We start from the raw sequence: 72089 nt of genomic DNA, 5'->3' as shown, positions 1-72089 counted from the left end.
AGGGGCAGGGAAGGAAAAAGTGGAAACAAAATCTTCTTTTGTAATGTAGTCACATGATTTCCCTACCCGCCGCTAATTTACATATGCAAATTAGGATCCAGATTCGGTTCGGCCAGGCACAAGGATTCCGAATCCTGCTGAAAAAGGCCGAATCCTGCCCGAATCCCGAACCGAATCGTGGATTCGGTGCATCCCTAATATAAAGTACTGCTTTGTAATTATCTTAAATGCCTATGAAAGGGCTTTGTAATTAACAGCTGTTAACAGTTATGTATTTTGTACACTGCACTATCACTATTAGTATATGTTATTTATATAGTGCCTTAACATTTATGTAGTGTTTTACGAAGACTGTACATTATTTAGATCAATACCTGGCCAGTCAAGCTTACAATCTATGGTCTCTATAACATACAGGAGTATAAGGTGTCAATTAACCTGCCTGTATGTTTTTGGAGTGTAAAAGGAAACCAGAGTGCACAGACACAGGGAGAACATACAAGCTCCTTGAATATTATGTCCAAGATGGAATCGAATGCAGAACCCAAAAGTTGCAGAAGTACTACTCACTGAGTCACCATCTTGCACTGTTTTCTGAATGGCTGAAATAAAGGGGAAATATACCCCCTTTTTGACATAAGCTTATTCAGTAAGACTTATGTAGAAATTGTGCATAAAACATAATCTGAATTTCCAAAATTAATATAAATGTTTACACATTTACTTGTAAGAACCATTACCCAACTCCCCTTAGGCTCACAGTGGGTGGTGCACAGATTCTCTGGAAAGGAACAAGGTAAGAGAGGGGTTGTATGACACCGTGAGCCTAAGTGGGAGGGGAATTGGTCCCTACAGGACAGGCAGACTATAATGGGTTCCTTTCAGTTTGTGGATTCTTGAATGTCTGTGTCAAAAACACATGTATATTTATTTCTGGAAGTTCACATTTTTATGCAGCTTTTCTACATAATCTAATTCAAAAGGAGGGTATACACATTATGATATCCATGGGAATTTTAAATCATCCGGAGGCAAGGTGTAATAAATTTCTATAATATATTAACACTGTTACATGGTGATGTCAACCAGAACCAGTGCTTAAAATGCATGAATGCATGAATTCAGAAATGAATCGAAAGCCATAGCGTAATTAGATAAAAGACACTGTTTTTTTTATTTTTTTAGAAAATTTACAATTGGTGAAATTCTTAACACATCTTAGCAACACAACATTCAATACTGAAAGATCAAGGAAAAAAAATAAGCAACAAATATGCAACTAACAGAATTAATGTTTTTTGAAAGGCTGAAGATAACAGAGAAAATATGTTGCTTAACATCTAGAGGAGAAATTATGTCTGTGTATACTAATAAAATGTGTGCACAGAACCTAATAGCTAACATAAATTATGTGCATAAAACATCCAATTACTTAATATTTTATGAGGGGGGATGTGAATTATTGTCATGGAGCATTGCCACATGACATTAAACCTCCAGACATAATGATAATCATTAACACTGGAGCTGAAGGTATCACTGACACATTTACAGAGTAAATTCTACAATAAATGGCACTTCATAAATAAATCAATAAGTGAATAGTAATAGTTGGGTGACATAAACATAAGGCATTTTATAAGCACAATTTTATGTCAAAGAATGCAAGCTGTTCTAATGGATCTGAGAAGTTTACACAAGGTTAAAATGTTGCTCACAGGCCCTCTATATTTCTCATCGTAGTTCCTACTGCAACATAAACATAGAACCAGCTTATTGTATGATTGTAAAATCTAATACTACAGGTATGCATACCTCCCAACTGTCCTGTTTTTAGAGGGACATTCCCTATTTGACAGCTCAACCCGCAGTCCCTTGTTAGTACTGGAAAATCCCAATTTTCTCTGCACTGAACAGGCAGAAAAAGAAACAATGTTTCTAACTTAATTGGCTTTTGGCAGAGAGCCCAGAACAGCCACAGCTGCAGATAAGATACTTTTGTAACAATTTTTGGATAAGCTAATAAGTAATAGTAACAATATAAGATAACAGGTCTCTTGGGAGAAGTTAGACTCAGCTTAAAGGGCAATTCACCTTCATTAGCAAAACTGTAATAACTGGAAAAACGGCCATGGTCAAAACTTTTTTGCTGTACTGTGCACAACAACTTTTTTGTCCCTCTTTTTATTTCCAAAATGTTGGGAGGTATGGTATGGACCCATTATCCAGAATGCTCAGGGATATCCAGATAAGGCGTCTTTCCATAATTTGGATCTCCACATCTGCACTGACCCGAGCTGCTATAATATATCAGACAGAAAAGAGGAGACAAAAAGAAGCACAGAAAGGGACCCTTTTGTAAATAGTGAATGCTAAGCATGTGTACATGTGAACTTGCTCCTCACAGCAGTCATCAACACTTAAGTTTAGCTGAAGGAGAGCTGTGTAATTTTATGAGGCCAGTAAGTGGTGAGAATTATTTTGGTCTTACATTCTCACATTTACATCAGAATTAATTTGTGAGTAAATTGAGTGTTTTGTGGTGAACAAACTCCCACAAGGCAACTTTTTATAGAGTAGAAGGGTTAACGGTTATGCTGCATTGTGTGCACTTTAAACCTTCTTAGTTGTTGTGAGATATGTTGCAGTTAATATTTGTTCATTCTAGGTTTTGACGGAGGTCTGTTTCCTGGCATCTCATTTTCTCTGTAGTGTTCCACTGATACTATAGTTTCCACTCTGACCTAGCCTGCTAGGCACAATTATTCTCTTCCTCCTGTGGTTTGTTTTCTACTTTTTATCCAGTCTGCACATGACCTGCATTCTTTCTTATCTCCCTGTGTGTTTTTCTGTGATTCAGACTTAGTTTGTAATCAGTGTACTTTCTGGTCTTCTCTGCCATGCTTCTTAACTTGCTTATTTTTGTATATACTTTATGTATATGTGAGACTCAAATATGGCTGAAGCGTGATATTGACAACATGATATATTGCCCCCCCAAATAAATCTGGGAAATAAATGGCCATATGACCCCAAAAAATTACATTATTATGAACATTTTTATAATGTAAATACAAAACAGCTGTGCAAACATTTAAAAAGTGCTAATGTGGCTGACCCCCCCACTAATATCCCAGTACTAAATTAAACTAATCATCAAGTATCTTATGATATTATCACATGTATCAATATCTAGGTAATGTGCCCAGATATGCCTGGGTACATTACAGCACAATCTACAGCTGGAACTTCATCTGTCATTAAAACAGATTGTGGTAGATATGAGCTGACAATAAGTGGGTCTCAGGTTGGTATATATATTAATGCAGCAACAGATTTGTAGCTACACGGTTATTCATAAGAAGTAATACAGTAACCAGCAACTGAAGAATAGACCAAATAAACAATATTCAGTAATGTGGTCCTGAGTTTAATTTTTACCTGGGCACTATCTGCCAGGTGTTTTATGCTACCCCTGTGTCAGTGCGGCTTTCTCCCAGATACTCCTATTTCCTTCCACCCTTTAAAAACATACCACCAACTTACAAACACAAGAGGTCCTCTATTTTCACCCACTATCAATATATAAAGGACATGATTTTTTATGCATTAAGCTACTAAAAATGTCCTCCCCTTTAAACAAAACATGGATTGTTTGTCCATCTCTTGCAACATATTTAAGCTGGCCAACTAAATCAAAGTCATCCCTGGTATGGCCAGTCCTACACTCAACTTCCATCTGATTCATTAATAATTCTATTGCTTCTTTATAAATTACACAGGGACCACGTTTTACATGCATCTTGCTTACTTTCATGGTTAAAACTCCCAAATGGTTGGCCTGTTATTGGCCAGCACTAGGATCACTTGATTGTAGAAACTTAACTGATTCACTGCATATGGGACAGATGTTGATTAACAACCTCGGTAAACATATGGGACAGATGGGTTTGATTAACAACCTCTGTAAAGCACTTCATAAGTGACTGTATATCTATTATAAAGGTATGGGACCTGTTATCCAAAATGCTTGGGACCTGTGGTTTTCCAGATAATGGCTCTTTCTGCAATTTGGATTTTCATGCTTTAAGCCTACTAGAAAATCATGTAAACATTAAATAACCCCAATAATTAAATCTTAGTTTGGATCAAGTACAAGGTACTGTTTTATTATTACAGAGAAAAAGGAAATAATTTCTAAAAATTTGGATTATTTGGATAATGGAGTCTATGGGAGATAGCGTTTCTGTAATTTTTTTTTGTATCAGATTTTATAAAACAATTAATAATAAATAAAATGTACACTAAACCACCAACATAAATTAGAGTCAACAAAGGATCTTGGTTCTCATCCTAGCAGGTTTCACAGAGTATAACCACAGATAGAAGTAGGGATCACCTTTCCAGAGACCGAATGCTCAGTTTCTTATTCAAGCATTGATGTTCACTGTTGCCAGTATCTCCCTGTAGGTCCAAAGAGGAACATTTCTTAAGAACTATTATGAAATCCATTATTCTTCTGCCACGGACAGAAAGATATACATGTCCTTTCTTCCTAAAGAGAACAACTGTTTAGGGAATAACTGGTAATACAGTGGCAATGGTAGTCCATTGTATGCCCAACTGAAGACATAGATTAATTCAGCAGAACTATGAATATAATTCAGCAGATATTAGTCATACCCAAAGGGCAACATGTAACTAGTAATATATGTTTTGCTAAAACTGAGGGGAGAAACAAATTACTGTAATTAAGATAATGCATAGATAAAGATGAGAAACATCATTCTCTAATACCTGTAGATGCAGTAAAAGTAAAACTTATCATTATGTTTAATTTAATTTGAACACTTTCTATCTATCTATCTATCTATCTATCTATCTATCTATCTATCTATCTATCTATCTATCTATCTACACAGAGAGAAAAAGTGAGATTTTGTCGTAAATTTGTTAGAAAATGCAACTGTGACATTTTTATACTTTTCGTGAATAGCTTACCTTGGTTTATATTACCGAATATATGTGCCACCTATTCATATTTTTCATGCAAATGCAGATCATCTCATAACAGCGTTATACAAATATGGTCTAAGCGGTAACTATGGACTTGTCAGTAACTAAACAATAATTCCCTGAATCTTAACCAGCCTTTTGCCTGTCTTCCTAGGACTACCTCCATTGTAAATGCTTGATTTGCAAATTATATAACAATATGATTTACCCAATTCAGATGAAGCTTGTTACCTCAAAGAATCACTCTATCTACTTTAACAGGGAAACAAAAAAATTTTTGCCTATTCAATATCCCCATAAATCAGTTTCTTTACCTCTGAACTGAAATCAACAAAGCGTCAATTTAAAAAGCAATTTAAAGGGAAATAAGCATACTGCTTGCACACACTTCTGTGTAGGATATTACAGCTGGTTTAGAAAATGTCCCTCTGGGATTGAAAAAGCAGAAAACCACTTCAAATGTAAGGGGCAGATTTATCAAAGGTCGAGGTGAATTTTCAATTTAAAAAAATCTAATTTTGAGCTATTTTTTGTTTACTTCGACTAGCGAATAGTCCAAATTCGATTTGAATTTGAAAAAAATGTGTGTAATATCAAAATGTATCATGTACTGTCTCTTTAAAAATTCTACTTCAACCATTCACCATCTAAAACCTGCTGAATTGCTGTTTTAGCCTCTGGGGGACCTCCTAGTACTATTTGGAGTCAATTGGTTGACTTTTAAAAATTAAAGTTTTTTTTGGTAAAAACTTCTAATTGAATTTGATTGAATGCGCTATTCCAGCGATTCGAACGATTCAAATTCGACCTATTCAAAAAAAAACCTTCAACTTAATTTCGGTTGGTCTTTTTGAATTTCAAAGTTTTTTTCAATTCAAAATTCGTCCCTTGATTAATATTCCCCGTAATGTTTTAACAATGCAATTCACCATTCGTCATTTATGAACGTATTTTTACTATACCTGAATGACAAACTCAAGACAAGCTACTGTTTTATTATTTCAGAGAAAAATAAATACTTAAATACTTTTTTAAAATTTGGATTATATGGTAATTTGGACATTAGCAATCAGAGTGCTGAAATTGCAAACTGGAGAGCTGCTGATTAAAAAGCGAAATAACTCAAAAAAACACAAATAAGAAATGAAAACCAAATGCAAATTCTTTCAGAATGTCGCTCTCTACATCCTACTAGAAGTAAACTCAAAGGTAGACAAGTGGACAACCCCTTTAAAAGTAGCAAAATGTTCTGCGCAAATGACTCGAGTGTAATTTTCCTTCAGGAAGTCACTTTGGAAGCTGGCGTGACAAAAGCAATTCTAATATTCCAATATCAATGATGGTATTCCAAGTATCATTTACCTGGCACCATTTTAATAAGTCACAAACACCTATAAAAGATTAGAACTGTTACACAGATACACAGACCAGTACTAGGCAAATCATATAAAGTATTAAGGCATTAAACATTCAAATCCATAGCAAATCTATTTTCCACTGTTATTCACTGATTTGCTTCTCTTTGTAGATGGGAAGTTAGCTAAAAAGACACACAACAAGAAAGCCGACAATTCTGATAAAATAAACACTGGGATTATGATCCAACATAGGAGTGCACCCCTATCTATGAAAATTATTTTCGAAAGTATTTTCAGTGCAAGCAAATTGCATGCTGATGCCATCAACCTCACACATTGGCACATCAGAAGTGACTCCTTCCCTCTTTTTAAATGTTAGCTATGAATTATGCTCAATTCATGTAAGCATGCAAGGCAATTAGCTCTTTTTGGCACGTTGTGTTGAATTCCAATAATGGAATTCAGCTCATAGCCACAGTGGGGCTCATTTATAAACACTGGATAAATTTGCACCTGGGCAGTAACCATAGCAACCAATCTTTTTTTTTAGCCACCTGCAGGGTGAACAATGAAAGCAAACCTTTGGCTGCTATCGGTTAGTGTCCAGGTGCAAACTTGCCCAGTGTCTCTGGAATTCTGGGAGGGAAATTCTGCATTTGGGGGAGCAGGGTGATGATTTGCATCCAAAAAGTGTACTTTGCACAATGTGCTGCATAATTATTATTGTTGGTGTATTGGAATTTCTGTTTGGGGTGTATGTATTATTCCAGGAAGTGTCATATGCATTAAGCAAATCTTATTATTAATAATAATTATTAATGATAATAATAATAATATATAATAATAATAATATATATTATATTATAATAATATAATAATATATAATTTTCCCGTAAACTTTAATCTAGGCTATGGCGGAGAGCTCAAGACCCTGGGGCTCAGAATCCATCTTCATAAAAAGTACAAAACAATGTAAATATAAATGACTTTCTACATGGCTAGTACAGGCACAATAAGTACGTTGGGTTGTATGGTAAATGATGCAGAAGAAGCTTAGTCACCATGGAAAATAAGATCAAATTAGAAATCTAATATCCTAATATTTTATGGAGATGCTGAAAGTAGATGATCAACAGTAGCTTGATGTTCTTAAGATGGAAATCCCTGAATAAAATACTGCTTGGCTTCACAAGCCGCCATCCTTATCACAGTAGCTCCACGGTTGATCCTACAGCATTTGGATTAACCTTTATCCAGTCTTTCAGCTAAACCCGTGAGACCCCCGCTAAGGGATTAAACACCTCCAGTGTGATACCTGTTAGTGGTGATGGACAAAAAAGTTACCCTTGGGAGGGTATAGCTAGAAAGCATTACAAAACATATTTGTGCCCTCATTCCTAGATATAAAAGTAAAATGTTTGCATGTAAGTGTAGAATGAATGGTAGTTTACAACTTTTATTGTATTCTCTATGGTGATCAATAATCACCATTTGTTTGATGGGAATACAATGTTTAATGGCTGTGATTTGTAATGACTTACTATTATGTTATATTTATGTACTGCAAACAAGCTTGACAGCCTTTCAATCCTCTCGTGCATCATAAGCAAAGTTTAAAATACCCCTGGTTTTTATTGATGTAATAAGAACTTTGAGTATTAGCAGCTATGTTTTAAATGTAATAATTAGTCAACAACAAAGTATGGTTGAACATGACTAAATCAATAGAATATGCTGAAGAATACCATTTAACTGATTGCTATATAATGCAATTCTTTTTTTCTGCACAATTGCCTATACTAATAGCAGTCGAAGATGCAGCAGTAGGTGCCATTGGCAAACACCTCTTAAACACACATATGAAAAGGCTCAAAAGAAATCAATACCTGACTGTACTGCATTTTGTTAAATGACTCATTAAGGTCAAAAATCAAACATTGTTATTGTCAATAGAATTGTTTTATTATCTAGTAAAGAACTGTATCTCATTGGATTTTACAGTTCTAATTGAATGAATTCCAGCAAACAGTGTTGTTTTGCTTTCTTGATTTAACAATAGTGATGGGCGAATTTATTCGCCAGGTGCGAATTCGCGAAACGGCGTGAAAATTTGCGGCAAAAAAATCGCCGGCTTCAACGTTTTTTTCCGAAAAAACGGACGCCAGCGCCTTTTCGTGAATTTTTCGCCGTTTCGCGAATTTCGGACGAAATTCTCTAATTTTTCGGCAAAACGGCGCAAATTCCCCCATCGCTATTTAACAACAAATTGAGATAATATATACAATAAAGCTGAAAGTGTACAGATTCTGGAAATACAAACCCTTATTGGCCACAGTGTTTAGAGACAGGAAATTATAAGGAAAACTATAAGAAATACGTTTTACCGTAGTCTTCAAATAAAGTGGAAATAGACATTAAAACCATTTTGACTTACAAGGACATATACAGTGACGTCAAATAATTTTTTCATAGAAAAATTTTTTCTGCCCAGCCATGCAAAGATTCTAATATGCAAGAGCGTAATTAAGTTTAGAATATTGCAAGTATTTATTTATTCCCTGCATTCACCCTTTTTATTATTTCAATATCATGAATATTAAATATATTTTACATTGTGTACTATGAACTATTTAAAATTATTCTCACCAGTGAATATAAAGCAAATAAACATTTTGTATTAATGGTTTAAAAACAAACTATATACTCATCAGTTTACCTTACTTACTAATTGTATAAAAACTAACATATAATATAATATATACATATTGATAACACATCTGATTTCAATACATAACACATATTCTCCTCCTCTTTATTATTATTAGTTTGTCTGCTATAGTCAGCAGGAGTCTTGAATCAAAGGTAGTTGTAGGTTGGGTTGAAAAAAGACCATAGTTGCTGTTAGTGGCACAGGACTTTCCTATAGATGTGGTTAGGCTAGTCTTTTTGTAACATGGCTAGGAGTATTACTATTGAGTTCTTTTTACAGTTGAATATAACTGGAGTTGATTTACCTGAATTGGAGATTTTTGATTGGTGTTTTTAGGGAAACAAAGTTATTAATATTATTATATTATGACTCTATGGTTAATAATGTAATTCCAATTTTGTTCCGCTGTTTCACTTTAGTTACTTGCTAAATATAAAGCTATTTTATATATTTCAGTTTAAATGGCACTTTTCTCAAACAAATTCCCGTCTCAGGATTTTCACAGGATTTTTTGATGGCACCATCAGGATAATTTTAAAATTATTTGTGGCAGGCCTGCCGTATGTTACTCAACATTATTTCTTTCTTCTAAATATAATTGCATTGTAATCGTAACTGGTATGAAAAGATTATGATCATGTGAGGAGAAATATTTGTTACAAGGTCATTTATCTTGACATAACTGTTTGCTAAATTATGATTTTGTTCATATCACTTGATACATTGTACTATTGTTAGGTTTCCTGCTGATTTCTGTTCACTATTCACAAAAGCAAGGCGCATTAATTCAGAAGATTCATATCTAGACAGGAAATTAATTCCCTTTTGATTACAAGTTAGTTCACTCTTGCTCCCCTTATCGATTAAAAGTATAAAAATGTAAGACACCTATTGTTCAGACAACATAATTGCTTAACTATTGTGCTGATGGGCCTCTTTATCTTATACAGGATCCCACAGACTAGGGGTGTATTCCAATAATAATTTACTTAACAAAATAGATCTTCTCTTATAAAAAATTACTTTTCAAGTTACAGAGCACTTTTCCAGTGCAGAGCTACTTACAGCAAATAACTTAACGATAAATCATAAATACAAGGGGAAGAGTTCGCTTCCTAAAGGAGATTTTCTCATTTTTCAAATGTTTGAGTAATTAGCATTATATCTAAATAAGTACTACATATGGACCAGATGACAAGTACCCCCAAGGTAAGTACCATGATAAATAGTAATAATACAACTTTTTTTTACTGTTTTAAAGCAGGGTTATTAGAAACATACGGCAGATATAAAATCAGCGTATAATAAGGTGACCTTGGAAATCACAGACCAACAATTCTGATATACATTTTGAAAATATATGTGAAGGGATTCTAAGAGATGCAATTTGATTATTGGTATTGAAAATAAACACTTACACAGTGGCAATATATTTAAACAAAACAATAGTGTTCCAAATGTGTCAAGGATGGTTCAGGGGTTAAATCCCTACGTAGGAGGTTTCCCAGTCAGAAGCCTTTTGTATTGTGTAGTATTTGTCCTTCAGCGGTAATATCGCTGTGCTGGGATTTGGAGGGGCGAAGTAGTGCCTTGCCTATAAATTGTCGTGCCACATCAAATGCATGCATTCGTTAAATTACTTCCTCCTTTTCATTTAGGCAAGTGAGTTGTAACCGTGTTCTGTCTTCTGTACATAGGATAGAGCCACATATACTTACATATTTCGAGGCTAAAAAATAAGGAAAAGTCCATAAAGCTCAATTTATTCTACTCGCTGTATAAATTTATCTACTTAGAAATTGATACTGTATAACATTTATTCATAAGAAAGACATCAAATCCATTTCAAATTAAATTAATGTAGTGGCCATGACCACTTGCCTTGGCAAAGAATCCCAGTTCCAATAGTTCTATAGAAACATATATTCTGAAAGTATTACCGTGAGGTGAAATATTCATATCTGGGTAGACAACTGGCGTAACAAGAAGCAAAATGTTTGATATATGAAATATATTTTACCTGGAGTAAAAGTTTACATGGCGTATACGAGGAGCAAGTATTGGGCTTTGATCCCTTTTTCCTATGAAAACATGAATCTAGAACTAAAATACTGGACAGTGCAGAATATAATCTGAATATTTGATTGTAATTGACAGTGATGGTGAAAGCTTTTTTAAGATGTATTAAAAGTGTTTTGGACTGCATTTCTTCCAAACAGCATCAACAGACAAACAAAGAATTTTCACAAGATAAAGTAAGCAGGTAGTAAAGTTAGCTGAGGTACACGTTAACATCATGACTATTTTTAACTAAACAGACTGAAGTCTACTCCACTACACCAAAACATGAATTTGGGGTTCTGAGCAATATTTAGGATTATAATCTAATTTCAGTCATTATATGTATAATCCCACTAAATGACCTGGATATTCAATTTTTTTTTTCAAATGCAAACATTATGCTAATTAGTGCATATGTCCTTTGGTTTCCTAATGTTACACAGCTATTTTATTAAATGATGCCTTAGAACTATAGGCTCTCCTCTCCTATGAATGTAACAATGAAGAACAATTTCAGATTGTCAAATGAAATAGCAAATATCAAATTATAAGGGGATTATTTGTAAAAGTCTAAATGCTAAAAACTCAAAAATGAAAAACAAAATTTTGAGTTGAAAATAAATTTTTTTTTAATTTTTTTAGAATAATTATACCCAAAACAATTTAGAAAATCTGCCATCTCAGATCTGCCAGGGTTGCATATAAATCAATGGGAAAGGTCCATATGCTATTTGAAAGTTTCTGTGGTCTGCGCTGGAATTAGCCCAAAAAATTTAAATTTTCAGGAAAAAGACAGAGAAAATTGAAATTCTAGTTTGGTCAGACTTTTTTAATTGAAGAAAATCAGATGAATTCGGATTTTGATAAATAACCCCCTAAATCTTGAAACGACTAAGTAATGATAAGAAAGATATAATACTCAAGATCCATTAATAATCGGTAAAATATACCCTTATAACAGTGCTTAGTGTTGCTAAAAGTAATAATAATTGTAATTTGTGCTATATGACTTACCGTATAATAAAAAAAAGAATTCAACCTTGTGCCGTTACATAGTCCTGGAGCACCTAGGTGAATACTAATGCTTCTTCTTCTTCTACTTATCACTGTTTTTGCTAGTTATTAATGACTTTTGTAAATAGCAGTAATGCAGGCACCTATATAAATACAGTAGTGATACTGTGCCTGGAGTATTACTGTGATAGGCATGGAAAGACTTTGGTGAAATGTTGCGAACCACTGTACTAAATTAGCTTACAGACACAAGTGCACTACTTAAATTCAAATATACAGTGTGTTTTCCTATATACTGTTCTTTAAGGGGAAGATTTATCAAGGGTCGAATTTTTTAAGTAAATTTGAAAAAAAAGACTAAACTAAATTTATTTAAAAAGTTGATGTTTTTTTCTTCGGGTAAATAGACCGTATTCAATCGAATTCAAATCGTATCGAAGTAGAATTTGAATCAAAGTTTTTTCAAAAAAACCCTTGACCTTTCAAAGTCCACCAATTGACTCCAAATAGGTCCTAGGCTGTCCATCATAGTCTAAAACAGCAATTTGACAGGTTTTAGATGGTGAATGGTCGAAGTGGAATTTTTAAAGAGACAGTACATGATGAATTTACATATTAGAATTTTCAAATTCTTTTGAAAAGTCGAATCTAATTTGGACTATTCCATAGTCGAAGTACACAAATATTAACTTGAAATCTGCCCCTAAATGTGAGTTTATTTCCTTATATAATTAGATATCTGAACAATGTAAAATTTTGTACAGGCAGAACGCTATTAATTTACTTTCAGAATTCAAAAATAGACACTGCCACCACTCAATATTAAGGGTCAAATCATGCCAAAATTTAAAGCCAATACTCTTAACATAAATGTGGATTTTCTAAGGTTAAGGCTGTGTGTGTATGTGACTATTTTCTAATAAAGGTTGGCATGATTGTTTAAGTAAAAATTGCCAGCATATTGGCCATTTTTGTGGCTACCACTAACACAACTGGCTTGCTTTAAGAAAAAACATTTATAACTACTTCTTCTGTGTCTTGGGGGGGGGGTTATTTATCTCCAAATTTATCTCTATTTTCTGCTACAAACTCTGATCAAATCCCCTCATTTATTATAAAATTTTCCCGAAAATTAGCTTTTCGGGAAAAAATCAGATTTTCGAGATTTTTCTGATTTTTATCCGATTTTCACAATTTTTTCATCCGAATTTCATGAATTTCAAGATTTTTTGGAATTTTCACCCAAAAACTTTAGGGTATTGCACGAAACCCAGCACACATCAAAAAATCATTGGGACTTCTCCTATTGACATATATGCAACCTCAACAGTTCTGAGATGCTGGATTTTCAGATTCGGACTTTTGCATCCTCAGGGTTTAATAAATTCCAAAACATTTTTGATTTTTTTAAAAGTCAGATTTTATTTAAAAAAATCATGAATTTGTAGTGATTTTTGCATTTGGAGGTTAGTAAATAAACCCCTATGTGTTAGAGATCACATAAAATGGCATTGAGCTGTTCCTCTTACAAATAAAAACAATATTTTGAAATGTCCTGTTTTGGGTGAAGCTTTATCATTCCACTCCAGTAACATGAAGTGACACACACCCCCATAAGTGACACATCATAGCTCATCCAGGTAATTTAAATGGACAAGAGTTCCAAAGCTGCTCTGGGGGATAAAAGAAATTATCAGAAGAAAACAAATTCTATTTGTTCTTTTCAATGTTTTTGTTTTAAATGCAACCTGTCAATTTAACTTGTTTAATATTGTCTGCTTATCAGTTGCATGACTGTTAAGACATACAGTATATATGTTTCACAGTCTGAGCCAGTTCTACAAGCAATATCACATCACTGTACAACATAGTGGAAAAGAAAAGGATTGCCCTAAAAATATTGCCCTTATACCAACTGATTATTACTAACATTTTAAATGTCCAATTTTTTTTACTGAATCAGTTGTTTTTTTTAATGACACATCCCACTCTAATGTCTAACGAGAAAAGGATGATTGTACAATAGAATGGTCAACTACAGGGGTTTACTAAATACATAGTGCATATTTCTGTAGGTTTTCAGTACAAAGTATTTGTTTTGTGCATGTGACAGAGTTCAGTGGTTTAAATATTATTTATTGAGAAATCTGTGGAGGAAATTACTTTCTTTCCTTTCTGTCTTTTCTACCTCTGCTGGCCAGCACAAACCAAAAAAACTCTTCCTAATTACTTTTCATTGCTTCTTGTGTCTGTCCAATACAATTTTCAGTTATGAAACACATTTTTTTCTGTTCCCAACATGGCAACAGCAGGGCTAAAAGAGATATGGAAACCTGCTGTTTGCAGATCTGAAATGCTGAAGCATTTAAAGATTAGGGGCAGATTTATGAAAGATTGAAGTGAAAATTGAAATTAAAAAAATTTGAATTTCGAGCTAATTTTTGTGTACTTCAACTAGGGAATACACCAAATTCGATTTGAATTTGAAAAAAAATTGTACTGTCTCTTTAAAAATTTGACTTCGACCATTCGCCATCTAAAACCTGCTGAATTGCCCCCTCTGGGGACCTCCTAGTACCTATTTGGAGTCAATTGGTGGACATTGAAAAATCAAAGGTTTTTTGGAAAAACTTCTAATCGAATTCCATCGAATGAGCTGTTATTTCGATTTCTATCAAAAATGGACCCATCTGATCGAAAACGGACCTATTCAGCCAAAAGAAAAAAAAATTTTTTTGGATAAATGTTGGTCTTTTTTAATTCGAATTTCAAAGTTATGGGAGTTCAAAAAACTCCCATTACTTTGAAAATTTAACTCTTGATAAATCTGCCCCTCTTAGAAATAAAACCTTTAACTTGCCATTAAGATACGCAACACACTTTTATGCGTGAGTGCAAACTTTAAAAAGTTTACCTGATTTTTTTTTTCAAACGGATTGTTCAGTTTGCTCTGGGTTTGGTGAAACATAAATGTGTGTCCTAATTATGGGCAGCTTTGCATATCTAGTAACAAACTTTGTTTAAATGAGAATTTTCTTATTTACCTTTTCTGTTGTAATTTGCACAGACTTATGTACATGTACAGTACTGGTAAAAAAATAATTATTGTTGAAATTTATATTTGTTGAATTTTAATATGTTCTCACTGAACCACAAAACATGCTGGTAGAGTATAAAAGGCTGCTCCCAGTCAGCAAGTCAGTCTGGTTTTGTCTCTCTGCAAGGAAATACCTTTGGAAAGACCTGTGGAAAGACTGCTCTGCAGGTCTGATTTAGTTGAGTTCACCTTTAAAGAAATAAATCTATATTTTATTTGCCAAGCAAGCTTCAGCAATCTCTATAAATGTAACCACACCACAGTACACACTTTACTAAGGTTTTCTGCAATATTGATCAGACAGAACATATACATACATATGTGAAGATCATCTAGTATTTGCTTAGCAAATGTTTGGAACTGCACTCTTTGTAGCCTCATTTCTGAGGAAGAAAAAAAAACAAAAAAAACCTTAGAAAATAAAATTGGTAGAGAATATTCCCATTGACGTTTAAAAAATTCAACCGTTTTTATGGAGTGTTTTCTGGTAACTTTCAAAGGTGTTTTCTTGAACAAAAACCAACTACTCGAAGTTCCGAAGAATATTCTCAATTTTATTCATGTTCACATTTTTTGCAGTATTTTTCTTGAATCATGGAAAACTCAAATTAAAATTTTGACGCAGATTTTATCAGTGTGGTTAGAGTTCACTACAGATATATTCCACCACTTTCTATTAATTTCTATGTGATTTTTAGAGGCATTTTTAGCTTTTATTTTTTAATGGTATACTCTAATTTTCAATCATTGATAAATATGCCCCAGACCCTGCGGTACTCCAACTTACATGCTTTGTACCCTCTGGTACTTAATCCCAGGCAGCAAGGCATCGTGATGCCAAATATTTAAAACAACAATAAGCCCGTTCTATTACTACACAGGAACAATTGTCATTAATAGACAACATATACACTGGATGGGGTTCTGTTATTTAAACTGCATGTATCAATTAGAGGCACATTTATCAAGGGCTGAATTTTTAATTCATGTGAGTTTCATAAATTTGAAATTGGACCAATCAAAATGAATTCATAAAATCAAATTTTCTCAGCTCGGACGAATTGAATTGACCCGAAAAACTCGAATCAAATTCGATTAGAATCATTCAAGTCTTTTTTTTTGGAGAATGTCAGGAAGGCTGCAAACATCACCAAATTGATTCCTGGCCCTGTCCCACTGACTTATACAGTAATTCGACAAGTTTTAGGTAGCGAATAGTCAAAATCAAATTCTTAAAGGGCCAGAGTATGATAAATCTCGAAATTTGAATTCAAATTAAAACTCGAATCGAGTTTAGGTAATTCACAATTCAAATTTAAGAGTTTTGATCAAAAAAAAGAATTTCCACTTCGACCCTTAATAAATCTGCCCCTTAATTTATAATATGGAATCTTAAATAAACAAACATCTAAATTTCAAGGAGTTAAAATCACAATATAAAATTCACAAAGTAGGACAATATCACATGTGCAGTTAAAACAGCATTAAATAACCTGCAACTCCATATAAAGACTACGTTCCAAATTAGTAATTTTTTTTAAAAAGTTTTTTCATGGCTATAAATAAAAGACTTCCCTTTTGGTTAGAAGTCTCAGCAGATCTCTTCCTCTCCTTTCTAGACACAACTTCTCAGGGCATTGTACTGAATTAAATTTTATGTCACACCTATAACACTGTACAAAATGTCTGGTTACATTACTTTTTTCTATACATTGCAGACATTACAGTCAATACTGTGATAATCTGCTTCAGTGAGTATTTTACTTTTGTGATTGAAGCAAACTCATTGAGTATGGCTCTTTTTATACAATCATGTCTTGAAATCTTCAAAATAGCTATGTCAGCAGAACAAATTATTTAGTCCTGCATTCCAGTCTGCTATACCAATAATCCCAGAAGTCGCAGGCATCATAAATAAGTTCATTAAAAAGTAGAACTGCCACATTTCTCATTTGCATACGTAAATAATATAAACTTTGAAAATGAAATACAAAGTAAGCAGATGTCTAAATGTATGAACAACTGATTTTTTATTGATTAAAGTTAACTATAATGCAAGTTATTGTATTCTGTTAACAAAGAGATATCTAAAATCACTCATCACTTCATCTAGTACTGAAAATGTCAAGCAGTCTGATCACATTTATAAATAATGAATGCAAATACTCTCAACACACTAAATTAACTATATAAATGGAGCTTTAATTAGAGGAAATATGCTTTCAATTAGTGAAACAGCAGTAATCATTATCAAATGAACTTTATTGTACATTAGGGATAGCATAATGTTCTGCTTTATTTCTTTCTGAAAGTTCTAAATTAAAGAGGTAAAAATGCCCAGATAATTTTTAAAACACAGGCACATTGCATTGCATTTTCTCTTTCATGTATTTTATGTATTTCATTTATTAAGGTAAGCAAAGAGCTTTGATGGTTACAGGCTGTGGTGGATCATTTTTATGCTTATTAAAGCTGTGACCTTTTGGCTGATCTAAAATGACTAGGCTGAAATATTTTACATTTACATGTAAGATGCATTAATATATTGCTTCTTCAATGCTCTGTGTTCCATAACAGCCACAGCTAATGCTATGAAAATAAAGGCATAGAAAAATTTAGAACTTATAAAGCAAAATATATTTTTCATGTTAATATGGCAGTGTTCGCACCAATGGGTTTTAACACCCCTGCTTGTGGATAGGACAGAAAGTAAATCAATTAAATTTGACCATATATAAACTCCACCCCCCCCCCCCCCTCCTTACCACAGCCCTCAACTATTTTCTGTCCTTGCATGCCGATAGATTTCTTGCTGGAGTTTGGAATACTCCTAGATTGTTTTCTTTTGTGGCTCACCTGGACCCATGGTTGACATCTCATACCTGGGGAGTTGTTCCTCTAGCTTCAGGGTACTTTTTTTATAGAGAGAAAAAAGAAAAAGTATGACCCATAAATTTGCACCTTCCCACACTGGTTAACTGGATTCCCAAAGCAACAAAATGATAAAATATAACTTTTATTAATTACATCCTAAAATTGTAATGAGACAAAATAAAGGTAAGGTGTATGTTAAAATCAAGGTTAGGTAAGGAAGCTGAAGTAGACTCAAGGTCATCAGCTAATAGACGGTATTTACTTGTCAGAACGATGCGGTTTTACTTGCAAATGAATGGTAAGTTACCCACGACTTCACTCACAGTCTTGGGGTACTGGTGGCCCACCATGTATATATGGATCGGGTGGAAATAGGGTTAAGTGGTACTATATATATGACCCAGAACTGGTCCGTGAATGAGCCCCAATTCCACAGACCACACTGTATTCAGGCAGTTTGTAGTCCCTTATCCTTTAGCAACCTTAAAAAGCTGATGTGTTTCTAAGCTAGGAGAGACCGAATCCGCCAAATTGCGAGATCCGTCTACTCAGTTAGCTGGACAGAAAATACTAGGTGTGCGGACCGTCCAGTACATGCAGAGAGACAAACGCCCGCTTACTCCATTACAACATAGCCGTCAGCGCCAGCAAGGAGAGGAGGCTTCTCTAATCAGATTTGACTGTCGGCTTCAACCCGCACCACCCTTCCATTGATGAGACCAAACCGCCTGCTAGAAGGTGACAAAGCCACGGAGCACCGCGGCTTGTATCAGTATACCGGTATTACCCAAACCACCCTTTCGCCCTTCCACCCTTCCGTTTTTTTTTAACCCGCAGTTACTCAAGACACCGTCCCTGCCTAACAGTTTTAAAATTCTAAGAGCGCCTGACGCGCGTTTCGCTTGCTAATCCGCAAGCTTTATCAAAGGCTATTTTTTGGCGCTGAAAAGGTGCAGGTTTAAATAGGGAGAGAAATGTCACTCAAAATTTAAATTAGCCAATCCTGACACAAGGGGTGGGGCTGTATGTTATACATTGTATCGGCCCTATATCTTTGCAAAGCAAAATAGTAAGTGTCATTGGCAATAATAGTAGACAAATTAATTACAAAAGTATCAGAATGTAAGGTCTTAATGTAAATTTAATAACATATGTAGGAAAGTTACTTCATATATATATGTTGCGAAAAGCAGCATTATGTGGGGAAAATCCCCTTATTGCAATCAAATTATAGTCAGGTTTTAAATATATGTGGAGATACAGGTGTGGAAAGTGTCATAAACATAGTATGATCAAATGAAAATATTCATGGTGATACTTTCATTGAGACCTTGCGGGCTCAGGGTATTTAGTAGGAAAATTAGTTCACTCTCCTTGGAGAGGATAGATGTCTCCAAATCACCTCCTCGAATCCCCAGGTTAATATTAAATAAACCTACCACCTGTAATCCCTTACTTATGCTATTATGATTCTCCATGAAATGGCTGGTGGAAGTTTCTTATTGGCTTTGACCCAATCTAAGGCATTATCAATACTTGACACATGTTCGAGGATTCTCCTCTTAAAAGCTCGATTGGTCTTGCCAACATACATTTTATTGCATGGGCAGATTAACAGATAAATCACATTTATCGTGTTGCAAGAAAAGTGTAAGGAAATCTGTTTTACCTGGGATTGGGGGTGCTGTAAGTCGGCCGCGGGGACGCCCGCCATGCCGGCCGCGGGGACGCCCGCCTCGTGGTTCCACCATCTTGCCTCCTTAGGACGCGCGCGCCCGCGTCTCGTTTCCTTTATTGACGCGGACGCGCGCGCGTCGATCCTGACGCGTGTGCACCGATTTTGGCGCGAAAACCTTGGCGTCCAAACGGTATAAATAGGCCACTTCCACTCCCAGCAAACTGCCCGTGATAGAACTTGTTTCTGGTGCTCTGTTCTGAAGCCTTGTGCTATTTTGTCTGTTTGAATCTGATTATCCGTGTTTGACCCAGCCTGTACCTTGACCATCCCGAATTCTGTATCCTGACCAGTGCCTGATATCCGACTACTCTTCTGCTTGTACCCTTCCTGCTTGATACCCGGTTTTGACCCTTGCCTGCCTGACGACCCTTGCTTTCTGCCTGCCACGACCCAGCCTGTCTGACGATCCTTCTGCCTTATCCTTGTCTGTTACCGTGATCCTCGGTCCCAAAGACTCTAGCTACCAGCCGTGCCCCATTGCCTGCCAGAACACTTGCTTGAACCTCTCGTAAGACCAGGTGGCACCCGATTAGGCTGAGGGCTCCTCCCGAAGCTCAAAGGTGGTCACACCACTGGTGAAGCTTAGCTCAGACCCAGGATTCGAGCACTTGTTCTGGTGTTGGGTGCCGGCCGTGACATTATCACGGGCCATGGAGGATGACGATCACACCGAAGCTGCTGCCGCTGCTCCACTTCCATCTTCTTCCGAGCTGTTGCTAACTACTCTGCTGCAACGCATGGAGGAGCAGGAGCAAAAGCAGAACTATTTGCTCCAGGGGTTTCATAACCTAACACGCCAGCTGGAACCCTCGCAGCAGCCAGCCAGTTCTGTTCCTACTCCTTCTGTGGGTTCCCTGCCTGATAGGGGTGTTGTATTCAGACCTCAGGAACCCAAGATTGCATTTCCTGCCAAGTTTGGTGGGGACAGAACCCAGTTTTTTTGTTTTTCAAGAGGCCTGTAAGCTGTACCTCAGCTTTTTCCCCCACTCATTTCCCTCTGACGAGGAAAAGGTCAGGTTCGTAATGACCCTATTAGTGGGTGACCCCCAAGTCTGGGCACTTAGCTTGCCAGCCACTGACCCTGCCCGTTTCTCTTTAGATATTTTCTTCCGCTCTATGGCCATTCTTTACGATGACCCGGATCGCGGGTGGGCGGTGGAGACTGGCTGGAACGATGAAGCTCTACGGAGCCAGTTTCGCATCGGTCTAGCCAAATCTGTCAAAGACAGCCTGGTCAATTACCCCCTATCTACCAGTCTGGATGACCTAATGTCTCTGGTTATCCAGGTAGATAGGAGACAGAGGGAAAATCGGGAGGAACAGGGTACTTCTTCTTTGTATAAGCATAATTTTAGTGCTAAGTTGTCAAACCCCTCTGTGTCTCAACCTCAGGAGGAGCCTATGCAGCTGGGCATCTTTCACCTTACTCCTGAGGAAAAGGCACGGAGGCCGTCTCTTGGGTTGTGTTTGTATTGTGGGGAGAAGGGTCACTTCCTCAATCAGTGTTCCAAGAGGCCGGGAAACGCCCTAGCCTAAATGGAGAAGGGGAGCTCCATTTGGGTGCAGGCGTTTCCTCTCCCCAATCTGCCTCCAAGGTCCTATTATCTGTTAAATTAACCTGGCCTATGGGCACTGTTAAATTGTCAGCCTTCATTGATTCTGGGGCGGAGGGTAATTTCTTGGACGCAGCATTCGCTGCTAAAAATAAAATTCCTTTGGTTGCCCTCAATCCTCCTTTGAGAATTCTGGCTGTCGATAAAAGACCCTTGGGATCAGGGGTGGTTTCCCAAAAGACCACAAATCTTTCCATGTGTGCAAATAATCTACACTGTGAGGAGATAGCTCTATACCTCATTGAGGGAGCTTCCTCTCCTCTTATTCTTGGTTTACCATGGCTCCAGAGGCATAACCCTCTGATTGACTGGGTTTCTAAGGGGGTGACTCAATGGGGTACAGGATGTAGTGGGGTTTGTTTTCCCTCTGTAGTAGCCACTACTTCTCTTGAGGGGTTACCCACAGCATATTCTGTTTTTTCTGATGTTTTCTCTAAAAAAGCAGCTGAGACCTTACCTCCGCATCGGCAGTATGACTGCCCTATTGATTTAGTTCCTGGGTCAGTTCCTCCACGTGGTAGAACCTACCCTCTTTCATTGCCCGAAGCCCAGGCAATGAAAGAGTATATACAAGAAAATCTTGACAGGGGCTTCATTAGGCCCTCTTGTTCCCCTGCGGGGGCAGGGTTCTTTTTTGTGGGTAAGAAAGACGGTGGTTTACGCCCCTGTATTGATTATAGGGGGCTTAATAAAATCACTGTAAAAAAACCGCTACCCCTTACCATTAATCTCCGAACTATTTGACCAGGTCAAGGATGCTAAGATCTACTCCAAGCTTGACTTGAGGGGTGCCTATAACCTCATTCGGATCAGGGAGGGGGATGAGTGGAAAACGGCTTTTAATACTAGGGATGGCCACTACGAGTACCTTGTTATGCCGTTTGGTCTATGTAACGCCCCAGCAGTGTTTCAGGAGTTTGTCAATGACATCTTTCGGGACCTGCTGGGGATATACGTAGTGGTCTACCTAGATGACATCCTCATCTTCTCTGCCAATCTGTCTGATCATCGTCTTCATGTTTGTGAGGTATTGCGTAGGCTTAGAGCTAATAACCTGTATGCAAAATTGGAGAAGTGTACTTTTGAGGTTGCTTCCGTACAGTTCTTGGGATTTAATATTTCTTCCAAGGGTCTCGAAATGGATCCAGACAAGGTAAGAGCTGTCCTGGAGTGGACCCAACCTTATTCTTTACGTGCAACCCAAAGGTTCCTAGGTTTTGCCAACTATTATAGGCAATTCATTAAAAATTTTTCACTTATTGTGGCTCCTATCACAAATCTTACTAAGAAAGTTGCTGACCCCAGTATGTGGCCTCCGGAAGCTATCCAAGCTTTCGAGTTCCTCAAAAGGGAGTTTAGTTCTGCCCCAATCCTCCGCCATCCTGATACAACACTACCTTTTATAGTCGAGGTAGATGCTTCTGAGGTGGGAGCAGGGGCAATTCTCCCTCAAAGGCACCCGATAACTAATAAGTTACACCCCTGTGCATTTTTCTCTAGAAAATTTCTTCCTGCAGAGGCAAATTATGACATAGGGAATAGAGAACTGTTAGCTGTCAAGTGGGCCTTTGAAGAATGGCGGCATCTACTAGAAGGGGCTAAACACCAGGTTACGGTCTACACTGACCATAAAAATCTGTTGTATATTGAGTCAGCAAAGCGTCTAAATCCCAGACAGGCAAGGTGGGCTTTGTTCTTTTCTAGGTTTAACTTTACCTTGACGTTTAGGCCTGGTACAAAGAACGTCAAGGCAGATGCTCTTTCCAGAAGCTTTGACTCAATATATTCTGAAACTGATGACTGTAGTACAATTATTCCGGGTGAAGTCATTGTGGCTACTTTGGAATCTGACCTCTCTTCTTTGTTATCCCCTGTTCAGACAGACGCTCCCTCTAACACTCCTGTTGGGAGATTTTTTGTTCCTGAAGATCTTAGAGAACAGGTTCTAAGAGAGGTTCATGATTCCAAGATGGCAGGACATCCTGGTGTAAGTAAAACTATTTCATTACTTACTCGAAGTGCTTGGTGGCCGACCTGTAAACAAGATGTTAAATCTTTTGTGGATTCTTTTCCTGTCTGCCAACGCCTCCAAGACTTCTAGAAATTTGTCCCAAGGGTTACTGATTCCCCTCCCTATTCCTGAAAGACCATGGACCCATCTTTCTATGGATTTTATTGTGGAGTTGCCTGTGTCCCAGGGGAAAACAGTAATTTGGGTGGTGGTGGATAGATTCAGTAAGATGGGTCATTTTATTGCTCTTCCTCACCTCCCATCTGCCAAAACTTTGTCCGAACTTTTTATTCAACATATATTTAAGTTGCATGGTTTTCCCAGTAATATTGTTTCAGACAGAGGTGTTCAATTTATCTCTAAGTTCTGGCGCGCATTTTGCTCGTTAGTGGGGATCGATCTTTCTTTTTCAACCGCCTATCACCCACAAACCAATGGGCAAACCGAAAGAGTGAACCAGTCTTTAGAGCAATTTTTAAGATGTTTTGTGTCCGAAAATCAATCTTCCTGGGCAGAACTGTTACCCTGGGCAGAATTTGCCTACAATAACGCTACCCACTCCTCCACTGGGGAGTCTCCGTTTTTTATTGTTAATGGGTTACACCCAAAAGCCTTTTCCTTCTCTAATTCTGGTTCTTCTGTCCCTTCCGCTAATTCCTCTGTCGAACAATTTTCCATGATTTGGTCCCAGGTACATGATTCTTTGTCTACTGCTACTTCTGCTCAGAAAAGGGCTGCTGATAAAAGACGTAGAGAAGCACCCCAGTATAAAGTGGGAGACTTGGTGTGGCTCGCTACCAAAAACATCAAGTTAAAGGTTCCTTCCCTTAAGCTGGGTCCCCGTTTCATTGGTCCTTACCCCATCACTACTGTTATCAACCCTTCGTCTGTTCGCCTTAAATTGCCTGTTAATTTCAAGATTTCTGATTCTTTTCATGTTTCTTTGCTTAAACCTGCCGCTAATACTCGCCTTACTTCTGTTCCCCCTCCAGTGCAAGTTGACGGTCAGCCTGAATTTGAGATCCAGGAGTTCCTTGATTCCCGAATGGTACGTAACAAACTCCAGTACCTCACTAGGTGGAAGGGATTCGGTCCTGAGAAGAACTCCTGGGTCTCAGTTGATGACATCAAGGCTGATCGTCTTAGGAAGCAGTTCCATTTAAAGTTTCCTGGGAAGCCTGGGGGTCCGGTGTCCCCCCCTAGAGAGGGGGGTAATGTAAGGAAATCTGTTTTACCTGGGATTGGGGGTGCTGTAAGTCGGCCGCGGGGACGCCCGCCACGCCGGCCGCGGGGACGCCCGCCTCGTGGTTCCACCATCTTGCCTCCTTAGGACGCGCACGCCCGCGTCTCGTTTCCTTTATTGACGCGGACGCGCGCGCGCCGATCCTGACGCGTGTGCGCCGATTTTGTCGCAAAAACCTTGGCGTCCAAACAGGGTATAAATAGGCCACTTCCACTCCCAGCAAACTGCCCGTGATAGAACTTGTTTCTGGTGCTCTGTTCTGAAGCCTTGTGCTATTTTGTCTGTTTGAATCTGATTATCCGTGTTTGACCCAGCCTGTACCTTGACCATCCCGAATTCTGTATCCTGACCAGTGCCTGATATCCGACTACTCTTCTGCTTGTACCCTTCCTGCTTGATACCCGGTTTTGACCCTTGCCTGCCTGACGACCCTTGCTTTCTGCCTGCCACGACCCAGCCTGTCTGACGATCCTTCTGCCTTATCCTTGTCTGTTACCGTGATCCTCGGTCCCAAAGACTCTAGCTACCAGCCGTGCCCCATTGCCTGCCAGAACACTTGCTTGAACCTCTCGTAAGACCAGGTGGCACCCGATTAGGCTGAGGGCTCCTCCCGAAGCTCAAAGGTGGTCACACCACTGGTGAAGCTTAGCTCAGACCCAGGATTCGAGCACTTGTTCTGGTGTTGGGTGCCGGCCGTGACAAAAAGTGATGTACAAGATAACCTCACTAAAGAGGAACGCACGGCCATACAACAAATATCAGAATGGGAGGATGTTGTTATTAAACCCTCAGATAAGGGTGGCAATGTGGTGATTTGGCCACGTATATTGTATATGACGGAAGCTCTCAAACAACTTAATGACAACTCATGTTACCACAGACTACAGTGTGACCCTACTGAGAAATTCAGATTAAGATATAACAGTCTGATTGAGGATGGTTATCATACAGGACTTATGACCAGGAGTGAATACAAAGCCCTGTTAAACACCTCCTCCACCACCCCAACATTCTATATGTTGCCTAAAGTGCACAAGAATTTAACAAAACCACCTGGTCGCCCGATCGTATCAGGGAATGGCAATCTATGTGAGAAAGCCAGTCAATACATTGATATCAAACTGAGGAATTTTGTAATCAATCTTCCTTCATATATCCGTGATACAGGGGACTTACTATCTAAATTACAAGATATCAAGATTGAATCTGGAACATTTTTGGTAGGGTGTGATGTAGAATCCTTATACTCGTCAATTTCTCATAAACATGGTTTACAGGCTGTTCGTTTTTTCATGGAGACAGAAAGTAACTGGGATGGCCAATACATAGATTTTATGACCGAACTAACCGAATTTTGTCTAAATCACAATTATTTTGTATTTAATGATAAGTTTTACTTACAAGTAAGAGGCGTCGCCATGGGAGCTGCATTTGCACCGACTTATGCCAACCTTTTTATGGGTTGGTGGGAAGCTTCCTGGGTATTTGGAGACCAGATGTCCCAATTTACCCAACATATAGCCACTTGGTTTCGCTATATCGATGATTTAGTTTTTTTATGGACTGGTAGTCATGAATGTCTTGAAAAATTCCTGTTGGCACTAAATAACAATGATCTTAATATCAGTTTGACACATACAATCAGCAATCCGAAATTGGATTTCCTAGATATTACATTAATTCTGGATCAAGATGGTACAATCTCTACAGATCTATATCGTAAATCCACTGCTACTAATTCCATACTACATTTTCAGAGTCACCACCCAATTTCGACCAAAAGGGGAATTCCAGTTGGCGAATTTTTGAGATTACGACGGAACTGTTCGGACATGGCTACTTTTAAACTGCGAGCGAGGGAACTCACTGAGAGACTCAGATCAAGAGGTTACTCCAACTCTATTATCCAAAAAGCATACTCTAGGGCAGATAATACGCAGAGAACTGATTTATTAAATAAGACCAAAAATTCTGTTAATCAAACTGAACAACCGACCAGATTTATTAGCACTTTTTGTAGGCAATGGCCAGAGATAAATTCCATTTTGACAAAACACTGGCATATTCTACTCACAGATCCCGTCTTAGCTACATCAATAGACTCCCGTCCACAATTATGTAGCCGTAGAGCACCAAATTTACGGGACCGTCTGGTGAGAAGCCATTTTTCAAAACATAAGACAAAACCTGTGAGAACAGGTACATTCCCATGTGGAAAATGTAAAGCATGTAAATACATGCAGAATACAACCAAGGTGTTGGATAGATTTGGCAGACCATTTAAGGTTGTACATCACTTTTCTTGCAACACGATAAATGTGATTTATCTGTTAATCTGCCCATGCAATAAAATGTATGTTGGCAAGACCAATCGAGCTTTTAAGAGGAGAATCCTCGAACATGTGTCAAGTATTGATAATGCCTTAGATTGGGTCAAAGCCAATAAGAAACTTCCACCAGTAAGCAGACATTTCATGGAGAATCATAATAGCATAAGTAAGGGATTACAGGTGGTAGGTTTATTTAATATTAACCTGGGGATTCGAGGAGGTGATTTGGAGACATCTCTCCTCTCCAAGGAGAGTGAACTAATTTTCCTACTAAATACCCTGAGCCCGCAAGGTCTCAATGAAAGTATCACCATGAATATTTTCATTTGATCATACTATGTTTATGACACTTTCCACACCTGTATCTCCACATATATTTAAAACCTGAATATAATTTGATTGCAATAAGGGGATTTTCCCCACATAATGCTGCTTTTCGCAACATATATATATGAAGTAACTTTCCTACATATGTTATTAAATTTACATTAAGACCTTACATTCTGATACTTTTGTAATTAATTTGTCTACTATTATTGCCAATGACACTTACTATTTTGCTTTGCAAAGATATAGGGCCGATACAATGTATAACATACAGCCCCACCCCTTGTGTCAGGATTGGCTAATTTAAATTTTGAGTGACATTTCTCTCCCTATTTAAACCTGCACCTTTTCAGCGCCAAAAAATAGCCTTTAATAAAGCTTGCGGATTAGCAAGCGAAACGCGCGTCAGGCGCTCTTAGAATTTTAAAACTGTTAGGCAGGGACGGTGTCTTGAGTAACTGCGGGTTAAAAAAAACGGAAGGGTGGAAGGGCAAAAGGGTGGTTTGGGTAATACCGGTATACTGATACAAGCAGCGGTGCTCCGTGGCTTTGTCACCTTCTAGCTGGCGGTTTGGTCTCATCAATGGAAGGGTGGTGCGGGTTGAAACCGACAGTCAAATCTGATTAGAGAAGCCTCCTCTCCTTGCCGGCGCTGACGGCTATGTTGTAATGGAGTAAGCGGGCGTTTGTCTCTCTGCATGTACTGGACGGTCCGCACACCTAGTATTTTCTGTCCAGCTAACTGAGTAGACGGATCTCGCAATTTGGCGGATTCGGTCTCTCCTAGCTTAGAAACACATCAGCTTTTTAAGGTTGCTAAAGGATAAGGGACTACAAACTGCCTGAATACAGTGTGGTCTGTGGAATTGGGGCTCATTCACGGACCAGTTCTGCGTCATATATATAGTACCACTTAACCCTATTTCCACCCGATCCATATATACATGGTGGGCCACCAGTACCCCAAGACTGTGAGTGAAGTCGTGGGTAACTTACCATTCATTTGCAAGTAAAACCGCATCGTTCTGACAAGTAAATACCGTCTATTAGCTGATGACCTTGAGTCTACTTCAGCTTCCTTACCTAACCTTGATTTTAACATACACCTTACCTTTATTTTGTCTCATTACAATTTTAGGATGTAATTAATAAAAGTTATATTTTATCATTTTGTTGCTTTGGGAATCCAGTTAACCAGTGTGGGAAGGTGCAAATTTATGGGTCATACTTTTTCTTTTTTCTCTATATTTAACTATTAATGACCTTGCACACCACCATTCTTGTTTCAAATCGTTATCAATGGGAGGTGCTACCTACTAAACTAACATACTTTTTTTATAGAGGAGGTCAGCTGACCAATGCCCATTTGTTATGGCAGCCTGAGGATTTGTTTCTTTCAGTGCAGTCTTTGTTGCTCGGTATTTGTGCGGAGTTACTCAGTTACTCACTCCATATGTAGGTTATGTCTTGTGTCTTAGACCAGGAGATTGAATGGCCCTTTACAGTAGTTTCTTTCTGACGTCTTGATTGATGTCTTGCAGCCAATAGTGGTGGTGCTTTTGTTTTTTTCTTCTTTAAAAAGGCATTGTGCACTTCCTTTGCTTTCTCTTTAGTGAGCATTCTGTTGTTTTTTTTGGTGGTAAATTTCTCTTTTCTTTCCAGACTTATCTTTTCTGTAAGGTGTTTAATCATGTGCTGGAGGGGGGGAACGGTGCTGTGATATCCACAGGGGAGGAAGAGTCATTTGGATTTAAGGGTATGTCTTAATATGATTTAATTTTTTTCACATATGAGTGATATTCCTGCAATGAGCACCAACCATTAGGGTTTTTGGTGTACTACCACCATTAATGTGGACATGGTCTTAAAAGTTCTTGTAGTAACAGGGATGTGGTTTAAAGGAGAAGGAAACCCTGTAGAAAAAAAACCCTGTACACCCCACGTACACCCCCCTCCCTCCAGGCTAACTGCCCCCCCCCGGTGAAATGCACCATACTTTATACTTACCCCTCATCGCAGATTCTGGCAGCGGACTTCACTGCATCCATCTTCCAGGTCCTTGTAAGCTGATAGGGAGATTGGTATGTTGGTGCATGCACAGTTGGAGCAATTTGCCGGATTTTGACAACTGCGCATGCGCTGAAATTGGACCCGGAAGATGGATGCCATGAAGTCCCCGGTGGGCAGTTAGCCTGAGGGGAGGAAGGAGGGGGGTCTATATGGGGTGGGGGTACAGGTTTTTTTCTACAGGGTTTCCTCCTCCTTTAAAGAGGTTGTGGCTGAAAAGGGGAGTGGTGAACATGGACTTCAATTGTTGGCCCGCCACCACAGAGACTAGAAAAATTCCAGCCCTTGGTAGCATAGAAGTTGGACAGCACTGTACTATGGCAGTAGATGCGGCTGCAGATACCATGGACATAATGAAATGGATTAAAAAGAGGCTGTGGCAGTAGAAGTCAGAATGGCAACTAAGAGTCCTAAAGAAGCATCAAGCTCAAGACTTAACACAGCTTAATCAGCTTTTGATCTCTGTTTGGTGGAGCCATTAGTAAAAGGCAGTGAGGTCTCAACTGAATTTACCAGAAAAACGAGAAGCACACTCTGCATCATCAAATTCTTTTAAATTTTTAAAAAACAAAAAGCTACTTTTCCTTTGCATGAAGTTATAAAATTATTGTAAAATAATGGGAGAAGACTGATGCAAAATTCCCAATTCCCAATTCCAAGAGTCAGAATATGTACCCTTTTGCACTAGATGAAGAGCAAATTTGGGACAATGAATCTAGAGTTAATGTGGCGGTTTAACATTTATCCAGAAGAACTTTATTACCGGTGGAGAATATTGTTTCATTCGTGAATCCAATGGATAGCAAGTTGGAGGCATCTTTGAAGAAGTCGTACTTGGCTTTAAGTGCATCATGTAGGCCTGCTCTAGCTTTGAAATCTGTATCTAGGGCAATGCAGATGTAGCTGTAAAATATAGTCCGTTTTAAGAGACGGAGTGGATAAAAGAGGCATCATAGACACATTAGCAGAGATCAGACACAGAACAGATTTTGTGGCTGAAGCATCTATGGATCTGGTGGGTGATCTAGGGCTATGTCTTTATCGATAGCTCTTTGGTTAAGAGCACCAAACACAGACAAGGAGTCCAAAATGAATCTATGCAACTTACCTTTTGAGGGTCAGATGTTATTTGGTACAAAATTTATCAAAGATAAGATATCATAGAGAGCGTTACAGTGGGAAAGAGAATGGAAAAGGGGATGCAGCTTAGTTAACTAGAAAGTCCTTCTGAAGGTTCGGCAGCCCAAACGTCAGTCATAGCCAGATGATTAATGCAGTTCAGGAAAGTTTGGGCTAAGTCAATAAAAGATCAATGGGTTCTGCATACAATTGGAAGATGCTATTATTTGGAATTTGAAAGTATTCCCACTTTCAATTATCTGGTATTTTCGGAGGTACCACAGCAGAAAGAAAAGTATTGTGATTTTATATGTTCAGCAACTCCTGAAGGATGAATATCTCCAGTTTCATCAAATGCTGATGCGGTAATGGCAGAGCTCATCCGGAGTTGTGTGTCCTCCTGCTTGATCGCAGCTCTCGCGATACACCGGTCACTCCTTACTGGTTAATGCACCAATCTTCCAAATCCCTGCGGAGCGCTGATCAAGGATTACTTAGGAGTCTGGCACTGATAACATCAATTTTCGGCTTTATTCGGATGCATATGAAGATTTGCATCGGTGGGTGTACAATTCTAACGCATTTCGTGCCCCAGAACTGGGCACTTCATCTCTGATGATTTGGAGCGATTTGGAAGATTGGTGCAATATCTCCAGTTCCCCAGGGATTTTAAGGAATAGGGTCTATTTGACCATTTCCCTGATAAAGAAAAATATGGGAGATTTTTGTCCAGTTCTAAATCTAAAGACAAACTAGTTCTTAAAAGACCAGTAACACTAAAAATAATTAAGTTCAAAATGTATTCTATACCACTCATGCATCTCCCCTGCAAAATATTTGTATTTCAAGTGCTTTATGTACAATTACCATTGGAAAATGTTTGTAGACAGCACCAGACTGGAAATCTTCTTGTTTAAAAAGCCTTTATTTCAGCTAAGGGCATCACAGCAATTCTAGTTTGGAAGGTGATTCAGAGGTGCAGAAGCAAACTACAGGGGTCTGCGTTGCTTATAAGGGTGGAAAACAGGGCAGCATTGATCTATTTGAGGAAACAATGGAGACTCACAGCAGGGCTCGGATGAGAAAATTGTGTCCAATTATGAATTGGAAGGAGGTCCATCAGCAGCAGTTGATGCCTTACATATACCATGGGAAATTAATGTGAAAGCCACACTTTGATTTCCAAGCATGAGTGGAGTTTGAGTGAGGAGATATTTGTGCAGTGCTGGGGATTATCGGACATAGAGTTAATGGCGAGTCCAGGCAATCAGAAGGTTGCACAGTTCTTTTCAAGACTTCCTCATCATCAGGCATTGGCAACATATGCCTTAACACAGAATTGGGGCTCAGGTCTCCTTTATGTGTATCCTCCAATTCGTCTAATTCAGAAGGTCTTGAGGAAGATCAGGAGGACAAAGCCAATGTCATTGAGTTTCTACCAGATTTTTGGTACCCTCTACTTCATTCAATGCTCAGGGAAGTTCCCATGAATCTGAGCAGTCCAGATATCCTTATGCTGGGTCCAATAAAACATCCATTCTCCTCAGATGCTCTCCCTTAAGGCATAGCGGTTAAAGGCAAAGGTTGATTAAAGAGGGGTTTTCATGAGCTGTCATTGAGACCATGTTAGCTGCCAGAAAGTCTTCCACAAATAAGATCTATGAAAGGGTCTGGAAAGTTTTTATGACTTGGCTTAGTCAAGAGAAGGTTCATCTGGAAGATGTTTCAGTGATGCAGTTTTTGCAGAAGGGCTTTGACAATGGTCAAAGAGGTACCATATCTCTGAATGTGACTCTCTTTGAGTAATTATTTACAAAGTAAAACATTAAGCAGTATTTTCATTGTCTTACTTTATTTTTCATAACGTGCACACCAGGCAGTATAAAAACTGTTTTCCCCTCAGAAAAATGCTCTGAAAAATGCTTTGAAGTTTTTGATGGCAGGGGAGTGTTTTGGATTTTTATCCTACAAGAATGTCAGCATGTCTGAAAATATATTTTTGTGAACCTCATAACAACTGGCAAAGGTGAAGGATGTCTTCTGTTTGTTTCAGACTATTTACTTAAAGCACCTGTCAGCTTTAGTCTTTACCACAGTTTCTTTGATTGTAGGCATGTCTTAATTTTGAATAGATGATCTTTTTACTAAAATTATGAAATATACTGTAAATATGATATTTGACACATTCAATGCAATAATTCTTCTAAATAGGAATAATGAATAAATTAAATATTACTAAATGTTGTGCATATGGGAAATATTCATTATCATCACTACCAAACATAATTTAATTTTAAAATACATGAATTACAGTACATATTTAATTGTAATGAAATGGATAATTGCCCACCTGAAGTCTGTAAATTAGATATTTGTTCTCTTTGGTTGGAATAATGTTATTTCTACCTTATATGATGCTTTTTAAGCTCATTCAATCAGCGGTCAGCGCCTGTCTTGCAGTCCTGATCCGGGAGCCACTGCAGTGTTTTAACATTTAACATTTTGTGCAAAGAAGAGCAATTGTGATCATGATTTAGAAAAATCCTATTCATTTGTCAACATGACACATGAATCAACATGCAGTGTAGATATCTTCATCATCCTGTAGGGGTACCCTGGACTGCCACTACCTCCAAACCAGGTTCTTATAGCACCCTGCATCAGTATGTTGATGCACCAAAAGTATCAGGCACACATATCACTCAACATATGACATCATCTGGACCATATTAGGTAAACCTGGTAATTCCACTATACAGTGGTTGGTTTTATAAGGAATGGGATATTTTAAACCTGCAATTATACACTTGTACTTTTAACCTACATCACAGAGAACTTTGTAGGCATATTTTTGCTTAGAAACTTTATGTGGTCCCTTGTGGTACACTGATTTGCCATCAAAACCTACAATATATGTTTATAATTCTCAAAATATCCATCTCACAGCTGTTGTTAGAGGACCGGGTAGGCATAATCATTTCAAAATCAATGTTTGTTTTAGATTATGCACTTTGATTTGACATGTTGAGAATTTACAATCCAATATAGGCAATTTATTTTGCATTAAACTATTCTCAGCTTTTTGTTTTTACAGTAGATATATAATTAAGTTTGTTACCTATGAATTTCAAAGCCAAACTGACAAAATGACAAATATACAGTAGTTCATTTTCCCAAGACCTACAAAGGTTCTACTTCAAACACAGTTAGAATAAATTCCAATTTGAACTTGAATGTATTCTGTGACCTTGCATCTGTGACAAATTTGCTCACTTTCACTGTCCAAAATTTCAGTTAATTATTGTAATAACAAATAAAAATGAATTTTTCCATCCCTACTAGAATGTTTCCTTTGACAATTAAACAGTGCATGCCGCAATAATTATAATAATACACTTCTCTTACCTAGTCTTTATTTTTCTACAACTGATTAAATGAAGGGGTTGCTTTTATTGTTTCATATGAGTCAAGTATCTCTTAATGCTGCATACCTTGAATGTTCTTGTATGTTAAATCATAAATTTATTGCTTTTATTGTTTCATATGAGTCAAGTATCTCTTAATGCTGCATACCTTGAATGTTCTTGTATGTTAAATCATAAATTCCAGATTATAAGATCAACTCATATTTAAACTACTGCTTGATAAAGTACTGATGTATAGCATGCATTCAAAGCGCAGTCTTCCCAACAGACATGTAAAATACAAAAAGTTTAGAGAGTACACATGGAGGTACAATAGCCTTATGCTTATCAAAGGTCGAATTTTGAATTTATGTGAGTTTTTAAAAACTCCCATAAATGCAAAATTTGACCAATCTAAATTTATTATTAAAATTAAATTTTTTAAACGCGGATGAATTATATGGATAAAGGGCCAGAGTATGATAAATCTCGAAAATAATTTGAACTTTTTTAAAAAACTCAAATCAATTTTGAATAACTCCCTAGTAGAATTTGACAGCTTTGACCATAAAAAATCAAAAATTCTAATTAGAATTTTCAATTCCACCCTTGATAAATCTGTCCCTTAGTATTTGTGAAACCTGAAATGTGAAAGGCTATCTTCATGTGTACCCAATACACTTTTTGACTTTTACACATCTTCTTCTACTCCCATGGCTGAAGGGTCAGGGTGGCGCACCTGGGCCTCAAAGTTTTTGGTGAGTTATGTGAATCTACTTTGGGACCTTGATCATTGCTTAATAAAGTACTTCACGACTTTCTTTGAAATTTGAAGGTGTGGTTTATAAAGTACATTTGTCCAATCAAATATCTCATACCATGCAAATATTCATGTTAAATGTACAGTGATTTCTAAAGAAAATCTGATAAGCATGGATTCTGCAGTTTCTGTAATAAAATAAAAACACAGAAAATGTAAATAGCAGCTTCCTTGTCTAACACACTCATAGTAAATATATCATCTAGAAATTCAGTTCTACTGACACCACATTTAACATTTTGACAAACGTATACTGTATGTAGTTGCCATTATCTAAGAAGATCTTAAACAACACTAATCAGTGGCCGAATGCATACTATTTTTTTTCTTGCTGCCATTGGCTCTGTTTCACTTTATTATGCACCTGGATGCGGTTTATTTAGAATTTCTGGTTATAAAACGTTATGTTTTTTTCCATAAAAGCAACCCTGTATAGCCTGGCAAAGGTATGGTGCAATATAACAGAGTTCCCCCTAAGCATTTGCTTTTCTACAAAGAACACCAGAAATGATGCCAGACAGACTTAGGGGGTTATTTATCAAAGTTCGAATTTATCTCAATATTTTCTAAAAAAAAAACTCTGACCAAATCCGCACTGGGTTTTTACCCTTATTTATGATTACATTTTTGCTGTACGGGAAAAAAACATTTGCACGATTTTTTCGATTTTTTACCCAAAAAGTTTTTCAGCCGAAACTCAGATTTTCTCAGGTTTTTCAGCTGAAAACTCAGAATTCGTATGTCCTTTTGCCTGAAAACTTTGGGGTATTGCATGAAACCCAGCGCACACCAAAAAAATAATTGGGACTTCTCCCATTGACTTATATGCAACCTCGACAGGTCTGAGATGCTGGATTTTCAGATTTGGGATTTAATTAATTTTTCGTGATTTTTGCATTCAGAGTTTAGTAAATAACCCCATAAATATTCGGTGCAATAACCACACTCGCAGTTGTGTTCATTTTGGCAAATCTGATTCAATTGCTGTAGGAACAGCAATCAGAAAGGACAATTACATTATTGCTTATAAAGCTGTATTTTAATTAAGGACAAAACTCAGCACACTTTTGTACCTGCTAAACAAAATAATTAATATTTGTATCTGGTTCTTTGCCTTTTAAAAATCTTTGCCATTTGGGTATAACTTTTTTTCCTTTCCTACTAGCAGTATCTGTCTTATCTCTCTTAATAATATAATAAATATGCAATTCTTAATACAGGTATTGAACCCATTATCCAGAATGCTCGGAACTTGGGGTTTTCCTGGATAATTTAGATCTATGTGCCTTAAATCTACTAAAAAATCATATAAACAGTAAATAAACCCAATAGGCTGATTTTGCTTACAATAAGGATTAATTATTGTATATTTTAGTTGGGATTAAGTACAAGCTGCTGTTTTATTATTACAGAGAAAAAGGGAATCACTTTTAAAAATTACAATTATTTCATTATAATGGAGTGTATGGGAGGCAGCCAGCCCTTAATTGCCTTTCTGGATAAAGGGTTTCCGGGCTTGTACCACATTTATGTAACCTGAAGATGTGAATTTGCATTTATACCCTATATTGGTATATTTTTCCATCTCCAGTAAATTACAAAATATAAACATAATATAAATATAATATGGAACCATGTGCCTGAATATAATTGATAAGGCAATGAAAAGGTGAAATTAAAATGCAAAATTAGTAAACCATGTGGATAAGAGCTGATCCTCTCTGTAGTTATATTTAGCAGCCTGTTTACACTTCAGCAACTCTCCAAATGTTCCTTAAAAGATAATTTTGCTTTTATCACTCTATTTAGAATCTAACTTTAGAATAGCACATTTGGAAGTTTCGCATTCTCTTCACTAATATAACTGATAAATGATTTTGAAATGGCTACATTTGCAAAATATACCAAATGTCCTACACTAAAATCCTGTGTACAGCATGTTAATTTTAATTGTGTTTAAATACCTGTGAAAATTATGCAGCACTTCTATTAATGAAATCTCTTTAGTTAATATGATTCATGCAATGTGTTATTAGGTCAAAGTTCAGAAAAAGACAGAAGGGAATACATATAGCAGTAAGGGCTAAGTGCAGGCACTTAGTATATGCAGCCCACATGCATGTAGACCGTTGTACATAACCCCTATAGTATGCAAAGCTGTCAGACTTGTTTTTTTTACTACTTTAGCTATACTTCAGCTATACCCAGAATGGTTGGGATTGGATTTAGCAAATTAATACAAATGAATAAAATCTAATTAAATGCCTTGTCCCTTTTCCCATGAAAACCTTTTGAACTGGAGAGCATCACCTTACTCTCAACATGGATGATTGGGGTGGGACCTGTGGGTCTTTACCTTGCCAGAATATGGGCTGGGACTCAACAAGAGAGATCCACCACATTCCAGCCACTCTCTCTACCCTAAAGAATGAGGAATATGTAAGCAAATGCAGTGCCAGTTTTACTATTATTCCTTACTCATTTATTTTATAATAGTTATGAGGAGCTGTCAGGCAATGGGCATGGATACCAAATTACTAATAAATAAAAAACTGAACCCTTCCCTTACAAATGGTATATACTCCTTTACTAAAAGTGTGCTCTACCCTGCTTGCCAATAGGATGATGAGACACCTTTAAGTCTTTTTTTGCCTAAACTACATTGTCTTTGTCCACCATGATGTTGAATTAAAACCTCCATACAGAAATCAGAAGTGAGCAAGGTATATCCAGTAAACATGGCTAAAAACTGCACTTCATAGTCTCATGGCCTAGATAAAAAAAAAACACCATGAAACTATGCTTACACAAAGAATTTATTCACCGGTGCCAAAAATAATTATGCCAAAATTACCTATTAAATAAGTGGTGCTAAAGTAATGGAATTAAATAAAGTTTACAATTACAATGTCCCCTGTCATATGCATTCCCTTTATTGCAGGGGGGCACCATTATAGTATATGAATAATTTCATTTAACTGTTTTGTCCACTAAGAACTGTCCTCCAAACCAATATATGCCCCTGTTTACCTCAAAACAGCATCAGTGTTCTACTTTGCAATGAGCGTAATCACTAGGGAGTATATCCATGATAATGCCAATATGCATCATTCCATTGTTGCACAAGATACTTTGAACTTTAGAGAGATAACCAGGTATGCAGAGGAAGGAGATCGTTTCCTTTAGTCACTTAGGTGTAGTAAGCTCCATTCACTTATAGAGCCTGGTCAAGTTACCTCTGTTAACCGAGGGTGATATAGGAAAGGACAGATGCCTTCTTAGTGATATAATTAATAGAGCACATAAAATATCTGGGACACTCCTAGAAAATCTGAGTAGAAGGGTTGCATTTATTTTTTAGAGAGTTATAAACTTAATGCAGAGAAAATATACTGTATAGCAAACTACATGCTGTAGCCCATAGGATATTATGGATTTTGACTGCTCAAAACTGTCAAATTCTGGTGAAACAAATTTGGAAGTGGGGAAAACGTACCCAATGTTTATGGGGCCGATTCACTAACTTCGAGTGAAGGATTCAAAGTAAAAAAACTTCGAATTTCGAAGTTTTTTTTTGGGCTACTTCGACCATTGAATGGGCTACTTCGACTATGACTTTGAATCGAAGGATTCATAGTAAAAATAGTTCGACTATTCGACCATTTGATAGTCGAAGTACTGTCTCTTTAAAAAAAACTTCGACCCCCTAGTTCGCTATCTAAAAGCTACCAAAGTCAATGTAAGCCTATGGGGAAGGTCCCCATAGGCTTGGCTAACTTTTTTTGATCGAAGGATATTCCTTCGATCGTTGAATTAAAATCCTTCGAATCGTTCGATTCAAAGGATTTCATCACTCGATTGAAGGAATGATCCTTCGTTCGTTCGATCGAACTATCTGTGCTAAATCCTTCGACTTCGATATTCGGAGTCAAAGGATTTTAATTCCTAGACGAATATCGAGGGTTAATTAACCCTCGATATTCGACCCTTAGTAAATCGGCCCCTATATGTTATATATATTTTAATCAGAAAATAAACTATTTTCGGATTGTACAATATTATCTTCTATCCCATTTCAGTTAATTAAGAAAAATGAATTACATGTTTCTTTTTGTCAAGTTTATAATCTTAGAAACAGTTCTCATTGCTCATCTGGGAGAAAAACAGACACATAAAGCATCAGATGACTTACATGAAGAAGAATATTTATCAGGCAAGTCTGCCCTGCCCTATTATTTTAACATTTAAAGCTTCTTATGATGAATAAAAAATTTTCATACTAAATTCATATTCATGTTGTGACCAAGCCTCATTTTACTACTTATTCTATAAAATGTACAGTATTTGCCATGCACAGCTGCCATAGTAATAATAAATAAAATAGCTAACGTTGTGTTATTATGATGTCCCTGGTGGTTTGCTTATGCAAACAATAAAAGTATTGAGCGGATTATTTAGAAATCAGTTATTCAGAAAGTTCCAGAAACTAGCAGTGCCTTTACTAGTTTTCACAGTGTATTGTTTACAATCTGTTTTTAATATTCATTAGATTTTACCCCACCATAAATTCATGTTGATGGCAAAAAATTGCACTTGCTTTTCACAGTTTTTAGGGCCTGTCTATAAGGTCAAATTACCACTTATAGTATAGATTTGTAAAGCATCGCTAATCAAATTGCAAGAAATAATGTACTCACTGAAGTATTTGCACTACCCTAGACTCGAGTATCCCTAGTCCCATGAAGTAATAATTAAGCAGGTATTAAGGCAGTTTTTGTTTCAGTTTTTAAATAAAGTTGACCTCATTGCAAAAATAAATCAATTTATATTAAAGGATATTTCGCACTCTTGAAATGACTGTAGCTCCAGATATTTTGTCTGTCGAAGAATATATACAAGCTTCTCCTAAAAGTATTAAGGGAACCTGCCATCACAAAATCAGCATGCATAGAATACCACTGTCTTACTGCCATGCAACTTTTTTCATTTGTTTTTGCTTCAGGTAAAAATTTTGTTCTTTAAGTCTAAGACTTGAATTTTGTTCTTTTCTATGTGATAAAGATGCCTTCTGTCTGTCTATAATGTTCTCTAATGTACTTGTAAAGACATATGGGGGGGCACATTTACTAATGGTCGAATATCGAGGGTTATATCGAGGGAATATCGAAGTTGAAGGATTTAGCGCTATTCTATTAAATCCTTCGAATCGAACAATTCGAAGGATTTTAATCCATCGATCGAACGATTTTCCTTCGATCAGAAATTGCTAGGAAAGCCTATGGGGACCTTCCCCATAGGCTAACATTGATGCTCAGTAGGGTTTTAGGTGGCGAAGTAGGAGGTCGAAGTTTTTTTTAAAGAGACAGTACTTCGACTATCAAATGGTCGAACGATTTATGTTCGAAGTAGCCAAGAAAATACTTCAAAATTCGAAGTATTTTTTATTCTATTCCTTCACTCGAGGTAAGTAAATGTGCCCCATGATGTCCTGTCAAAAGCACACCTTTGTATCTACACACTTTCTAGCTCCTTAATGGAGAACTATCATGAAAATGAACATTTGACATAAGTTTCATCTCATAGAAACGTAGTATTATCAATTAAAAAATCTGTACTGGTTCTTGAATAAGGAAGTTACCCTTTACTCAAAAAAAATATGGAGTTAGATTTTGATTGAAAGTTGGATCCAATATATCCTTTGTCCTTTGCCTAAAAGAAGTATTAAAGTGTACACTTTCAAAATAACTGACTGTATGGTCTCTCTATGCAGTATTTGTGCCAGAGTTGGTTATTTTATTTGCACTGGAATTGGTTATTTAGCTAGAAAACATCTTCTAGGAAAGGGAGCCTCCCTAAAAGATGTATTAAACCTGTCAATCAAAATCTCTTCCCGACATCTGCATGAAGAGAGAGCTTGCGGATAGGAGAGTAGTATAAGAGTAACTATTATATCAGAAATGGTACAAAATTTTTAATTATATTTAGATATTTGTATTTTGATGAAGCTTATAAATTTAAGTTGCTAAAAATATACTTCTTTTTGACATGTACTTATTCTGTGAAGTAGGAGTTGAGTGAGTGAGGTAGGGGTTGAATTACACTACGAACCTTCGGGGTATTGGGAAATGGTTCATCAGAATATCATGGTTTCCTTTCAATCTGTGGAATCAGGTATGTTTTTGTAAAAAAAAATACATTCATTTATTTCTGGAGGTTCAGATAGTATTTATGAATAAGAGTTTATATTAAAAAGGGTGGTATGTTTTACCTTTATCTTCCTAAGTGCTGGAGGCTAGAAATTGTGCTGCATACTCAAATTTAATTTTAAATATGGACCTTTAAAGAGGCAACATAATGTTTCTATTCCTTGGGTCACTGCCATTTTTTATACAAGAGATAATAACTTTAGTAGACCTTGACCAACACTGCCTAGAGTTGCAGTATGCTATCCACAAAACCCTCAAATCCTTCTTATTAAAGATGGCCCACAAAACAATTACACAATTTTTATTAACACTTTTATAAATACACTTTTATAAATATGCCACTAAAGTTATTTTATTAATATGCCAATAAAATAAGTCATTTGGATCAATATTACAGAAGCAACCCTTAACTAGAAAACAGACAGCTCCCAAAATGTTTGGATAAAAGATTACTTATATGCAATGTAAAACAAATACCAAAAATAAGGTGAAAGCTAAAATTAAGTGTGTTCAGACCCCCATTTTTATTTAAGCTGTTGTGCTGGACTGTTCAATTCAGGTGGCAGGTGCCAACCACAAAGCTTGCCTAATCAATGGAGCATTTCTACCATAATACCTAGGGTGCATTGATCACCTCAGTGCTAAAAATGTGATGGAAATAATGATTTTAAGTGACAATATGTAAGGTTTGAAACAGAAATATCTTCAGGAGAAAAAAAAGTAGCTGGTAGCTGTAAGAATTAAATTTGACACTTTAATTACTGCTCCCCTTTGCGCTTTGCCTTTCTCTATATAATTATAGTTGTTAGCAGGTTTACTATAGAAATGGATAAGCAATTGTTCTCAAAAGGATGTGACAAATTAGTAAGGAGAATTTATTAAGAACACTTTTTGAAACAAGAAAGTAAAATATTTTAAAATGTTTTTCCTTGTGCATATACTGTAATAAATGTGGTATTACACTGGGTTCTAAAGGTTAAGGAACGAATATATGTAAGACATTCCTTCTTCTTTGCTTCATAGAAGCATATCGGCTGCACCCAGTAATGGTCATTTACAATGGCCATTTATAAAACAGAGTATGCATTTTTTTTTGCACTTTGCACACTGTGCTCTGCTCTTGAAGAATGGTCGCAGGCTTCTGCACTCAGTTTTGGAGCACAGGGACCTGTGGTTAACCCCTTTGAAAAGAGTGCAGCCTGCATTAGGCAGTGCACTATTCAAGATAGGCAAATAGGTGCCCCCCTTGCCCCTTACCCATCCCTTAACTTGTGCATCATTCAGATGTAAAAGGTAGGAAGCAGCGGTAGATGCACGTCACAATAGGGCACTGCCCTTAGTGCCTGCCCCATGACAGAAAGGAATGGCACAAAGAAAAAAAGGGAAAAGAGGTTGAATTTAGATTTATAATAAAATATGCTGACCATATATACTCTATAACCTGGGTGTGTAAAAATCTGGGCTTGGTGCATGAGACAGCAAATCACTCAGGCAATTCAAAACAGCTCACACAGGGGGTTAAAAACCCAAGTCTACAGACCAGCCAATATATAATTGCAAAAGTGGATTAGAGAATGTAAAGGAATGGCATCTGTTTGTCAGTAGGTACATATTGAGGATGTAAGCCTGAGAGCACTCGTGTGCATTTTTGGGCCTTAAAGAACAGACTGGAGTTTCTGTCACCAGTACGTATGTACTGGTCTTTTGCAGCAGGCCATTTTACTTCAGGAAGAGTGTCTTGGAGAATCATCATCATCAACATCATAGATACCAAATTTCAGATCCTTACCCGTAGTTTAAGAATCACTAATACAGTCAGTTCATCACACTTCATTTAAATGCTATAGTTTAAAGCCTATACTTCTTACATTATACTTCGTATAAGAGAACAAAATTCCCCTTCAAACAGGCAGTTAACTTAAAAATGTGTATACAGCAATGTTGACATTCTTGAGGTTTGCTTTCCTTTTATTTTCTGTAGAGTTTTGCCTGAATTTCTGCCAGCGCAGTTACTTTATTACATCAATAACATATGAAAAATTAATCTACACATGCTATAACACTTCATTGTACTTCATCAGCTCTGGTAACCTCTTAATGTGTTTAATTGTAGTACTGCAATAAATGTTAGGAGCGTGAACCATGCTTCAATTAACGCATGTGAAGCTACTCTATTATGTCAGACAATGTGAAGGCAAATGATCCACTGCTTGTAATTACATTGTACCTTTTAAAAGCCATTCAGAAATGTAAGTCTTTATATGCACTGTTAAAATACTTAACCCAGGAACAGTATAACTGTGTTAAAAGCGAGAACATTTGCATAAACTGTGATGGTTGTGTGCTAAAAGGGACACTAACGTTCTGTGGGGGATTTTCTAATTCAGAAAATGTATGTTATTACAGGAAGAACAAAATGTGTCTGCTCTTCTCAAATTAATTTTGACAAGTACATTCAAGGTTTTATTCTTACTCTGTAATTTTCAAGAAACATAAAAAATTACGCTGGGGCAAACCTTACAAATGTGGGCAGGCCTCACAAATTTAAGAACCTTTATAGTTAAGTAATTACAGGGAACGTAACTGGCTTTGCTAAAAAGAAATTTAATTTCTCCACTGTCACAGGTAAGGAGTTTGCAATAAGCGGCTCTGGAAAACAGTACATCTAAATTATATTTAAAATAAATTTACAAAAGGATATTTGTCCATGGTGCATAACCACACACAATGGTAAAAAAGCAGTAGCCTGTTGGTTCTTAATATACTTACCGCTATTATACAAATATAGAGGTAACTTTGCAGCTATGCAACTTACCATAGGACCATTTACATGTATTTTCATTATTGTAACAGCATTAGACCATTAACTGAGAACTGAACCCTAAAATTGAACATGGTTAAAAATGCCATATTTTACATGCTGAACTTATTGCACCAGCCTAAAGTTTCAGCTTCTCATTAGCAGCAATGATCCAGGACCTAAAACTTATCACCGGGGGGGGGGGGGGCACCATCTTGGAAAGTGTCTGCGACTCTCTCAGTGGGCTTTGAGAAGCTGTCAAGAAGCTAAGTTTAGGGGTTGTCACAAATTTACAAGCAGAAACTGAGGTTTGCCTGTAATATACAGTAAAATGATGCTAAGGGACTGATTTTTAAATTCTGGTGCTAATTGCTCTGGTTTCTGAGCTGATGTAGTAATTATCTGTATTAAATAGTTATCAATATTTCTATTCTATTCTATATACAGTATTTGGTGAGTTGGTCCCTAAGCTCAATAACGGACAGCAGCACATATCCTGTGCAGTGAATCAGCAAAGAAGATGGAGAGCTGCAGGGGATATGCAGGGGCATCTTTGGAGGCACAGATATTCAGTTTGCATCAATTATTTTTTTAATTGATTAATTTAAAGTTTAGATCAAGACAATGTTGTCAGCTTTTGATTTTACCATGGGGCACTAACCCTAACATTTGTTATTACTGATGACACAGTGGCATTCTCCGTTCAGTTAAGAGAAACTAAGCATGTTAATCCTTTTTATCAAGTGTCTTTTACACTTGTCCCCTTGCATTTAGGTTGAGAAAACTAAAACATACTAATGGCACTTTTATTCTTCTTAATTATAGGAGACTGGCAGTGAATTAACTGAGCAAGAGAGGACATTAGACTAAACAATTATTTATAATATACTGAGTTAATGGTCAGGTCATGACATCACATGAGTTGCTGAACCCATATCAGTGTGTTCCCAGCATTCTCTGTGTGTTGAAAATTAAAAGTTAAATATTAGTGTACCCAATACAGAACCCTGTTGGACCCCACTAAGACCCACTACTACCCCTCCCTAAGAATGTACCATTGACAACCACCCTCTGTACACAATCCTGTAGTCAGTTTCCTATACATTTACAAACAAATTTATTAAGACCAAAAGATTTTAGAAAGCAGTGTTTTGTGGGGCACTATATCAAAAGCTTTTTCAAAATCCATCAAACTTCTTACTAACCTCATCATAAAAAGCATGAAGTTTGTCTAAGAAGACCTATCCTTCATAAAGCCATACTGATTCCTGCCCAAATGTCATTCTTCAGAACATAATTTGATTATGAATGTGATCCCTTAGCAAACCTTCAAATAACTTGCCCAACACAGATGTCACACTTACTGGCCAATAATTGTTAGGCTGAGCTCATAATCCTTTTTTAAATATTGGAATCAGCTTCCTCAAACCCATAGGTAGCATACAAGATGAAATAGTCTGAGAAAATCAGAAATAGCGGCAAAACTGAACTGTACTGAAGTACCCAAGGATGTATTCAATCTGGCCCTGACGCCTTGTTAACATGATATGTATAAATGTATGTACTATATCCTGTGTCAGCCACTGACTAGATTAAGCTGAGCCATTTGTGCCGCTATTGGGTGGGTCTTGGAACTCCGTTTTCTATTGTATATACTGAAGAACCAATTAAAGCACATTTGCCTTTCCTGTTTCCTTTATACTCACAGTATTTCCATTTCCCAACAAAGTATAGCTTCCTACATTGTTGAGACATGTGACTCTCATTCAGCCATGTTTTAGCAACACCAATAATGATATATTTCTCCTCCAATGCCAGTACTTTCAGCTCTGTCATTTAACCAGTCAGATGAGTTCCCAGCTCCCTTAAGTTCACATTGTATTGCAGCCTCACCGTATTCTATTTTGATGTAATGGATGCTGGGGTTTAAAATCTCTCTGCTTTGCACTGAATCTGTGCACCACCAACTATGAAAAGCAGAGGGACTTCAAGTACCAGAATCCATAACTTCACAATGGAACAAGGTGAGGCAGGGGTTGCATTACTATGTGAACCTGAGGGATGTTGGGAATTGGTTCTTTAGAATATCATGGTTTCCATTCTATCTGTGGAATTAGGTATGTCTGTGTAAAAAAAATAAATTGATATTTATCTTTGGAAGTTCAAATAGTGTTTATGCTCCTTTTCAACATAACCTCAATTGAATGACATAATTTCAAACTGAGATACCTTTCCCTTTAATGCTCTGGAACATAAAATAAGAAAGAAAAGAATTTAAGCATTAAACCGTGTTGTTTTTTTAAAAATGCTTTTTAAATAGTTTTGTCCTATTTACTTAAATGACTTATGCTAGGTCTTATGTGGAATAAAATATTATTGATGGATTTAGCCTGATTTAAAAGTACAATACACACTTTACTTTATAAATATTTATAAATACAGGTACCACTATTAGCTCTTTGTGTTTGTTTCTTTGGTATGTGATGTTAAATTTTGCATATAGAGAAATTCAGTTTTATAACTACAATTTACACTATTTAATAAAAAATACAGGCAATTTGCAAATAGTTATACAACAGTGCTACATATTCACAGGCATCAAGGCTGCTTTAATGTCCTGAGTTATGTTTTTATTGTAATCTTTGCTTACACAGAAAACTTATATACTATATATAAACATATACACTTGTATATTATAGAGATCATTGCAATTCAAATGTAACTTGTGTATACATTTAGAATTCATGTTTAGATTTCTGCTACAAGATAATTAAAAAAAACATCTATCTAGCTACATCTGTCTAACTATAAGGGGGGTATTTACTAAAATTATAATTTATTTAATTCTTTTTATTAAAACATTTTCGATTTTTGGATTTTTCGAGTTTAATGCCCAAATTGTATGATTTTTTCGAGTTGTTGCATGAAAACACTGACTTTTTCGGATTATAGTATGAAAACCAGTGCAGATCCCGACAAATCCCTTCAAATAGTAAAAGGGACATCTGCCATTGACTTTATTTTTTTTTACACAGTATGCTAACTAGACCCCTTACTGTCTATGCACTTTCTAAATTTTGTTAACCCTAGGTTTGCTGACTCCCAGTTGAACCATGTACCTGGAATTAGCAGTCTAAAAATTCTAAACCGTTAAAAATAGAAAATTAATGTAAATTGCAAAATTGCTCGGAGTTGCACTCTGATTCAGTTTGCATCAATTATTTTTTTAATTGATTAATTTAAAGTTTAGATCAAGACAGTGTTGTCAGCTTTTGATTTCACCATGGGGCACTAACCCTAACATTTGTTATTACTGATGACAGTGGCATTCTCCGTTCATTTAAGAGAAACTAAGCATGTTATCTTGGAATTGTTGGATATGCTTTGCCAGCTATGAATTCTTAGTTCTCTGGATCTTTCAAATCATATTTGCATCTTGTCCATGTCAAATCCAAGGCAAATTAAAGGACAATAATCTTCTTTGAATTGTCAAGCGGACCCTCATTTCATGGTAGTTTAAAATAATTATTTAGCTGTCTGGCATATTACACAACTGTTGCCTTTGGAAAATTAAATGATTGGTGTGAAAGATCATAAAATAATTATGCAGACATATTAATCAAACAAAAAGCCATGACTATTTGGTTTAGTTGCCACTATTGTTAAGCCAGGAAAGCAAATAAGTGTCCAAATATTAATGCCATATACCAAGATACAGGGCCACTAAGACTTTTCTTCTTTGCCTAATTAATTTAAGTATCAAGACCAGAGTCAGATTGAGCCTAAACGGGACCCTTGGCAAGGTAGTGGTTTTGGGGCCCCCACCATTGGGGGCAGCATATGTGCGCCTAGGCAAATTTTTAAACAAAGCCCTCTTTGGGAGATACACCCTGATTAGCACATCCCCATTGAATATAGATAGCTAAGCATCTATTTCCTAGACCACAAATCTCATAATTCTCAAGCAAACGCCTTAGATTCATGCAGGGTTTTCAATTTCATTTATGATACTAACAAAACACTTTTACAGATTATTGTAGAGGCATGTAAAATACACCCAGAGCTCTCCTGCCTGCACTCCCCTAGTTCAGGCACTGAAGGTTCTCAGTAACTGGCAAAATGATTGCCTGCACTTTCTGGGCCCCCCACCTTGCACTCGCCATTGCACACATGCATGCTCGCTGCATGCTTGCACATGGGAGTAAACAAGTTGCCTTGTTTATATATGTATAAAACACATATGGTAAGTGCAGTTACCCAGCAACCAGATCTTTATATCATTTTCTACTTTAACTTTCACAAGCTTGTTCAAAACTCATTGCTGACTGGTTGCAATTTGTACTTGTGCAATTTAGCAACTATGCTAGTAAATGAGCCTGAAACTAAATTTTATGTTTTGTGCATTGCTTCCAAAATTTATTAAATTAGGAACTTTTTAAATTCATTCTTCGGAAGTGGTTTACCTAACATTGCATAATACAGATAAAATTAGACAACATATAAATAACCTTTAGGCAAAAAACGTTCACAGCAGCAACATTTGGAGAGAGTTTTTGTGGTTAGCAAGCAAAGATAAAAATGCTTTAGAAATCAAACCAATTAAAAGTAGTATGTCACAAACATATTTAATGTACAAAATAAAATATACCATTTATACTATAAAACTAAAAACATGTACATATTTTAATACATTGGCTAATGATGTTGAAACCCACTGTAAGAAACCACAAGCTGCTTTAAGCACTAGTGTACATTTAGTTAGCAAGATAACCAAGTTGTCACCTTACAAATGAAGGCTTGGTAATAGAATGGATATTCACATAGTGATGTCATGTAGAAAAGTGTGTAAGGAATTTATAGAAGAGAATAATGGTTTATTGTTTTCATATTTGTGGGAGGCTTTTTCTTCATTTTTTCATCTTTTAAATAAAGCACTCTTAAATGTACACGTGACATATAATTATAAGATATATATGTAATAACTAAGTAAGAGTACCCAGTGTGGGAGTATAAACAATCAATATGTATGAAGGGCAGGTTGTTTGAGTCTTACAAGTGCTTTCTGATGAGACAGAATTTTTCTCTCCTCCATTAAGTCCATTATATGTTTGCCTGTTTTTCTATTACCAGCTGGCTACAGCTTAGTCTGTTATCTACAAGCTCTCCTAGCTTGAGTTACACAGTCACATAGTTTATTTAAGGTAGAAGCAGCATGCATATTTTGAAACTCACTATGGATAACTTATAACTATATTTGTCTAGACTGTATCTTATCTGGATATCCAAAAGCAATATGTCCAAGCTTCCTGCAAATATCCAATATCTTGCACAGATTCTATTACCCTACACGGCTTTTTGTTCTTTGCAAACATTGTGCTGTGCCTCAGGCTAGAGAATGAGATCTGACCAACACAGAAATTCAGCGTCTCCAGAGGCAAATTTAAAGGTATGGATATTTACCGTCATACTGCTGCGCTAACCTGTGTTTGAACAGTAACACTTATATTATTCTTAGCTTCATTCTTTTTCATGTTTTATTTGTCTTAAATTATTTTGTTCTAGCCAACCTTACAGCAGTTGCTTAAGCTTTATACTGTATTTTATAAATACCATTTCAGATAATTTTTTGGCAATGGCAAGGTTTTGGACAAGAACTGGCCATAGCAATTACTGTACTTTATGTCTTTCCAAGAGCTTAGCCAGAACACAGAGATGTTGAGTAACATTTGAATAAACAATAAAACTATTTGCCCACTGCATTATAGCAAAACAACAGAATGTGCTTAGCAGTACAGCAACAGGCAAACATTTTGCATATCATGCTGCCAAATAATAAGGTGTAATTGGAAATACGACCTTGACATGTACTATTCTAAAATAGGAGGCTTTAAAACTTGGGAATTATGGTCAGAAACCAGGCAGTTCTATTTAGCTCTCCATCCAGATTACTATGTTGAAAAATCACACTACTGGCTCATTTCTAGGACCATTAGTAACATTTAGCTTTACCAACAAAGGGCACATGGGACTGTTATTAATTATACCATATTTCATACAAAAGAGTTCTCATTGAAACTATAAAGCAACATGGTATTAAGGGAGAGAAACATTCTATTATACACTGTCAAAATGGAAGAAAAATAAACTTTTCAGTAAGGTAAACTAAAAAGAAGGGCAGTAATCTCATTTAAAGTGAGATGGAGACTATTTTTGTATGGACACTTTCCCATTAGAAATATATAAATCCAAATACATGTTAGTCACTTTAAGTTGGTAATACAAGGCAGTATGTTAAGTTTCTGGCTAGTAAATTAACTCTTTCACTTACACTGTAACATAAGTGTTAATAAAAATGTATTTTATTGTTCTATAAAGAGACAGAAAAACTCTTCCTTGTTCCTGTTGATATTATCACTATTAAGATTACTTTATAAACACATTAATAAAAGTAAAGCTATAAATGAATAGAGGTGTTAAACAATGACACACTAGAACTAAGATCTCAAATCTGTGTTTGTTAGAGATAAACCTAACTTAATCAATCCCTATTCAAAAGCAGATCTGCATGCCAAAAATAGATCTATACAATGAGCAACAGATTTACTAAACCCATTGTATTTTTCCCATGTGAATCTGTGTAAAAATGGCAATATTTAATGATGGCAAATTATTTATAGCTTATGAAAAGTCTAGTCTGTGGTTTACCCAACCTTTTTATGTGTGTGTGTTTCTGTAATTTACTTTGGGCTTTTTTTTGCCTTAAAAGAAAAGTTCAGTGTAAAACTAAAAAAATGGGTAAATAGATAGGCTTTGCAAAATAAAAAATGTTTCTAATATAGTAAGTTAGCCAAAAATGTAATCTATAAAGGCTGGAGTGAACGGATGTAACAGAACTACCTGCTTTTCAGCTCTCCAACTCTGAGTTAGTCAGCGACTTCAAGGGGGCCACATGGGACATAACTGTTCAGTGAGTTTGCAATTGATCCTCGGAATGCTGCTCAGATGCATAAGCAAACAGGTATGACCCATTTGCCCCCACTCAAGTCACCGATTGTTTACTGCCTGGTAACCAATCAATGGAAACCAAGCAGAAAGTAGTGTACTCTTCAACATCCAGTCACTCTTTTACATTGCATTACATTTTTAGCTAACTAACTTAATTGGAAATATTTTTTATTTTGCACAGCCTATTTACCAGGTTTTTATTTTTATACTGAACAATTCCTTTAAAGTGTGCACTTACTGTACTGTGAAGTGGCATAAACATTATATGCAAAAGCAAAGCTGTGGGAACTTTCTGGACATGGCACTTAGCAGATTGAATTTTGAACTTAAATTCAGAAACTAAGTAATGGCTTACACTACTCCTTCATCATAAGTATGGTTAAATGGCCTTCTCGCTACATCATTTAGCATAACAAATGTCCCGACTTTTATATGCAATCTGCATGCAACATCTATTAATTCACTCTGAACATAACAGGTCTTAGACTTGGAACATGTGAACATAAAGTATATATATATATATATATACTTATATATATATATATAAAGTATATATATATACATATTGATTTATTATTTATAAAATTTTAACCCCTTACATCAATCCATTATTTACTAAAAAAATTCAAAGAATTTGGCTCATTGTCCAACTAGAAAATAAATATGGAAAAATACGGGGGGCCATTTCTTTAAAAAAAACTACTGTTAACCCCAACCGGAATGCGGGCTCTATTAGTCTGCACCTTTGGTTGGGGATGACATTTTTACCCAACAGGTGCCTTTAACATACAATCTCCAGAAATGTCAATGAAATAATGGGAGTACATTATGTAGTAAAATGTTGCCCTGCACTGGAGGTCTTTTGAAACTGAAGAAAATTGCTAATACTCTGATTGTATATATTTGACATATTCTGATTATTTATATTGTTTTGTCTCATTCACCAAATAAATGAATGTCGCGTACATTTAAGATGTTGAGATACCTATTGCACATCAGAGAGAAACTGTAGAAAAGTATCTTTCTAAATCAACTTTTAATCACAAAGCAACAGGGAAAAGTTAGGTGGTGTGCTAAGAACAATTGCCTCATCTAGTTCCTATAAATCTATATTTTCCAGTGTCTTGCATACTTTCAAAAAATGGAAACTGCGTCATATACATTATGATGGTCACAGTGTGATCTATTATTGAAGAACACCTTGTACTTTTGCTTTTTTCCCCTTAATTTATTTTGAGATTGCTTTTTGAAATATATATTAACTGAAGTTTATATTCACCCTAAATCCAACACCATTGCATTTTAAACATATTTAAACATATTTATGAAAGAAATCTGTTACATATTTGCAGTAAGGCATCAGCAAGAGCTAAGCTTATTATCATGTTCAAGTCCACAACGTTTTAAAGGGATCAAGCCATGCTTTTCAAAAGTTAAGAGTCCAAATGAGCCAAGGGCAAACACAATATTGAACAATTGTTATTCAAACCTGCCAGAGACAGTGTGACTGCAGAAAGGACAGTTCTCACAATGTGATTTACAATGTCTGTGATGGCATGAAGGGGCAGCCAGGTTACTAGAGTCTGACCCTTTCAAAACTATAAAAGGAAGCATGGGGAGAAGGAGATTGATCAGTGTCCTCATTATATTTTAAAATATAATCTAAATGAACAATGCATCTAAGGTTGTAAAAATAATAGCTGACTCATAGTGCACTAATTAAGGTATCTGCTATCTGCTATAAGGTATGTCACATGAAGAAAAGTGTGACATTGTGTTTTTTTACTTTTATTATATATCTGCTCAGGTGTTTCACAATCTTAATTATTGTTTCATGCTTCTGGTTTCTCTTCAAAATGCTTCAAATAAAAGCATTTTGATTGGATACACACAAAATGTATATTTTATATGTTAAAAAGGAGAATTCATCTTACTGTGATTTTCCTTTCCATGCCAAATCCATGTCATATTTACTGGGTACTGCCCTGCTTCGCTTCTCCTATCAGAAGGACCCTTCCCAAAGCTTTAAAAACCCAATCATACACCCAATCTGGCATCTAGTGCCAAGCTTCTAGAAACTACCATAAAAAGGATGGGAACCTGATGACATAGAGTTGGCCAAAAAAGGAATTGAAACTCCCACCTGGAGGGACAAAACAAATGACTACCCTGAAAGATAAGAAGATTGATAAGAGCAGAGTATGGGGGCCCATTTACTTAGCTCGAGTGAAGGAATAGAAGAAAAAGTACTTAGAATTTCGAATGGTAAATGCTAATGTAAATCTGCCCCTAAATGTATCACTCCTACACACTTGTAATAAATGTGTGCCACTAAAAGAACACTATTGGAAATAGCTCAAGTAGTGGAGTAACTGCAAGAGAAGATTTAGCAGGCGATAAACCATACAGTCAATAACATTCAACCTGCACTTATCTTGGACTACAAACCAATGCACCATGCACCAATGTAGAATAAACCAGTAGCTCACACCACCTACTTGAGAATTTAAACAAGAATACTGCAGGGAAATTAAAGAGCAACCACCTAGAAAATCATTTATTGGACAGCCAAACTTGTCTGGAATCAGAACGAAAAGGCCTACCTGGGTATAACATGGTATAGAAGACTGGATAAACAGGGCAGAACAAGGGAGTAGAATATCACAGCAAGTCAAAAAGCCAGTGATTTCTACAAGCTCATGCTGTCTCTAAAATAGTACCTCACACAAAAATCTTGCCAGGTGTGCAGCTGGATACACACTACACCTTTTTTAATCAATTAATGGTTTGAGAAGAATGAGCATAAAATACATGTCCTGTGAAGTTCCAGGAGCATAAAACAGCATAGACCAAGATTTAGTCAAGTGTTGAAACTAGTTTTTATTACCATATGCTCATGATCCCCAGCAAAAATAGTTTGGATAGTGTTAAAGGATCTGAATTCCATATAAAATGGCTATATAAAATAAACATACATGTACTCATGCCTAACATTTACAGGAATACAGTCCTTTTGAACCTAAAAGGATACAACCTGGTCAAAATAAAAGTTTTCAAACAAAAAGTGGCAAATCTCGGTCATACTGATACAGGTGAAAATTCTTCTTTGACTGTAAATTACTGGAAAACTACCTTCTTATCCTAGGGCTTCAGCCCATAAAATTTAACAGATACACTAGGGAAAGACTATTCTTTAACAAGCAGCCAAGACAACTAAACAATACAATCTAGAAAGTAGGATATAAGCTATACACCTAGATCTCTACTACTCATAAAACAATGACCAAGGCCATAGGCAATCATGGTATAACCATATTTCCCTACTGTCCCGTTTTCCTGCGGGACAGTCCAGATTTTGGCAGCTCAGCCTGCCGTCCTGGGTTTCTTACTGAAATGTCCCGAGTTTCTCTTTGATCTCCAACAATGACGTCAGAAAAAAATTTCTAAAACAATTAGGGTTACACATAGAATTAAACGTCTAATGGGGGAATGTAATAAAAGTTGCAAAGAGCAAAACAATTAGCACAAATAAGTCACAAAAAAGTCATTTATACTCTTCTAAACTGTTATTACATTGCAAATTTTAATTGCGCATTTCCCACTTTTAAGAAGAGCTTGAAGGTGTCGTAATCTTTTGGAGCAAACATAACTATTTCAGTATGAAGTTTTATTACATTCACTATAACATTCTTCCACTGTCGGAAGTGGTTGCTAAACAGTTTCTGGGTTCGCAAAAGCTATATTAAATTCGCACAAAGGCAAATTTGTTCTCACAGAGGCATAACTTTTTGAATTGCGAATATTTTTTCAGTTACCTTTATTACATTGGCCCATAATTGGTTCAATGAGCCTTTAAGCCAAATGAAGACGCGTGCTGTCAGACTTTGAACGGGTTTTCCACTTTAGCTACAGCAGCATAGTCCCGCTGATCACTTTCTGCATTATATGACATTCATTTAATATACTGTGGCCCCTGAGTATATATTTAGCCCAGTGACTGGCCCCATATTATACTAAATTATATATGATAGAAACTGGACAGGCCTGTGCAAAAGTTTTACCTAAAAGCAAGGCCTTAAAACAATGCACCAGTTATGACTGCAGAGTCTACATTAATAACTAAATTTTCATTCACACAGCCTTTCTACATATATATATATATATATACACAAAGTAAAACTCCCAAACTTGGCTGCCCTTTTATTAGACACCAGTGGGATCACCTGACTATAGTTGGTGTCTAATAAAAGGGCAGCCAAGTTTGGGAGTTTTACTTTGAAAGCAGCTAGTAAGTTGCAGGTAAAATGTATTTGTCCCTTTTATAAAATGTATAATGAAACCATAGAATTCTTAATGAATCAAATGAAAATTGAGCATAGGACTGGCCAGATATGGGATGACTTTGACGTAGTTGGCCAGCTTAAATATATTGCAATATATGGACAAACAATCCCTGTTTTGTTTAAAGGGTAAGGCATTTTTCAGTAGCAGTATGCACAAAATGTCTCAATGTCTTAAATATATTGATAATGGGTTGAGTGCAGAGGAATCTTGTATTTGTCTATATGTATTTTGTGGTCACACCCTCATTGCACCCCCGCCTAATGATTTTATAAACTAGTGGTGAGCACAACTTTCCCTTATATATATATATATGTAGAAAGGCTGTGGCACACACTTACTGGAGCAAGGACCCAGGTGCTATTCAGAAAAAGTTATATATCCATGTAGAAAGCTGAAGCACACTGGGATTTGTCAAGATAAAACTTATTTTATTTTATAAGATCGACGTTTCGGTTGGACGGGAAAAGTTTTTCTATTTGTTGCTAATAACTGACTGATGATCGTGTTCCCATACATTTTCAATTGTATTTTGCCAAAGAAGACTGTGACAAAAATGGGGACATGCTTGCAGCAGACAAACTGGCAGGCTAAACAGTTAAGTAGCGGATGAGAGTCGATGTTGATAAATATAAAGTTAAGCATTAAGGATACCAATAAATGTAAGCCACCTTACCCTTATTGGGACTCAAATCCATAAAGTATAAGGACCTAATAGTACTTGTGAATAATAAACATGGCTGTAGAAAGCAATAGGGCTCATTTACATCCACAAGTGCAGTGGGCAACTTGTACTTTTCCCTGCAGTGGGTGGACTGGAAGATACATTAGATAGCTTTAAGAAGGGGTGGTCTAGTTGCCATATTGAAGTCAGGAAAGAACTTTTTTCCCATCAAATTGGAGTGCTTTTTTCAACCTAAATCTCTATGTCAATAGAGTAGGAACATACACAAAGTAGTGCAATGTTCCTTGTACATCAATTCACTTGTTTTCAGCTTGATATGAAGCGACTCTTTCGGTGCCCGTCCGCATTTTTTTGACGCTGGCGAATTTTTGCGGCAGTTTTGAGAGTTCGCGCCTGCTGAATTTAATCGCCCATCACTAATACATTTGGGGGCACATTTACTTAGCTCGAGTGAAGGTCCCCATAGGTGTTCGAACTAGATCGATTGATTAAAATCCTTTGAATCGTTCGATTTTTCCTTCGATCATACTAAATATTCGAAGTCGAAAGATTTTACTTAGACGGTCGAATATTGAGTGTTAATTAACCCTCGATATTCGGCCCTAAGTAAATGTGCCCCATAAAGTCTGGCAGACCTTAATACATTGTCATAACTACCCACTGCCATTTCAAACCCTCTAAAGGTGTATTAATAGCAATACGTTATTGTGAATCTCATTCAGTTGTGCTAAATATACACCCATTACAGATAGCACTTCATATTCATAAATGAGCCCTTATAAATACAAATTAACACAGTTTTACTAAATATTACAGATTTGTTTGTTACAAATACAAACTTTAATTTTGTGCCAAAACTGACCCTCTGAGTGAATTGTGTTAAGATGTGTAGCCTTTTAATGGAGGATACTTGAAGAAAAATATTTTTTTGCTATTTGGCAGGATCATGTATTAATAGTAATATTCCAGTTAAAAATTCATGTTAGTAAAAATGTCAAGTATGTGAAAGGACACTTTCTTGTTTTACTTCTTCTTTTATGTAATGTTTGACATTTGTAACTTACTCCCCTGTATGTTGTAAGCTGTTACAGTCCAGTACCATTTCATAACCAATTGCTTCATCTCTTTCAAAGAACGGTTATTAAACCTTATAAGTCCTTAGGCTGTTTATAAACCCCAAATGTATACCACAGTTTTTAAGATTCCAAGATCTCATTCCAGTGAACATTCGATGTGGAGGCTTCCATCACAAAATCTATTACACCAATTTTTGATGAGAAAATTGCACTGGCTGCTTTCCCAATTTTCCTTCTGTTCATCAAGGCTCATGTCTCTGCAACTCATTCAAGATGCAATGAGGATTTTTTGTGCTGCTGAGTAAACTTCAAAGAGTTACTTGTACAGATTTTCTTTTCCCCTCTTTGTGTAGTTAAATGGATAGGTATAGCATTGGTGACGGACAAGGTAATTTAGGTAAGCTTGATTTCCCATCAGATACAATAAATTGAGAATGAGATCTCTAGCCTCTTTAGCCGAATCGAACATTTGCCATGCCTTATAGAAGGGAAAAAACCTTTGAATTATAGCTGAATTTCATCTAAGCATTGTACAAAATACTATTGAGATGTTAAATTGAATCACTGCAAGCTGGTATGCTGCAGAGCACTCCTTAAACTATGCTGCATATTTCTGAAATAAATGTATCTTAAAGTTAACGATATAAAATATTAAAATCCAATAACTACATAATTATCTTTATCTAACTCTGTAAAATTGTTTTCACGAAGTAGGTGATTTATCATTTACAAATGCATCATCTTTTAGCAATTTCTAGTGCAATTTAATATTTAATTGATAATTCTCTGGAAGTACTGTATAATTAATTGGAAATATTTTATAGCTACAACATACTTGCAATTGTCCACTTATGTAATGGTTATGTTAAGGGTAACTTTTTATACCATATTCAATAGAACATTATTGGGGGAATGTAATAAAAGTTGGTAACAGAAAAAATATTCGCAATGCAAAAAGTTATGCCTCTGTGCGAACAAATTTGTGAGAATTTAATATAGCTTTTGCGAACCCGGAAACTGTTTAACAAACACTTCCGGCAGTGGAAGAAGGTTTGAGAATTTTATAGTTAGCGCCAGTGCACAGTGAATGTAATAAAACTTCTTACTGAAAAAGTTGCTATGATTGCACCAAAAGATTACGACACCTTCAAGCACTTCTTAAAAGTGGGAAATGCGCAATTAAAATTCACAATCTAATAACAGTTTAAGGAAAAGTATTACATTGCAAAATTAGGCTTTTTATTCTTATTTGTGCTAATTGTTTTGCTCTTTGGGAATTTTATTACATTCCCCCATTAGTATGTTATGTCCCACAAGCAGAAAAATAAAAGGTAGTGCATGTGAAATATACATTTTATTATATTGTAGATAATTCATGGGCAAGACATGCATTAAGAGGCACAATGCTGCATTCTAAATTGAAATGTCAGTACAGGTATGGGACCTGTTATCCAGAACAGAGCATTCCTGAGCATTCTGAATAAGGGGTCTTTCTGTAATTTGGATCTTCATACTTTTAGGGGCACATTTACTAAGGGTCAAATTTCGAAGTGGTAAAACTTCGTAATTCCACCATCGAATTGTAGAAATTCGATAGTCAAAGGTTTTTTTTTGAGTGAATTTAGACGATTTCGATCGAATTCAAATCAAACAATTTAATTGATCCAACAAACGATTTTCAAAAAAAAAACTTTGACTTCTAAAAGGCTAATATAGCAATTCGGCAGGTTTAAGGTGTCGAAGTCGAAGTTTTTTAAAGAGACAGTAATCCGATTTTCCGATCACTTTGAATTCACTTCGACCCTAGTCTACTAAGAAATCATTTAAACATTAAATAACCCCAATACAATTGTTTGCCTCCAATAAGGATTCATTTTTATTACAGAGAAAGAGGAGATAATCTTTAATGTGAATTATTTGCTTGAAATGGACTGTATGGGAGATGGGATTTCTGTAATTCAGAGCTTCCTGGATAACAGATTTCCAGATAATAGAGCCTATACCTGTATATTGTATATAATTCAATCAGATAAAAGCAAATTCTCACACATACAATTCAGACAAAAATAAAATGCTGTTTTCTTCAGTTAATAAAATGATGTTAGTACTGTTCAAAAACAAATGGAACTGTTACATTTCCTGTACAAGGGTTGACTGGTCTAAGGAGCTATTTTGGTAGAAGTCGCAGCAGATATATTAACTGAAATGTAATGAAACAGACACTCCAAAATATCGTCTTACTTGTCAAGGGAGAATTCTCTGATAACAAAGACTGTAGCGTTTATTGAAACAGGAATCAAAGAGAAATGTAATATTCTGTACAAATAGAGTTTGCATGTTTAGCTACCCTGGCGTGATGACATTAGTAAACATTACATCTAATCTAATCACAATGCTCTAACATTGATGCTTATATTCACTGATACTTTTTCCACAAAGATTGTCAGGCTTTTTTAACATTGAATTTGCAGATTAAAAAAAAAAAGTTACAAATATAAATCTTTTTTTTGCCAAACACAATAGGTTATTATAATTTAGTATATCACTGTGATACTGTATATCCATCTTGTCCTTTTAGCTTAATGAAAGGTCCATTTTGTAAATGGAGCTGTCTGTCCAGAGATCATTTTCAAAAAATTTAGGACCATATAGTCATTCCAATGGCATATCTTAAGACATGGACCACTGGCAACAATTCTAAACTCTGGTCATTGACTTTAACCATAAACCTTTGTTTCTGCATTTGGACAAATAATCTATTGCACACTGCTGGGTACCATACACAAAACAACATTTTAACAGAATGGTAGGCAGACCTAAAACATATATATGTATGAAGTACACAGTGAACATATTTATGGTGTGGTTTTCAAAAGTTTCAAACCTGACTGAGCAAAACTTTAGGACCACCATGGCTTATAAACTTCTTTTAGAACCAAAATCATCCTAGAAGTTTTTTTGAACCGCTTAAAAATAGTATGAAAAGGTATAGGATTGATTACCTGGATGCTTGAGACCTGGGGTTTTCTGGGTCTTTCCATGATTTAGATCACCACAACTTAAATGAGAACTAAAGTAAAATGAAAATGGCTAGAAAGGCTATATTTAATATAATGAACACATTAAGCCAGCCTAAAGGTTCAGTATCTCTATAGTAGTAATGATTAAGGCCTTCAGAATTGCCATAGGAGTTTCCCATTTTGGATTCTGTTAAAGGAGAAATAAACCCCACCCCGTACCAAAAGCCCCTTTAACTGCCTTCCTTTGCCCCTCTTCACTTCCCACACTGCGCATTGTAAAAAAAAAACAACCCCTTAAAAAAATCTGACCCTAAAATGCAGAGCAGTGCAGCGGAGCTCCAGGGCACCATCTGCTTCCGCTTTGTATTATTTTTGGGCTCAACGCCAACACAAAGCCTGCAAAGTTGGGCCAAGTGAGGAATCGGATTCGCCGGCACCGTTTCGCAAATTTTTAGCCGAAGTGAAACTCCCCAAATTCGCCCATCACTAGTGTCGAGCCATGAAAGAATATGAAGTGGCACAAGATGGTGCCCGGAGCTCTGCTGCGTTGCTCTGCATTTTAGGGTTTGATTTTTTTAAGGGTTTTTTTTTTTTACCAATGCACAATGCAGGGAGGAATATGGGAGGGGGGCAATAGTAGGCAGTTTAGGGGGCTTTTGGTATGGGGGGGTTTAGTTCTCCTTTAAGAGTGTCTGCAATATGCACATGCGTAGCTGTTGAAAACCTAAGCTTAGTGGTTGTTGCAAATCATCAAGTAGAAAATATTGGTTTGCCTGTCATATAAGCTGGTGCTACAGGGCTGGTTATTAAATTCTGATGCTAATTGTGCTTGTTTCTGAGGTGTCATGTAACAATAATCTGAAATATTTTTTAATCATCCTTATATTGTAACATTTATATTATATATTTAGTATATTGTGCATTGGACTTCAAGCTCAGTAATATTGATGGGCGAATTTAACCCATTTCGCTTCGGTATAAATTTGCCGCCAGCGAAATGTCGCCAACGCCCATTAAAGTCTATGGGCGTCCAAAAAATTTTGTCGCGTGGCGAAATTGTTTTGATTGTTTTGATATGGGCGTTATTTTTGAGGCGATACAAGGCGAAAAAATTCGCCCATCCCTACTCAGTAACTGACAGCAGCACAGAGCAGTGAATCAGCAGAACAAAATCTACTAGGGCATCCAGATCTTCACTGCTAAAGGGCCATGCTCACATTGGGCTGGAACAGAAGCCCTGCGCTACAACTTTGGTTACACTTTAGTTATAGTTTTTTTTATTATTAATTGAAACATTTAATAGACCCAATAGGATTATGTTTGCCACCAATAGATGCTAATTGCACTAGTTTCTGAGATGTCATGTACCAATAATCTGAATTATTTTCTAATCTGCCTTATATTGTGAATTTATATTATATATTTAGTATATTTTGCATTGGTCTTTAAGCTCAGTACTTGACAGCAGCACAGAGCAGTGAATCAGCAGAACAAAAGCAACTGGGGCAGCTTTGGAGGCACAAATCTTCACTGCCAAAGGGCTGTGCTCACGTTGGGCTGGTACAGAAGCCCAAAATATAATGTATAACCTTTCTGCCCTACTACTTTGGTTACACTTTATTTCTAAATCTGCTAAAAATAATTTGATCATTAAATAGACGCAATAGGATTGTTTTTGCTACCAATATGAATTCACAAAGTTTAGTTAGGATAAAGTAAATCATTTCCTAAAATGAAGTATATGGAAGATGACCTTCCTATAATTCTGAGCTTTCTGGATAACAAGTTTCCAGAAAAGGGATCCCATAATTTTATTGTAATGGCTACATATTTTAATTATTTTTCAGTTCTCCTTTTGATATGGAAGCCCCCTCCTAGAGGAACATGTGGGTAAGAAAGATAATGTAAAAACATCAGAAAAATTTGATAAATGTGCCTCTAAGCAGTTCCCTTACCCCTTGTCCTCTCACGCTAAGACCTGGCGGCACCCGAGTAGTGGAGGGCTCCTCCCGAAGTGAGAGGTGGCTGTTAAAGGCAGAAGACTGAGCCGCGACCGGGACTTTGGGGTTTGGGATACCAATTGTAACAGATACATTAGATATTTTTAAGAAGAGTTTGGATGGCTTTTTAGCAATTGAGTGAATACAAGGTAATAAAAGAGAGCTTATAGTACAAGTTGATCCAGGGACTGGTCCATCTTGGAGTCAGGAAGGAGTTTCCCCCCTCTGATGCAAATTGGAGAGGCTTCAAATGGGTTATTTTGCCTTCCTCTGTCAGGTTATATATATATATATATATATATATATATATATATATATATATATATATATATATATATATATATATATATATATATATATATATATATATATATATATATATATATATATATATATATATTTAAAAGGTTGAACTTGATGAACGAGTGTCTTTTTTTCAACCAAACTCAGTTTTAATGATAACATTTTGAACTTTTTTCTTCAATCACTCCTAAGAAATGCTTTCCAGTATAGCTGCATTCATTTTTATTATATTTATACTACTTAATGACTTAAAAGCTTTACTTAAGTTAGTCCTTATTGTATATATGGATGCCTAATAAGAAGCCAATTTTTATCTATTAATGGCCAAATGCAATTTTAGTTTAGTTTGACAGGCCTTTCTATAAAATTACTTGAAGCAAACAACTGATTTTCATCAGCAAATTTCTGCTTTTTTTGTACTAAGGTTTTTGGTACAAAGGTTATATTATACGACCATACCAACAAGCCCTGTCAAGGCTAATCTTTTTGCTAAATTCTAACACTAGCCAAATTAAGTTATGTTACTCTCTGATTTTGTCTGTGTCCTGAAATTAGTCTGAAATGAAGCTTTCTGTGTAACTTTTGAGGAGATGAAATCCCCTAATTAACTATATCAGTATGGTTGGGGTGCAAGTTGCCACAGAAAGGATCAGACACTTCAGTAAACTTTCATATGAACATCAACACAACTGTATTTGCTGTGCTGCCAGAGGAGTAAGTAGATGTCACTGGGCCCCACAGGAAATTCAATTTAGGGCCCCAAAATATTGACAAGCTGGCCTATTCTACCAAGATATAGTAAAATTGCTCATTAATTGGGGCCTCACTGGGCCTCCTACACTCCTGCTCTCCCCCGTATCCGCAGGGTCTGTTTTCACTGTAGTTACACCCCTGAGTGCTACTAATTTGACCAATTTATAGAAACTATAGCATAAAATATTAGTGCATACTGTATTTCCTTTAAGATATTGCATATGTTGCATGAAATGACTACCCTAGATAAATGAAAATGAGAATTTGAGTTATACCATCTGACCAGAGTGTATTCAAGCTTACCAGACCCATGAGGAAAATTCTCCTTTATAAATTCTAAACACTTGCTACTGGAGTTTATGCAACAAGTAACAAAATGTTCTCTCAAAAGGAAAATACAAACATAGAATGATGCACATAAATGGCTATATTTATCAAAGAGTGAAAATAAAGCTTGCCATGGTTTTGCCAGAGCGAAATGTCAAAGCTATCTATTAACTTGTATAGGATTTTAGGATCAAGGCGTGAACTCTCACTGTGGCAAACCCTATTTTCACCCTTTGATAAATATACCACTAAACTTATTTTCATGTTTGCTACAACCTAACAATTAATTCTATGTCCAGTGATTTTTAATTCAACCTATTTTAACTAATCTCATTAAAAAACTTCAGGTTCTTCTGTCCCACATAATTTTCCTAATTAGTTGTAAAAATTATTTTTATTTTGTACACAGGAGAAACTTCTCTGTCCTTCCTTGCCATATACTGATGTAGACCTGTTATGGAGAATGCTTGGGACCTGGGGTTTTCTGGATAAGGGGTCCATAATTTGGGTCTCCATATATTAAGTCCACTAAAAATAATTTAAACATTTAAAAAAAAATGGATAAAATGGATTCTATGGGAAATGGCCTTCCCATAAGTCAGAGCTTTCTGGATAATGGATCCCATACCTGTAAATGTTTTTTTCCACAGCCATTCCACAGATCATATGAATTTTAGTAAATTCACACTATCTTTAAATCAAAGGGGGAAATTCACAAAAGTGTCGGTAAGTACACAGTGTAAGTTAACCTAATTGTAAAAGTGTTGAAAACATGACAAATTCACAGAAAGTATCCTATAGTTAGAGATTTGTCTTAATGCCACCAAAACTGTTGTTATTGTGCTTGGGAAATGTGTGTAAAGTTTCTTTAATTTTCTTAAGCCTATTGACATTTTTATAATGTAGACATTTTGGAAGACATGTTGTGGGTGCGACTAATTCTCAAAAGGATTGTACATACAGTATGACACAAAAATGGCCAAGCCCACTTTTAAAGGAGAAGTAAAGCCTAACTAAAGAAGTAAGCAAGACATATTGTACATTATGTTTTCAGCTTCTGTACAAGCCCAAGGTACCCACGGCCTTTTAGCAGTAAAGATCTGTGCCTCCAAAGATGCCCCAGGAGCTCCCCATCATCTTTTCTGCAGAGTCACTGCACATGCTCTGTGCTGGTGTCAGTTTCTGAGGTTAGGGGCCGACTCAAAATATACAGTACACATAGAATATAAATGTTGCAATATAAAGCTGATTAGTAATTACTACAGATAATTACTACATGGCAGCACATAAACCAGTGCAACTAGCATTAGAATTTAATAATTAGCCCTGTAGCATTAGCTTATATTACAGGACAAGATCATTTTCTGTTTGATAATTTGCAATGACCCCTTAGCTTAGCTTCTCTACATCTGCTCAGAGCCCATTGAGCATGTGAGTGTAGCAGACACTTACCAAGATGGTGACCCCCTGTGACAAGTTTGAAGTTTTGGATCATTGCTGCTATTGAGAAGCTGAAATTTTAGGCTGGTGCAATAAGTGCCATATATAATATATGGCATTTTTTGTCATAAAAAATGTTTCTTGCATGGTTTCCTTACTCAAGGTTGAAGAAAAGCCCCTCAGATGATCTGAACTCTCCAACCTGTACAATACAGCACACACCCTAACCTACAGTATACAAACACTTTATTATAAATGTTATGCATCTTTCCTTAATACAGCATGACAAAGCATGTTATGTCACAGGCCTGAGAAATAAATGGTCAGTGCCATAGCATATACCTGACTGAGCAAGAATTTTGCCCACACATAGGCTTAAGTATATTGACAACTCATTTGCAAAATCATAGAGACAGACATCCCAAAATAATTTTACTCTCAGCCTCTAAAGCTATCAAGATATTTTGGTATAAAATGTATTATTAACAGCTATTTTAATTCTACATTGTTGAATTAATGAACATTTAATCAAGGTTCTTAAAGAATGCCATGTATTTTAACAAGGCTCATTAAACAAAGAAAAATTACCCAGATTCAAAGCTCAGAGGATACTGTTAAGATGCTTAGTGACCTGTTTTAGAACATGCATTTAACCTGGACCTTTACTATTCATGCATTTCAATAGTTTTACTCATTCTAGAAAGTTCATAATAATAAGATATTCTTTTATACTGTCTTGCCTATAAAAGATAATTATGAGCAGTCTATTATCTGTTGATTGCATAAGTGTAAAGAGTTCAGCTGAAAACTGCACACTGTACTCTGTTTCGATAATGTAAGATCTTATTTGGTTTTAAAATTAGATATGTATTGTTTTCTGTAAAAACACCTTAATTACAATCATATTCATGGTGATATTAAATTTTTTAGGAAGGAGTTAGGTTTTTGAATTAGAAAATATGGAATGTATAAAAATTGTAGTTGTGATAAATCTACCTCCAAGTGTACAAATACATTAAGTTGATCTAAAACATGGAGCTTTGTATACAGACATTCATCTGATACAGATCATTCATGTCCAACTTTTGACCTAGTGGCTAGAAGAGAAGAGGGACAATATTATATATGCAGTTAAAGGGGACCTGTCACATAATAAATGTAATTTTCAAATTAAGCATGAACCCCTAATTCTTTTTTTATTCAAAAAGTCATACCCTTTATAAACATTTAAAAATGTCAGCTGTCAATCATATATTGCCTGCCCCTTCTCTATGGAGATCAATCACAGTGTTTACAAAGACCTTTTTTGGGAGTCGCAGGAAGCAGCCTAAGGTAAAGTCCATAACTAGGCCAAAGGAGTGGTCTGAAGGCAATGGTTAGAATCCATTGGCAAACCCAAATAATCAAAGCAGGCAGCAATTATCAGATTCCATATCCAAACTAGGAGTCACAATGGGTAGTCAAGGACAGGATATGAGAAAGTTTTGCCAAGTAAAAACTCTAGTCAGACTTTAGTCTGGACAATACGATTCATTAGTAATTCCCAATGGTATTTGGCATGTTTTTGGTACTGTATGACATTAGTGCATATGGATGCAAACGTGCATGCCCAAAAAAAGCATAGATGTCTGCTAGTATCTGGGTACAAATCAATCGTTATCTAAGTTGAGTTAAAGGGCAGATTTATCAAGGGTTGAATTGAAAAACAGCATTTTTATCAGGTTGAATTGAAAAACAGCATTTTTTATCAGGTTTAAGGTGGAGAATAGTCGAATTCTTAAAGGCCCAGTACATGACACATCGAATTCTAATTCAAATTTTTTTTATTCGCATTAAACTATAATAGACTCGACAATTCTAATTTTTAAATTCAAAATTCGAATTTCCAATTGTGCCCCATGGTCAATGGGAGAGGTCCAGGGATCAATTCGGAGATGTTTACAGGCTTCCTGACATTTGAGTTTTTTTCTAGGAAAAAACTCGAATCGAGTTTGACCGAATTCGATTCGAGTTTTCAGTCATTTTAATCCGTCCGACTTTTAAAAAAAATCTATTTTAATAATACACTTAGATTGGTCGAATTCAACCCTTGATGAATGTGCCTCTACATGTAGGGGCCCATTCACTAAGTTCGAGTGAAGGAATAGAGGAAAAATTGTTTGAATTTCGAATGTTTTTTTTGGCTACTTCGACCATCGAATTGGCTACTTCGACCTTCGACTACGACTTTCGACTTCGAATCGAACCTTTCGAACTAAAAATCGTTCGAATATTCGACCATTCGATAATCGAAGTACTGTCTCTTTAAAAATTTCTTCGACCCCCTAGTTCGCCACCTAAAACGTTCACCATAGGCTTGCTAACAATTTTCTGATCAAAGGATAATCCTTCGATCGATGGATTAAAATCCTTCGAATCATTCGATCGAACGAATTGCGCAAAATCCTTCGACTTCGATATTCGAAGTCGAAGGATTTTAATTCGGCAGTCGAATATCGAGGGTTAATTAACCCTCGATATTTGACCCTTGATACATCTGCCCCGTATTGAAGCTTTCTAGTAAACACTGTTTTTAAATGTGTTAATAAATGAAAATACTTTTGGGTAACAGCTGGTTTGTACAAATTCTTTAAGATGTGTTTGAAACCATAAGTGAATTGTTGCTCCTCATAAACATAAAAATTTCCAATTCAGTATAATGCAATTTATTGACTTTGCCCAAATAAAACTGAAACACAGTAAAAGCAATTCAGATATACATATTGTAGGATAAAATAATCAGCATGATAAATGATGCAAGTCTCAGCTAAGGCCATTATGCTTTCTGTCCTATATATTTAAATTATACCGTAAAAACGTTATTATATTACGATTATGTTTTCATATTTAATAATGAGTGGTTACATCAAGTAATTGTAATTCTGCAACGCTGAATAAAATTAATTTGACACAAAAATCGTTTCCTTTTTGCTGAAGAAATAAATCAGCATCTGTGCTATAAGTTAATGTTGGTTTGCCCTCTTACAATTTTATAATGCAGAACAAAATGAGTTCAGAGAGTAGACCTAGAATTGTATTTTTCCTTGAATATTATACAGTGGCGTGACTAAATGCTAAAAGTAATATGCCCATTGATTCCTTTATGCTTATTGTGCTATTGAAGCAGCAATCCTCTAAAATGTTGCTTTTTTCTAAGGTACAGCACATCACAATTGTAATTATACAGAGAAAAACCTTAAAAGTGTACAGGAGAGCAAGCCATTTCATTTTGCTGTTTATTATTATGTGGATTTCCCAAAATTCTACACAAACAAATTTAATTGACAGTTGATCTGAGTAAAGTATGCATTTATAAAGCATGGGAAACATTGTAAACAACAATTACAAAAGCATTGCAAGTGATATCTGAAATTGACTTTTTCTCCCATCCTCATCTTCACTGTGTACCTTTGAAAACATAAATTACTATGAGCTAAAGGAAATGCCAGGCCCTTACATTTAGCATCAAAATTGTAACTGGAGAGAAAGCAGTGAAGCAAAAAGAAAAATGTAAATAATGGATCCTGTGCTTAAAGCCATAATTATGTTGTAGTAATACAATAGCCTGACTTAAGCAGAGTAACACAAAGTAAAATCTTGCACTGTCAGCAAGCAAAAAAAAAAAATCCCATCTAACCACGTTTGCACTTATCAGAGTCAACAAAAGCATCTTATAATGTTATATCAAAATGATGCATGCCTAGAGTTTTATTGGATGTGTCCAACTAGAGAAAGCTCTAAATCAGAGTCATATACAGTATACTATTTACAATACCTTTAGGGCCTGGAACAAAGAGTATGTACAGTAAGTCCTTACAAAGATATTCAGGATGCTGCTAATATTTTTTTACAGAGTAACTCATCACCCTAAAATAATACGTATGTAACATTGCAAGTATGACAAACATTGTGAAACAGCTATTTTAAATGAAAAGAGAATAGTTCATAGTATGTCACACATACACTGTTTAAAGAAATACAGTATGTTACAATTTATGTCCATTTAGCACCATGGATTATACCTTTCTAAAATTCTAATCAAACCTTCCATTCAGCTAACATTTTTATATTGCCTTGGGTGCCTGCTGTTAGTAATACAGAATATACATACATTACCACTTGCTGAGAAGGCTGTTGGTTCCCTTGTGTCAGGAGTGCTCTGGTTAGGAGCACTCTGCTTCATAGGCAAGATGGCGGCACCCATGTATGCAACTGTGCTGCATTTTAGTGTGAAAATTTTAAATAAATTGATGCCAGAGACCTGGGTTCAATCCCCGAATATAGGTGTTTCGCTGAAAAGTTCCTGGGTTCTTGTAAATAACCTCTTTTGACTTGATCTCCTGGTTCCTTACTTTCCTGGTTCGGCCCTGACCTTTGCCTGGATATTGACCTTAAGTTTGTTAACCCATTGGATATCACACATAAGACTATTTCTGCCTTTCTGAATTACACTGACACTTTGGGGTATAATTATCAAAGTGTGAAGTTAGAGATCACCACAGTCCTCTAGAGTGAAAATCTGCCACTCTCCATTCATTTCTATGGGATTTTGAAAGGCATATTTATCAAAGGATGGAGTGTGGTGGCATTTCACTCTAGAGGACTGTGGCGACCTCTAACTTATCTCTTTGATAAATATACCCATTTGAGATAAGCCCATATTGGCCAGTGGTAACACCAGAGTGTGAAAGTACCCCTTAACTAGAGTGAGAGTGAGGGTAAAAAAAGACCCCAAAAATAAAGTTCACCACAAACTGTTGCTTAATTAAAAACAGCCTTTATCAGTAGTTAGGAATAGAAAAAACACTCACATTAAAAAGAAAAGGGGAAGTCAGAGTCACGGTATTTGTTGCAGGTCATAGGTCCTCCAACTGTAACTCAAAGCACACTTCAAAAAAGCAACCAGAACTTGTTTAAAGACAAAACACTGCATCAAAATCTGGAAACAGGAGCAGTTTCCAAAAGAAGTGAAGTCCGAACTGTGCATAGAGAGAAGCAGAACTTATTAAGGGTTATAGAAAGTACTGAATTCATCTTATTTATTAACATTTGAATTCAAATTTTTCAAAAGTTTTTTGTACCAAAAACAGTAAATGCTATTACAGGTATAGGATCACTTATCTGGAGACCCGATATCCAGTAAGCTCCGAATTACGGAATGGCTGTCTGCCATAGACTCCATTTTATCCAAATAATGCAAATTTTTAAAAATGATTTCCTTTTTCTCTGTAATAATAAAACAGTAGCTTGTACTTGATCCCAACTAAGATATAATTAATCCTTATTGGAAGCAAAACCAGCCTATTGGGTTAATTCCATGTTTAAATGAATTTCTAGTAGACTTGAAGACCCAAATTACAGAAAGATCCATTATCCGGAAAACCCCAGGTCCCGAGCATTCTGGATAACAGGTCCCATACCTGTACAAAATTTGAATATTTAAGATTGTGCAAGAAATCAAAAGCTCAAATATAAAATGTTGGCATCTGAAAGATAGCAAGTTAACATAGAAGTCAATGGTTGTTGTATTTTGCAGCAGACCTATTTATTTTAGAATAATTTATTCCTTATTAGGCAAAGGGCAAATGGTCTCTGAAGAAATAGCGCAGCACACATTTTCCAAACATCAAATAGTTGTTGTCACTGCCCTTCAGGAGGAAAATAGCAAAAACAAATGCATATTAAATATTGCTTTTAGCAACAAATATGTACTTTATTTTTGATGTGTTCCTGTAACCAAAATTTTACCAGCATTTTTTTTATCTGGGAGAGCCTGGGATGTGAGTTGAGTATCTAGCTCCATCTGGAATATGCAGTACATCTCTGTGTGAATATTTATCCTATTTTGACCAAATTGCAAAGCTCCTATTACAAATTCCTGACTATCAGTATTTTGTGCTCATATAAAATAGTGTTGATTACCTTTGGCTACGTTTGTGTAATTTTCAGTTTAGATGTAATCAGTAATAATAGCAATAACCAGCATATTCATGTCATTTGTACAAATGAATAAACATTCTAGTATTAAATGCTTATAGCTAATAATGACAGTTTTCTTTATTGTTCTGTAAAAACATACAGAGCAATTAAAATACACTGTAATAAAAGGGCTGACCTGGCAGTAGCAGCAATGGGGTGTATTGGACAGCAGAACAGCTAATTAGGCTATAAAGTTGTCTTTAATCTTTATATTCTGTATATGTGGTTTATGTTGCTTTGAATACATTTCTATGCATTTACACGACAGCATGAGCTGGCCTGGTTTCTTGAATATATCACACACATTTTAATAAGATATGTGTTATACTGTGGCTATATTGTTGAACAAAATTACTATCTACATATATGTTATGGGAGTGTGCACATTGAAAAATTGCTGTAGGTCACTTCACTCCATTTTGGAGAACAGAGACCTGTGTGCATCCCATGAATACAGCGCAGCTTGTAGGCATCATGCCTTCTAAACCCTATCCTTTCTGCAGACACGCAACTTAAGTATGCAATGGTAGCCTCAATGGTAAACTCAGGCTGCAATGGTGCCTCATACAGGTATGAGATGTGTCATCCGGAATACTGTTATCCAGAAACCTGTTATCTAGAAAGCTCCAAATCACAGAAAAGCTGTATCCCATCGACTCCATTTTATCTAAGAATTCCTGTTTTTTCCATTTACTATTACTTCTATTTTTTTCTTGTTTCTAAAACAAAACTTGGGTTTGTAGATGAGCACTCACAATCAGTTAACCACAGAAATAATTTCCTCTCTAATGATATATTAAAGGGTAGCAATTGGCAAAATTAAGATTTTGTATAAGCTACCTCTAATGAAAGGAAGAAACTTTCCAAATGAAATTTCCATTTAAAAAATCTGTACAGTTTCTGAAATAAAAGTTACTCTTCACTTCTCCTACTCTCAGCAATCTCTTTCTTTACATCCAGGAGTCAGAGATTAATCTGTAAATTTAATTTCAAATTTGTTTTGCTTTATCAAAAACTGAAAAACTGTAGACAAATTCACAAACTACTACATACATTGGAGTGAATGGGAAGGCTACATTACATTGCAGTTAAGAAGTTTTTTCTGCAATATGATATACATTGCCTTTCCTTCTTAGAAAAGCACCTTGCTATTAGACAGTATGGGGTATATGTATCAAAGAGTGAAGTTAGAGATCGAGTAAAATTCCGCCACTCTCCATTTGTTTCTATGGAATTTTGAAAGGCGTATTTATCAAAGGATGAACTTCACCCTTCACCCATTGATAAATACTGTTTTAAAAATCCCATAGAAA

This window comes from Xenopus laevis, chromosome 3L (genome assembly GCF_017654675.1).
Source record: "Xenopus laevis strain J_2021 chromosome 3L, Xenopus_laevis_v10.1, whole genome shotgun sequence".
Classification (NCBI taxonomy): domain Eukaryota; kingdom Metazoa; phylum Chordata; class Amphibia; order Anura; family Pipidae; genus Xenopus; species Xenopus laevis.
The sequence above is the reverse complement of the archived record's forward strand: the minus strand, read 5'-3'. Positions refer to the sequence as shown.